The sequence below is a fragment of the Phyllobates terribilis genome, unplaced genomic scaffold, assembly GCF_046119375.1.
Source record: "Phyllobates terribilis strain yellow unplaced genomic scaffold, ASM4611937v1 Scaffold_364__1_contigs__length_1914224, whole genome shotgun sequence".
NCBI classification, from domain to species: domain Eukaryota; kingdom Metazoa; phylum Chordata; class Amphibia; order Anura; family Dendrobatidae; genus Phyllobates; species Phyllobates terribilis.
Genome location: NW_027363124.1, coordinates 758975 through 831063, shown reverse-complemented (window position 1 = coordinate 831063; position 72089 = coordinate 758975).

Sequence of the window (72089 nt, the reverse complement as noted above, 5' to 3'; positions counted from 1 at the left end):
CACCATGGTCAGGGCATAGGCATATCCTGACCGGCTGGGTGACAACTTGACATGGTCCAGGGCCACGATCTCCAGGGGTCGAGTCGTCTTGATGGGCTGCAGGGGTGCCTTCTGGCTGCTGTAGTCTTTTCTTCTGAGGCTACAGGTTCCACAGTCTCTGCACCACCTTTCAATGGAGCTGCGCATTCCCACCCAGTAGAATCGACACTTCAACAGGGTCTCTAGCTTTTTCCAGCCAAAGTGCCCCGACTGATCGTGGTAGGCCTCCAAAACCATCTGGATGTCCGTCTTGGGGACCACTATCTGCCATACCATCTCATGGGTTTTTGGATTGACGTACCTCCGGCACAGCTTCTCACGGTAGATAAACAGCCGGCTTCTCTCATTCCACAGCTGTTTTGCTTGGAGAGACGCATCCTTCTCCAGGGAGGAACCTTCTTGGGTTATCAGCTCTTTGATACGGCTGACAACCGGGTCACTGTCCTGGGTCTCTTTCCAGCTGTGGTGAGGCAAAGGGTTTAACGTCTTACCACGCTGCCTCCTGGAGGCTCGTTGCTTGTGGATCATCCCATTCCGATGAAAGGCAGGTAGCTCAATCTCTTCCAGGTCATCCACTTCTTCTGTGTCTGACTGGTGAGGCATCCTGGACAAGGCATCGGCGTTGGCGTTAATGCGGCCCGCCCAGTACTTTATTGTGAATTGGTAGATTGACAGGCGAGCCATTCATTGTTGTTCCATGGCTCCCAGCTTGGCTGTTTCAAGATGAGTTAAGGGGTTATTGTCAGTGTAGGCAGTGAACTTGCTGGAGGCTAAGTAGTGCTTGAACCTTTCTGTGATGGCCCAGACCAAGGCCAGGAACTCTAACTTAAAGCTGCTATAGTTCTCTGGGTTCCTTTCAGTCGAGCGGTGCTTCCTGCTTGCATATGCGATGACTTTCTCCTGGCCATTCTGCTTCTGACTTAGGACAGCTCCCAATCCTTCATTGCTGGCATCAGTATACAGCAGGAACGGTTGGCTGTAGTCAGGGTAGGCTAGGATCTCATCACCTGTCAGGATCTCCTTCATTTCTTGAAATGATTCAGCCTGTTCTTTACTCCAGTGGAATGGGGGATTTCTGCCCTTGGGGGACTGTCCTACCAGGAGGTCTTGCAGAGGCCCTGCTTTCTTAGTGTAGTCTTGTACAAACCTCCGGTAGTATCCTATCAGTCCCAAGAACTGACGCACCTCTTTGAGGTTCTTCGGCTCCGGCCATTTCTGTATGGCAGTGACCTTCTCCGGGTCTGGTGCTACCTCTTCTGGGCTGACAATGTGCCCCAGTTATTGTACCTTTCTCTTGAGCAGGTGGCACTTTGAGGGTTTCAACTTCATCCCATACTGGGACAGTGACTCAAATACCTCTGCCAGGTGCTTCAAGTGGTCCTCATACGTCTTGGAGTACACTATCACGTCATCCAGGTATAGCAACACAGTCTCGAAGTTGCGGTGTCCCAGGCAGCTCTCCATCAATCTCTGGAATGTTCCAGGGGCATACTGTTGAACTCGCAGAGTCCCATTGGGGTGGTGAAGGCCGTCTTCTCCCGATCCTCCTCAGCCACAGCTACTTGCCAGTACCCACTAGTAAGGTCAAGGGTGGAAAAGTAATTTGCAGACCTTAAGGCAGCCAGGGATTCCTCAATACGGGGTAAGCATCTTTATGTGTAATGCGATTTACTTGTCTGTAATCTACACACATTCTCATGCTTCCATCCTTCTTCCTGACTAGAACTAGGGGAGCTGCCCAGGGACTACAACTATCCCTTACTACCCCTGCCTTCTTCATGTCATGCAACATCTCCTTGGCTTTCTGGTAGTGTGCTGGAGGTATAGGCCTGTACCGTTCCTTGATGGGGGGATGGTTGCCTGTGGGGATGTGATGTTGTACCCCCTTAATCCTCCCAAAGTCAAGTGGGTGTTTGCTGAATACCTGCGCGTATTCCTGAACCACCCGGTGTACTCCCTGTTTCTGGTGGGCAGGAGTGGTGTCTGTCCCAACGTGGAGCTGTTGACACCAATCCTCAACCTGTGTTGTAGGATCATTATCCTCCACTTGGTCTGGGGAGGTTAAGGACTCCGCCGTGTGAATAGAGTTATTATTTACAGTGTAAAGTTTGGCAACAGTGGCATAACGTGGTAATCTGACCTCGTCTTCCCCATAGTTGAGAAGACGGACGGGCACCCTCCCATTGCGTACATCTACTACCCCCCTGGCAGTTAAGAGTGTAGGTCTGTGTTCTGAGCTAAGGGGTTCTACTAGCGCCTGGTAGCTATGTCCTTTAAGACCTATTGCTGCTCTACACCAGATAAGCATTTCACTCATTGGGGGAATCACAATGGGTACGGGGTCTGTTACCCTCGCCACCGGTTAGCTTTACTTGGTGCTGGTACATCAGGGCTCGAATCTCCCTCTGGAGTGCTCTCCGCTGCCCCGGTCTAGCGGTGTCAGCAAGCTGTTGGAGTAAAAACACAACCTCCTCCAAACAGTTACCCACAATGTTAGTGCCTAGTACTACATTCAGTCCATTTTCCTCATTGACAGTCTTCACTACAATGAGCCCCTGGTCCTTTAACTCCACTCTCCCCACTTTTACTGCTGCATTCTTAACCCCAAGTAGGTCAAGAGGGAGGCCGTTAGAGGCATATACTGAAAAGTCTGGGTTTGGGGGTTGGAGACTGTCCATGGACCAGTATTTGCTATAGAGGATATCAGGTATGATTGTTACCTGGGATCCGGTGTCCAGCAGGGCAGGTATCGCAATGCCGTCCAGTATGATGGATAGGAAAGGTCTTCCTCCCACGAACCTGTGGTGCCAGTCTGAGGGGCCTGCTGAGTCTATTCTTGGGTGTTGGCCCTTGGACCCAGGGTTTGCTTGTTTAAAGGACACTGGTGCACTGTGTGACCTGCCTTCTGGCAGCGGTGGCAGCCGAACTCTTGGTGAGGATGGCGCTGGTTGTTGGTCCTTCCTCGGGGCGGCGTTGTCCTCCTCCGGGTTGGCGATGTCCTCCTTCTCCTCCGGTTCATCCAGGGGACATCCTCAGGGCAGTCGGCTAGCAGGATATTTCCCTCCGTCTCTGGCTCCGTCCGTAGATGCAGGGCACTAATTACAGTGGCCAGGTTTTTGGTCAGCTGGCACACTTCTGAGCGCAGACAGTCCAGCTCAGTACGGGGCGCTGCCTGCACTTTGGCTTCAGCAGCCAGCGGGGAAAAGGTGGGTGCTGCTGGCGTTGGAGTGGCCCCACCCTGGTAACGTTGGATTGCAGTATCTGCCGTCTCCAGGGGTTGCAGTCCCTTTATAGCCATATCCTTAAGGGTGTCAAAGGTAGCATCTGGATGATCCAAGGACCACCAACGCACAGTCCTGCTCTCCGCTTGGGACCTCAGCCCCCGGACAAATTGTTCTTTTAGCATTTTACTCTCATTAGTTATGCTAATTGGACTAACCTGTGTTAGAGCTCGCAGGGCCCCTTGTAAACGGCAGGCATAGTCCCGAACGCTGTCCTCCGGTTTCTGAGAGCATTGGTAGAACCTCATCTGGAGGTCTGCTTCAGTGCGGTCCTCAAAGACAGTCTGTAATTTTTTGAAAATTGCGGACACTGACTCCTGGTCTGTGGCCGACCAGGTCTCTACTTCTCTCTCCGCAGCACCAGTCAATTGTCCCACAACAACTGCAGCTCTTTGTTTGCCCGTCATAGAATACATGTCCAGGATGCTGCATATTTTGCGCTTGAATCCACACAGGGTGTCTGGCTTGCCGCTGTACTGGGGGAGCCACTTTGCTCCAGGCATGTATGGTAAAGTCAATGGTACGATAGGGGCTACAGGCCCTGGTGATGGAGCGTCTGCTCCGTCTTGCGCGGCAGCGGTCGTGGGTGCATCGTCGGGGCTGTCAGCCTGGGCCGCGACGTCGGGTTGTTGCTGCTACATCTTGGCACCCCCCTAGTGAACCGTGGCCTCCCTTCCTTCTGTAGGCCGCAGCTCCGCAGGTGACGGTCTCCTGGTAGGACCTTGCGTCGCTTGCGTCCGACGTCAGGGCGTCCTCTGGCTCCTTCCAGGACCTGACGCTTCCTGATTCGACGTCAGGGGCGGGGCGTGTCCTCGACTTCGCGCGCTTCTAGCGGTTACGCCCTTCTTCCCGCGCGGCGACCGGAAAGATGGCGGCCAGTGGCGGGAAACTCCAGAAAATGGCGGGAAAAGCTTCACCACTGTGAGTTTTACAGTTTCTTAAGGCGCACAGTACCCGGTGGCAACGGGCACGCAATCCTGTTCGTGACGCCAGTTAGAGAGATGTGGCGCCCAGGGGATGGGGACTACTCGGCGCCCAGGCTTTAATGCCTGTTCTTGGGGGATGTCGCGGTGGTCGGCTCCCGGGCCCGTACCCTGGGGTCTCTCTTAAAAAGGGGAAAATGAAATGTCAAAGTTCGTGACGCCACCTGTGGTGTCTGGTGAGGATCACCAGCGCTGCGGCCGTCCACTGAGGCCGGTGTTGTGGCAGCTTAGATGGAATCGCTCCCCACAGGCGGAGCGGGGCCTCAGGGCAGCGCAGGAGTTGGGGATGCAGGACAGAGGGGACCCAGCCAGGTCAGAGCAAGAAGGGGAAGCACACACAAAAGTCACTTCTGTACCTTTAGTGGAAATTGTTCAGGAACACCGCGGAGCGCTGTAGGGTGAGGGGTGCACGTCCGGATTCTCCCCAGTGAGCGGGTGTATGGCCTCCTGTCTCTTGCCTCTCTGTAGTAAGTTTCTGACTTGCATGGAGCTAGGCCTAACTTGGTTTCTGTTCTGCACCGGCTGATCCTGTGGTAGGGCCTTCTGTTGGAGTAAACACCCCCTGGTGTATGGGGCCTCGGTAACTCCTGACCCTGGTATAACAGTCAGCATTTGGTATTCCTGGGACATGTAGTTCGTCAGGGGTTTCGGTTGTCCTCTGCTGGGTGTAAAGAATTCCTGCAGACTTGGACCCGTTGTCCGGTATATGGTTTCTGGGGTGAGCTGGTAAAGTCCCTCTGCCCCCAATGCTACTCGCTCCTCTAGCCTTCGGCCTACTCGGGCCCTCACTAGGCTATGCACACTGGCAGTTAGCTTCTGCCTCTTCTGCTGCTCTCTGAGTGTCAGCAACGCTCCTAGCTCACTTAATTCAAGATGCTTGAGTCTGACTGAGCTCCACTGCAGACTGACCTGTTTTTCTGTGTCTCACTCTGCAGGAACTGGCTGTGGACTCCAGACTGTTCTCTCTCCACTCACTTACTGAGGAGAACAAACTCACAGTCCGCCTCTGCCTAGCTCTACCCTCCGTATTTATATCCCTATCCGGGCTCCCTCTGGTGGACTGAGGTAGGGTGGAGGTGTGTGTATGCTCCGAGGCCATCGTGTGGAGAAATCCTTTAATACACCCCTCCAGGATCTGTGGCTCCATGCACAGCAGGGCCCCGCAAACCCCATCCTGGTGTCCGCAACACGCCGTGTGACAGCAGAGAGAAGCTCTGAGCTGAACCACTACACCTGTGAGTAAAGACTTGGATGACTTTAACCTTTGTCTCTGTCTGTTCCTTACTCCGCGGCTCTGCACCCGCCAACGCTCTATTCCACTCTCTCTCTCTCTCTATGCTGCCCTGAGGCCTTGCTCCACCTGTGGGTAGCCGTACCATCTGAGCTGTCTGAACACCGGCCTCAGAGGACTGCCACAGCGCTGGTGACCCTCACCAGAAACCGCAGGTGGCGTAGTCAAACAACCACTCATCCAGAAGCCCATAATTTTTTATGTGACAGCCCTGGGCACTGACCAGGCCAAGGCCATGACGACATCCCCCACAACTACAGGCCCGCCGTCCGAATTCACCTTCTCAGGGAGGGCTAGAGCGTCACAACTTGGCGTAGTCGGCAGGATTTCGTGCCCGTGGCAATGGCAGAAGTCTATACCCATTGCCAACGGGTACTGTGCGCCTTTCTAAAGACTGTATTTCCACATTCCATGTGGCGCCCGCCCAAGAAGAACAGACGCCATTATGTGCAGGGAAAACAACAACCTCTTAAGACCTCCCATCGTGGGCAAGGTTCTCAAATGGCGCCAAAAATACAGACTGCCCCTTGCTACAGAGACTGTCCGCATGGATGTGTCCGTCAAAACAGATGGGACGTCCCAGGGAATGCCCGTCTGCAAGCAGCCATTGAACAACCGCCCCTGAAAGAGGAGGAGAGAGAGAGGGAGACAAGGCGTGGTTCGAGCAAGTCTAGACAGACCACACCTGGAGGCCACAATGGAAGGAGACCAGGAATCACCCTCCGCCGCTGGCCCACCGCCAACCACCTCCCTCACCCTGGAGGGATACAGCGTTCGATTAGCACCGGAGGAGGCCGAATTCCTCCGCGGCGAGACGCAGAACTTGACCCGGAGAGAGGAAGAGGCCCAGCGGAGAGCAGTCTAGGAATGGAGGAAGGAGATGTGGGAGAAGCTTGCAGCCCGACACCCGGAGGTTCCGCGCCCTGTCAGCGATACTCCAGCCCCGGCGGAAATGGAACAAGACCAGAAGGCCGCATCCAGCCCAGGAGCGGGTAAGGAAACAACCCCTGCCCCGGGCACCAAGTGCGTCAACCTCCTCCTAGACTTCCTGCCGCCACCTCCATCCCCGGGCGCTACCGTTTGGGAGCAGCTACTAATGCCGGACCCTGAGGCCCAAGCTGTCGCAGCCTCCGGAAGCCTGCTGCCCCTCACACTCCAGGAGCCGTCACCACCTGCCCTCGCCTGGGTGTACTCACACACCAACCCGGACTGGTCCGCCAAGATGGAGGACCAACAGCGGCCCCCGCTAACACCGTTACCAGCACCCCCGGTTACAAGCCCAAAGGGAGAGGAGTTTAGATGGGACAACCGGGGGGTGGGATCTAATGAGGTTTCCCCGGGAGACCCAAGCTGAGGCTCAACAGCGGGATGAGTATTGCCGGCATGAACTCCTCCAGCTAGAGCGAGAACGGCATGCACGGAGGGTCCGCTGCGAGCAGCTGGAGGTGCGGTCAAAAGCCGCTAAGGCCCAAGCCCGCCAGGCGCAGGCCTCCCGCTTCAGCCCCCGGGAGGAAGGACTCATAGTCAGATTCCACCAGGAGGCGGGATGGGACTTTATCCGCAGCCCCCAGTTCGCTCAAGACGTGTTTGTAAATAGGCGGGACGTGGAGCCCCATCTGGAGGAAGGAGACCCTGACCGCAACCTATACCCGGGAGACTTGGTCTCCTACACCCGCCACCACGGGGTGCGCGGGTGGTACGCCCTGGAGGTACGCCGGTGTTTAAGGAAGATGCCTCTCCGCGCATTCCCACAAGTGACCGGTCAGGATCAGTGGGAAAGCATGAGCCGTACCCCCGGTGGGGATACCACCTGTAATGCGGCCCCGGCGGCTGAACTTCCTTGTTATTGTTTTCTTTTTTGTTCTCCTTGTTGCCGTTCATTTTGAAAAGACGTTATGCCAACAGACGGTGAGCAGTCAACAGACTGGATTGTAAATATTTTGCACCTATTCAGGTGCTCCCTATTGGTTTTATATGTGCAACAACAGACCTCAGAACAAAAACCTGTCTGGGTGGCACCATTGGAGGTCCAACTCAGGGTCGCCATGCCCTGCGGGCACTCCAGGCCCTACGTGGAGGGTTTTCTTTGGACAGGTCCTTCATGCTGCTGAGCCTGCACTTGCACAAGAATTTCTACTGTTTTGCTATATTTATATAATGTCTTAATATATATTTAATCTGCAACGTTTAAGAAAAATGCCTCCCATAATGGGAAGATTGTTTCTGTTGTTTACAAAAGCATTTAAAAATTTTTGAAGTCTGAAATATACCATGTATTTACTCTATTGCAGCCCGCGGACATGCTGTGTTTCACCGGGGGGGGAATTTGGCGCCCCTCAGGGTTCAGTCGCCACAGGGGTACTGCACCTCAGACCGAGGTGTGGTATCTCCTCTCCAAGGTAAGGATGGAGTACTACACAAGACCTCTGCTACGCACTCAACACTACACCACTCCAGTTCAGGACTGGGATCTAAAGCACCATAGTGCAACCCTGGGTCTGAATGGAGGAGTTGGGGGGAACCAAAGTAAGGGGGAACCAAGTAGTGAGTGAGGGTGGAGGAAGCACTTTATAACACACCTTAATAGAATCATATATAAAAAGATGCCATCTTTAATACCGGATCTTTGGTCGCAGTTCCCTGGAGTGGTTAGTCAGTCCTCGAGACGGGGGGTCGGGGCAGAGTTATAACTGGCTCTGTCCCCGGTCAGGGTCCAACTAAGAAGGCCTAGTAGTGGAGCAGAGGAGACAAGCTCCACAGGCGAAAGGATCTCAGGGGGTGCGGACGGAGCGGAGTCGCCACCTGCATACCTCATTCTGGCCCAGCCAGAGAGACCCTGCCGCAAGAGGGGGTACCGGTCCCCGATTATCTGACTTTGCACTTCACGTCTCTGTCGGAAAAGACTGGAGGCTTATGTGGATCCCAGGGGTTTATGGACGGAGTCGCCACCTGTATCCTCTAATCTGAGTTTATCCAGAGGGACCCAGCCTTACACCACGTTCTCACCACAAGTCACCAAAAAGGGCACCCAGTCGGTCCGGGAGCTTCAAGTTACCCAAAAAGGACATTGCAGTACCCGTCCGGGACTCAGTGGGGAGAAGGAGAGAGAAGGAGAAGTAGGAGAAGAGAGGGACACAATAGAGCGGGGGTCCCGTCAAATGCTCCTGAACTACCTGAAGTGTGCTGAGCCCCACCCTGGCGGCCGCAGCTCGCCGTGTGACAGCAGAGAGAAGCTCTGAGCTGAATGATCAAATCTGTGAGTAAAGACTTGGATGACTGCAACTACTGTCTCTGTCTGCTCTTTCCTCCGCGACCCTGCACCCGCCAACGCTTTACTTCACTCTCTCTTCTCTACGCTGCCCTGAGGCCCTGCTCCACCTGTGGGGAGCCGCACCAGCTAAGCTGCCTGAACACCGGCCTCAGAGGACTGCCGGAGCGCTGGTGATCCTCACCAGAAACTACAGGTGGCGTCACGAACATTCCCCTTTTTCCCACACAACCCCCCCCCTTCTTTTTCCCTTTTAAAGAGTGACCACCGGGTACGGACCCGGGAGTCGACCACCGCGACATCCCCCCCCCCCCCAAGGTCAGGCAAACAACAACTAAGGCCCGGACGCCGAGTCGTCCCTCCCCCAATCCCCTGGGCGCGTCATCTCCCATACAGTATAATGGCCCCACATAGTCCTCCATACAGTATAATGGCCCCACATAGTCCTCCATACAGTTTAATGGGCCCCGCATGGTCCTTCATACAGTATAATGGCCTTCCATAGTCCTCCGTACAGTATAATGGCCTTGCATAGTCCTCCATACAGTATAATGGCCTCGCATAGTCCTACATACAGTATAATGGACCACACATAGTCCTCCATACGGTATAATGGTCTCACATAGTGCTCCATACTGTATAATGGGCCTCAAATAGTCCTCCATACAGTATAATGGGCTCCACATAGTCCTCCATACAGTATAATGGCACCACATAGTCCTCCATACAGTATAATGGCCCCATATAGTCCTCCATATAGTATAATGGTCTCACATAGTGCTTCATACTGTATAATGGGCCTCACATAGTCCTCCATACTGAATAATGGGCCCACAATAGCCCTCCATATCAGAATAATGGGTCCCGCATAGTCCTCCATACAGTATAATGGCCCCACATAATCCTCCATACAGTATAATGGCCCCACATAGTTCTCCTACAGTATAATGGCCCCACATAGTCCTCCATACAGTATAATGGGCCCCGCATAGTCCTCCATACAGTATAATGGCCTCGCATAGTCTTCCATACAGTATAATGGCCTCGCATAGTGCTCCATACTGTATAATGGACCACACATAGTGCTCCATACAGAATAATGGTCTCACATAGTCCTCCATACAGTATAATGGGCCCCACATAGTCCTCCATACAGTATAATGGCCCCACATAGTCCTCTATACAGTATAATGGGCCTCAGATAGTCCTCCATACAGTATAATGGCCCCTCATAGTCCTCCATACAGAATAATGGTCTCGCATAGTGCTCCATACTGTATAATGGCCCCACATAGTGCTCCATACTGTGTAATGGCACAACACAGTGCTCCATTACGGACCTCCCTTGAAATCCTGACTATAGCCGTGCTTCAAAGGAGACCGTGATTTTCACTAACTGCAGCAATACTGTGGCATCGCTGTATATAGCACAAGCTATAAGTTAAAAGCTATTTTAAAAAGTTTTAAAAGATATTTAAAAAAAAACAACATAAAAGTTCCAATCGCCCCCATTTTCCTGCATTAAAAATAAAGATATTAAAAAATTTCAAAAATACACATATGCGATATCGCTGCATTCAGAAAAGTTTGATCTATCAAAATAAAACCACAAGCAACACGATTCGTAAACACCATAAAACAGAAAAATATTCAAAAACGCCAAAATGACATTATTTTCTGCAATACCCCTAAAAATGCTGTAACAAGTGATCAAAATGTCATATCCATTCCAAAATGGTATCAATAAAAATATAGAAACGTTACGGGTCTCGGAAAATGGCGACAACCCAAAAATGGTTTTATTTCAAACTTCTGATTTATTTTCACCGGTAAAATAATGAAAGAACTGGACTTGTTTGGTGTCGCTGTAATCGTACCGATGAGCAGAATCACACTGCAAGGTCATTTTTACCACAAAATATACACTGTAAAAATAATTTCCAAGAAACTATGTCAGATTGCGTGTATTTCTCAATTTCACCGAACTTGGAATTTTTGTTTCCTGTTTTCCAGTACAAAGTGGTAAAATCAATGGTGTCAATCAAAATTACAATTCGTCCCCCAAAAAACAGCCCTCATATGTCTATGTGGACAGAAAAGTAAAAAAGTTATGGCTGTGGGAAGAAGGGGAGGAAAAAACTAAAGTTCAAAAACAGAAATTGGCCCTGTCAGGAAGGGGTTAACTGCTTCTGCACTCTGGAGCCCAAGAGATTAGAGCTTTGGGTTTGGGCATATTTAAGTATTTGTTGCAGCATTTCCTCGTACCAACAAAGTGAATGAGATTCCTGAGGCCTCGTGCACACGCTGCTTCTTTTTTCCTTGCAGATTAGAAGCAGTTTTATATTTGCAGCCTGTCAATCCATTCAGCGATTTTCATCAGATGCATGGGGGGGGAAATGCAAGTAAAAAATACGGTAAAAGTGTGCGAATTTATGTTATGTTGTGTTTTTCCTGCCACAAGACGTTTTTGGTGCAGAAATGTCTGCAGAAAGTACTTAACGTGTGCACATACAGTACAGACCAAAAGTTTGGACACACCTCATTTAAAGATTTTTCTGTATTTTCATGACTATGAAAATTGTACATTCACACTGAAGGCATCAAAACTATGAATTACCACATGTGGAATTATATACTTAACAAAAAAGTGTGAAACAACTGAAAATATGTGAAATCGAAGAAGGAAAATTATATTATCCAAAAGATAATAGTCCTCTTAATATAGATCAGCCTGAACAATGTACGGCCATAGTCAAATTAGACGTCCTTACAAAGGGTTTTACTCTAAACATGGGAGATGTCTCAGGTAAGGGTCATGAATGTGAATGTTTATGGTGTTATCAAAAGAATGGACCCCTGGAAGGCGATGTGAAGTATATCCATAAAATACCCCCAGAATGTGCAAAGTATGGGGACAGATGGGAGAAAAGGTTTGGAATTGATGATAAACTTAGTTTGATGAAATGTGAAAATTTTGTGGAAGAAATAGGAAAGTGCAGTGAGAAATTAAAAAAGTCTGGACTTACAAGTGCAAATATATGGTTGTGTGAAGCCTGAAAGAGAGAAAATGGCCGACATGCAGAAAAATATTATAAAGACAAAAAGAAGGATAAAAAGGGACTGGTGTTAGTAATACAGGATGGGTGTGATATTGTCCTCACACAGAAAGACTTGAATGAAGAACAGGGTTACAGAGGTAGGGGAGAGGTAGAGGAAGAGGTAGGGGAGTGGGCCACAAAACATCTTGTTGGCATTGCAGGAAGATTGGGCATTTTCTTCGAGAATGCCCTGACAGACAAAAAATAACCCAGATGGCACAAATGCCACAGAATATGCAGTAGTAACTCAGGATAAAGTCCTGATGGCCAAAGCACTCCGAAACACCTATCAGCACAAGCAGCCACCGCAACATACTGACATTACATGAGACTAGTCTTATTGACCTACAAATCCTCAAAGAGATGCAACAAGCATCCCCAAAATCTGAACAAACTACATGGCTAATATAAGGTGCTATCTTCAAAGATGGCATATATGTATCTGCAGAAAACAAATATATATTGCCCAGTAACCTCTTTAGATATGCTGCAGTATTGAGCCATAGCACAGGAGAGATGGTAAAGATCATAAAGTATTTACAGCATGCGACTTTACTAACTACTCAAAGTTTTGTCTCACCTGCTTTCTTGTCCATTATTGGAAACATTGTCTGTCGTAAGTGTTGAAGTAGAATACACCTGAGTGTTATTGTCACCTGGCATGTTATATCTTATACCAAATCTCTTAAGATGCCTGATTGACTCATTTCACAAGTTATTATATAATATTGGCTAAGTGTCTGTATGTCAGTGTTCATGATAGATATTGATTTTTATAGTTGTTGGCTATATGTGTGATAGGCACCGGAGCGCAGGGCCTAGACCCTCCAGTATGCCGGGCATGGGTCGGATACTCTCTGCGGTCCCCTGGTCGCAAGGGTGGTGGTGGCTGTGCCCGACGCCTGGAGCTGCGGAGTCACATTTGTAGGGAGACATGGTTGCGGGGGTTAAACGTCGTTCTCCTGTGCCTTCACAGTGGTGTACGATGTGGTTTACATTCCCTATGGTGTTTTGGTGATGGAGGGAGACAGGGTTGAGGGAGAGAAGTAGGCGAGAGGTATTGAAGCCAGGAGACTTTGGCAACGGTAAAACAGATGGTAACTTTACTCGTTCACAGCCTGAGGGGTTAAACAGCCAAAGAAGAGTATAGTACAGGCAAGCACGTGCTGGTGGTAAAACAGTTCTTTATTACAGATAAACATCCGGCAATGGAGACAGAGCAATGGGAAAACAAATGAGTAGCTTACAAGTAAGTCCCTCTATGTGTCTAATGTCTGGTGTCCAGTACTGACGCTATAGAGGTTCCCTGCCGATTCTCTATCCATATTAGGCCTCACTGTCCCATCCCCACTATCCATCATATTACATGAAGTGCAAATACAGAATGACGTTATCCCCACAGTCCTCTGTGTGTAACCACCAAAGGCCAAATGTAGCTCCTGCGTCCTGGGCACACCTGCAATAGCAGTAGACAAATGTGTGCTCTAGAGGACCAGGCAATCACTCACCCCGATTGGCAGACGTTTTGCTCCCTCATGTTTGGTCCTCAAGTTAGCTGCTCCGTTTGAAGGTTGATAGGAACAAGGGAAAGAATCCCCTACATGCTTGGCTGTGTAGTGATGCTCGCTGAGCTTCTCTTAACTCCCATTATAGACTCTGTCTTCCCCCTCTCCTCCTCTGTAGTCTACATCTTCTTCTCTCAGACCACCACTGTTCACTTGGCAACCTGCCTTGGTGAAGAGGATATTAACTGTTTCTGTACAAACTAGTATTAAAAGTGCTAAATCCCTATGACATTAATATACATTTAACGTATACAGAGTTTTCTAGGAATAATAATAATAATAATTTTTATTTATATAGCGCCAACATATTCTGCAGCACTTTACAATTAAGCGGGGACATGTACAGACAATAAATTCAATACAAGGTGAGACAGTTTAAACAGTTAAATTAGGAGTGAGGTCCCTGCTCACAAGCTTACATTCTACAAGGAAATGGGGGGACACAATAGGTGGAAAGTGCTTGTTATTTCAGGTCTGGCAATTATAATAAGTCAGGATTGTCATATAAAGCTGTATGATCCGGTCATCAGCACGTATGTTCAAGTGCAATACTCAATTACCGAGTGCAGTTATCGTGTGCATGGAGGGTGTGGAGACAGATGAAGAGAAGGGAACAGATTCTGAATAGTATTTAGGAGGGAACAGGGGAAAGTTAGTTTACTGAGTATTTGAGGTGGTAGGCTTGTTTAAAGAGATGGGTTTTTAAGGCGCGCTTGAAGACATCAGGTCTAGGCAACAATTGGATCGTCTGGGGTAGAGCATTCCAGAGAACTGGCGCAGCACGAGAGAAGTCTTGGAGACAGAGGTGCGAGGTTCGGATTATGGGGGATGTTAGTCTTAGGTCATTTGTGGAACGGAGAGCACGTGTAGGACGATAGACTGAGATGAGAGAGTTGATATAAGTTGGTGCACAACTGTGGAGAGCTTTGTGGGTGAGAGCAATGAGTTTATAGTGGACCCTGTAGCGAATGGGTAACCAGTGTAATGACTGGCACAAGGTGGAGGCATCAGTGAAGCGGCTGGACAGAAATACGACCCTGGCTGCCGCATTCAGGACAGATTGGAGAGGGGAAATTTTGGTAAGAGGGAGACCGATCAGAAGAGAGTTGCAGTAGTCCAGACGAGAGTGAATAAGAGCGGCAGTAAGAGTTTTAACAGTTTCAAAAGTGAGAAAAGATCGGATTCTGGAGATGTTTTTAAGATGCAGGTGACAAGAACGAGTGAGTGATCGGATATAGGGAGTAAAGGAGAGGTTAGTGTCGAATATGACCCCAAGGCAGCGGGCGTGCTGCTTGAGAGTTATGGTTGAACCCTCCAAGGTAATTTCGATGTTAGGTAGAGTTAGGTTAGCAGAGGGGGGAAACACCAGAAGTTCAGTTTTGGAGAGATTCAGTTTAAGATAGAGGGAGGACATTATGTTAGACACAGCAGACAAACAATCCTTGGTATTTTGTATTAGGGTAGGGGTGATGTCAGGGGAAGAAGTGTATAATTGGGTGTCGTCAGCATAGAGATGATACTGGAACCCAAATCACCTAACTCTGGGTTAAGTTGTCTCTCTGTTTCCGGATAAATAGACCCCATGTCATGATACACTCAGGTGGGACAATGTTGACTGTACTGAAGGTTTTGATCCGATCCTACACCTATTCCAACACATCTGGTTACCTTACTTTCTATTACCTCAGCGAAAACCCTTCAAGAGAATAGATGTGGAATTAGACTGTACATTAGCGGAATAATTGGCTAAGATAGCAACACTCAAATAAGTCTCTACCCCTAATTTTTTCTCAGGAGAACTGCTACCGAAACCTGAGGTTGTGAAACGTGCTGACTGGGTCCTTGTGAAGGTGATAAAGAAGAAACACTGGCACCAGCCTAAGTGGGAAGGTCCTTACCAAGTCATTTTGACCACTCCCACTGCTGTCAAAATTGCTGAACGTACATCACGGATACATCTGTCCCACTATTAAAAGGGTTGACGGAAGTCTAGGGAAAGTTAGGCAGGGAACAAACCCAGTCTCCTGCAGCATAAACCCGGCTACAAAGGGGGGTTCTCCAAAAGGGAGAATTCATCTCAAACTGGTGAAGACACCCACTTCCCTTTTCCCGGTGGACGGAGACAGGGGTAGGCAGTAGAAGAAAAAAAGGATGTACTAGGGACAGTTATTTTGGGAATCCTACACATGGTTATTGGAAATTGGAAGGTAATAGATCCAGCAGGGTGGGAAAGTCCGGAGGGTTGGAGAGGTTTTGGATTTAATAATTTAAATCTCACTTTTGAAGTAGGTCAGAATGTTTACTAGTTGGCCCCTTGCTGAATGGACAACCAAGACTATGGGTATAAAATTTATGGCCACACAGATTTGAAATCCAGGTTCCTCATTAGGAAAAAATAAACTTCCCGTTGCACAAAAAAGTATGATTGTAGCAAAATTAGTATTAATCTTAAAAAAAAACCTAAGATGAGAGACCAAAGGTTATATGGTATTGGATCTGATGCATCAGGAACAGACCCAATAGGACATTTCTACATAGAAGTTCAGAATAATACCAAAACACGCCCCAAGGAAAGTATGTCAGAAAGAACCATAATGGAGTCCATGGGTCCCACAGTTGGGTTCACTAACTTAATCTATGAAGATAAACTAGCTCTAGAGACAATCTATGAGGAGAAAATGAATGGTTAGAATTGCTTAGATATACTGCAAAAAGCCTTAACAAACTAAACTGTGTAGCTTGAGCAGCAGCCAGACCACAGCTAGGTACTGTCTCTTTTCCCCTACATGATCAGGAGGACCCAGAAGGGTTACAGTACATAATTAAACTATATGGAAAACTTCCTGTCCCCTCAGATAAGGAAAGAAAATGCAAAATATTATCACTTTTATTTCCCCCACTTAAAAAAAACAGATATCCAACAACAGGTGATTGCTTATCCTGGTAACTATACTTGTTTCAGTCTTCCTGGGAACGGACATGACGAACTCCAGGACGACTTTTGTAGAGAACTAATCAATGTTTCCCACAACACCAACTACTCAGTCATATGGTCAAAACGGACCACCCTGAGAGAAGACATATGGTGGTCATGTGGTGACAAAAGAATACCAGCCAGATTGCCGTATGGTTCTAAAAGGGATTGTGCGGTTATCCAGCTAGTCATGCCCTTCCACCTATTGTCAACAGGAACATGGTCAAAGGTATGTGGTGGGAGTAGACAGAAGCGTGACACCCCCCCGAGAATCCTTAGATTTTAGTGTATACATAGATGACATTGGAGTTCCCAGAGGAGTGCCCAACGAATACAAGGCTAGGAACCAGGTAGCAGCTGGGTGGGAGTCCATCATATGGTGGGTGACAATAAATAAAAATGTAGACTGGATAAACTACATATACTACAACCAACAGAGATTTGTTAATTACACTCGAGATGCAGCTAAAGGGATAGCTGAGCAGCTAGGACCAACTTCCCTCATGGCTTGGCAGAACAGAATGGCATTAGGCATCCTCTTAGCAGAAAGAGAAGATGTATGTAGTATGTTGGAGGAATTTGTTGCAATTTCATCCCTAATAATACTACAGCTCCTGATGGTAGCATCACCAATGCCCTTGATGGACTGACTGCCCTATCTAATAAACTGGCTGAGAACTCTGGATATGTTGACAATTTTTCTTCCTGGATTGAAGGATGGTTTGGGAAATGGTCTGGCCAGGTCACTTCCGCGCTGATATCTCTGGCCATTGTGGCCAGTGTACTCCCTGTTTGTGGCTGTTGTGCTATACTGTGCATTAGAGGACTCGCACAAAGACTTATTGACTCTGCCATAACAAAGACTATGTATGGAGGAATGGAGACTATGGAACCTGATGATAATGATTCTGAACATTATACCTTCCCCGAAAATAACCAAGACTCTGAAATCCGATGGGTCCTGTGAAAACCGTAATAAGAAAACAAAAGCCCTGATGGGTACAGAGATGTGATATTGACATTTACAAAAGGGGGAATGTTATAATCATTTTTGTAATAACTATATAATGTGTATATATATGTGTGTGTATATATATATATATATATATATATATACAGTATATATACAGTATATATAGTTTTACTGAAAGGTCCTAGAATGAGTGGAAAGTAGACAGATGTTCTCTTTGCGGTCAGAAACAACTGACTCTGAGATGTGTAGAGACACTAATCATTTCTTTGGAGAAACAGGATGCTTAGAATATAATCTATAGTCGGCTGCAAGAATTCATTTTCGTTGACTCTTATCTGATTTTGCATTATATATATACTAGAAATAGGCCGGATGCTATTGCATGGGGAGTGCGGTGAAATTAACCTCTGTACCCTTAGTGGTGCTAACAGGAGCAAAGCAGTCATCAAAGCAAAAGGTGGCTACTTTGAAGAACCTAGAATATAAGACATATTTTCAGTTGTTTCACACTTTTTTGTTAAGTATATAATTCCACATGTGTTAATTCATAGTTTTGATGCCTTCAGTGTGAATGTACAATTTTCATAGTCATGAAAATACAGAAAAATCTTTAAATGAGAAGGTGTGTCCAAACTTTTGGTCTGTACGTGTATATTCCATGCATTATAATCAGAGGTGTATATACCATGGGTTTTTTTTTCTATATAATATTATACATTATAACCTTTTCTTTTTCTTTTGCTATTTTAATCTCAATTTTTCAATATTATTTGTTTTTATTCTGTTATTTCGACAACCTATAATTTCTTTACTTTGAAAAATTGGGCGTGAGGAACTATCAGCACGCCCATATGATGGGGCAGTCGAATTTATAAATTGTAACTCCCTACATGTATTTGTATACTAGGATTAAGAACTTTTGGTGATCGATACGCGTAGGTTTCACAGTGTCTCTTTTTTGTTGAGGAGAAGGTGACTCCTACAGGATGAGATAGAAAACTGCAATGTGCCTAAGAACTAACAGGCAGGTAATTGCTTACTACCTGCCTGTTCTACCCTGTGGCGGCTCTGATCACACCTGAACTGCTCCTAACAGCGATTCTGCTGCTTCACGTCAACAGAACAGCTCTTCCTCTTCCCGGCTGCTCTGTCAATGAGGCCAGACTGCCAACTTCATTCTCATTGACAGATGGCTCCCTGCAGTTAGGCAGCAGGGAGCTAGCTGTCAAGTCAGCAGGACATCGGCAGTCATACCCCATCAACAGAGCAGAGAGGGAGCTGCAAAATCACTGTCAGGAGCGATACGTGACCTCTCTGAAATGGCAGAGATCGGCACCGGGCCCAACAGGCATATAGTTAGCAAATACTTACCTTTTAGTTCTTAGGCCCATGGTAGAAAAAAAATAAAATAGTCGCGGACAACCCCTTTTAATAATTAGGAGCAGGAATTCTCTGAATGATGCTATAATCAAGAAAACATGAAATTCTCTCCTGCCCAGTCAGTCTGCCCGGTCTGTTACACCATGATTACCGAAACCTCGACTCAGTCCACCACCCATTTGTATTACCACATACCCGGCTCTGCTTGGCCTCTGTTACCAGGCCATTGGCTTGTCTGACTGCACTTAAGTTTCGCCCTGGTACCACTTATCTGCATCTCCAGAAGTTTCCCATTTCTCTATTATACTCTTCAAATTACATTTTGAGACTTTCTCCTCCTGTTGTTGCACATATTTTTTTTCCCTTCATCTGCACAGGTATCATTAATCTATCAACTATAATGGCCGTACCAGGTCCTGCAGGTCCTGTATCCCGTACACATGACGTGGGCAGTGCACGGCATGCCGCTAGTTTTTATTCTGAGTGCTCTTATATACGGTGGTAGTTTTACACAATGTTGAGCCTGTGATTTGCAGAGTGAAATGTCTGACTGCTAGAACAGAAGTATACGGCAGATTCTACAGCATGGATACATAAAGGACGTCCTGGGGGAATATACCTCCCTCCAACACTCGTCCAGTCCCTGCCTCACACTAGAGACATTTATAATAACTCCAGGACTATGGAGCTGGTCATTTTCTCATAATCTGTGGCCATTATTAGTGATCTCGCATTGTACGGTAATATCACCCTGGAGGTTGTGATGTATTTAGTGTAATAGCGCCATCTAGAATATACAGTATATATCAGGTGATACCATGCTTTCTATAGTTAGTCGTCTTATGTGCCCTCTATAGCTATCTATTATACTTTATATTTCTTTATAATAATTTGTAATAAATTACTTGATAGTTTTACAGCTTTATGATGTTTATTAATCTGCTGTAATTATAAAAGAAAGTCCAACCTTACAGTGGACACAGGTGGAAGTGTCCTCCATGATGGTATAGGCTGAGGTGGAGCAAGTATATAGTCAGTGGGGGATCAAGATGACCAGTATTCCCCAGGGTTCCTTGTTATCAGGGAGGGACCCGGTGTATGCAATCAAAAGATCTTATCCTCTGACCGGCTGTGTGCCATCAACAGGTAATGATCCTCTGTCCGGCTGTGTGCCATCAACAGGTAATGACCATCCGGCAGTGCGACATCAACTGGTCATCACCCTCCAGCTGTGTGCCATCAACAGGTAATGACCATCGGGCAGTGCGCCATCAACAGGTAATGACCCTCTGGCTATGGCCATCAATAGGTCATCACCCTCCGGCTGTGTGCCATCAACAGGTAATGACCATCCGGCAGTGCGCCATGAACAGGTAATGACCATCCGTCTGTGTGCCATCAACAGGTAATGACCATCCGGCAGTGCGTCATGAACAGGTAATGACCATCCGGCTGTGTGCCATCAACAGGTAATGATCCTCTGTCCGGCTGTGTGCCATCAACAGGTAATGACCATCCGGCAGTGCGCCATGAACAGGTAATGACCATCCGGCTGTGTGCCATCAACAGGTAATGATCCTCTGTCCGGCTGTGTGCCATCAACAGGTAATGACCCTCTGGCTATGGCCATCAATAGGTCATCACCCTCCGGCTGTGTGCGATCAAATGTTTTTATCTTCTGTCCAGTTTTGTGCCATCAAGAGGTAATGACCCTCCAGCTGTGGGCCATCAACAGGTCATCACCCTTCGGCATTTAGGCTTCTTGTCTTCTGTAAGATGCGATTCTTGAGTCTCCTGATGTTAAAAAATATTTAAAAAATCACCGATTAAACTAATAATCTATCTAGTACATAAGCATCACAATTTATAATCTATCTAGTGCATAAGTATGACAATTTAGCTCACAGAACATACACTATGCTAAAACAGACCCTACAAGCAGAAATTTGCTAAACTAACAGAAATATAACTGACAAATCAGTAGAAAAATCGCTACCAATGGCACAGCTCTCTTCACATCAACCTGTAACCATAGTAGATAAGAAATAGAGGACAATGCTCATAGTCAGTTATCAACAATTCGGCATGGGGCATCCCACCAGAGACATTATAATATCTAGTAGATTATAGATGGCAATAGAATTTACCAACAAGCACATAGTACGCCAAACTCAAGTACATAGTATGCCAAATCTCGACACGTTTTCCTAAAATAGGTTCATCAGAAGCACATACTAGACAGTGATACTTAGCAAAGCGTTCATAGATATATGCGCCATATGATAAGGTGCTAAAGTGCAAGTGTGTGACAAAATATCCATTCGATTTCAGGTGCAATGCTGCATTGTATGTAGTAAGATGGTGCCCATCAGACAGCATGTATAGGACTAACCTGTGATGAAAACACGAGCAATGGGAAAGTTCAAGCAGTTGCCTTCTCAATCTTCCTCGCCTCTAAGACATCTAAGGAAACATCTTCTCCTCTTGATTTTGGGTGGAGGTGTTGTAGGCATTTCAGGCTCTGGCATTCTAGGTTCTGACATACTAGGTTCTGACATGCTAGGTTCTGGTGTTCTAGGTTCTGGTGCTCTTGGCTCTGGAATTCTGGGTTGTTGGCTTCTCTGAAAAATCAGTAACCTCTCTTTATGCTCCGTGGAACTTCGAGCTCTTCTTCCTATATTGTTGTGAGGGATCGTTCTGACCCAGACAATATCACTGAACGCCACTTTATAGTTGCAACTAGGAACCTTTTTCGCATCCTGCGATGCAGGAGCCATGGATGGAGTAGAACATTTGCCATTGGGCAGGACAGGTGTTCTCCTGGAGTCTTGCTCCTGAATCTGAGGGATGCAAATCGGCTCCTTACAAGCACTTTGTTCCTTCAGAATGGTTTTGTTCTCAGGAGTTTTCTGATTGTTTCACCAGGTTCAGACATTGCCCACTTGCTCCGGACAAGACTTAAGGCCAAATACTCTAGTATTGTCAGTAGTGTCATCACCGCAACAAAAACTGTGTCACGGAAGAGCCAAAGAGGAAGATTGATGGAAGCTTGATAGGTGCTTCTCCTGAGATCCACGGGTAGTGGGTCATCCTATAATAAAGAAAAAAAACATAATAAAGTCCTGTATATTTATACCCAATCCAGTCAAACAGAGAGCTCTTGTTATTATACAGTGATGGATACATTATCAAGCAACTTTCAGAAATATCCCATTGAGAAGATCAGGAAGAAGTTTGGGATTCACCTCCAGGGTCCATGGAATATTATTTACAGTTGGACTTTCATATGACGGACGGTCACGTGTCCAGTATGAGAAGTCCTGCAAGAGGCGATATTCTCATTAGCTGATCCTTGTGACCTCCATATTGATGAGAACATACTCGCCCTCAGTGTACTGTAATGTGGGGGGTAGAGCAACGTAAAGCATAGAAATGATAGGATGATACTCATCATCTCCAGAGGTCTCTCAGCACCAAGGTATGGTCAATGAGATACAAGCTGCAGATGGGCCGAGGCTTCTAATATACCCAGGGGTGACATCACAAAGCCCTCTGTGACATCATTGCACAGTTCTATCCATCATGTCACTGATACTTTGGACCTAACTAAATGTCTAAAAGAGAACCCTTCCACATGATTTCCAATCACGGAGCAGCTTCAGTTTTTCAAGAAAAGTTTAAAAAATATAATCTGTGCTGTGATTGGTCACAATGGCACATGAAGCAGAACGTCTTTAGATCTTTTAAAGGGAAAGTGTCAGCAATTTTTTTATAATTGTAAAATTGTAAAGTATTTATATTTATATATAAATACACATATATATTTAAAAAGGTTTTAATGGTATAAAATCTGAAAAAAATATTTTAACTGTTTTGATGTTTTCATCTTGTAAACACTAGAGGGAGCAGCTGCTGACATTTCCATGAAAACAGAATACAGCTAGCTCGCATTACGACTGCAGTAAAAGTGGGCGGGATCTGCTCACATGGGTGTGATGTCACTCCTCCCCTTCTGGGCGTTTGCAAAAAGGTAAATGAGACTGTAGTTTAGGATCACAGTGCGGAGCGATCACTGGTGACTGCAAAGTGATATATAAGGGACAACACCAAAGTCATTAATCACTACAAGGACAAGGCAGGAATGTGGGAGTCAGAGGGGTCACCCCACACTTATATCCCCTCTGACTGTCACTTCCTAAGCTCCTTTCCCTGCCATAACCTCTTATTCCCGCAGGTAAATTCTTACAGGACCCCCCTCCCCATCCCCTTCCCCTGCCGCAGCTGATTCTAAACGTCCTCCATATGTAATAATAGACAGGTACTCACCGGCAGCCTATGGTAATTCACAGGGTAGAACAGGGTACAGCACAGAAACAATATGGCGATCCTCATTGTCTCCAGGGGGTATCTCAGCACCAAGATATGGCCAATGAGATATGAGCTCCAGGTGGATGGAGCCCCCTTATATACCCCAAGGGTGACATCACAACGCCATCTGTGACATCATCACCCACAACATTCCGTCACATGACATCACCCAGCACCAGCATCATGTGACCCAGCATAAATAGAAAGTCCTTGTTGCCTATAGCAACTATTCAAAACTAAGTTTAAACTTTTCCAACAGCTAAAGGCGGCTCTGTGATGGCAGTTTCTTCTTGTGGACGGTTGTGATAAATCTGCAGAACATCTACATAACGCGACATGTAGAAAATCCTGTCTTTTCCCCTCTGTTCTTCCTCTGGTGCTACAGAGACGGATAGAAGGAGCTTTTCCAGACCTTACAGTGCACAATATGGGACCTAATCACTGATATCCCAGATCTCCTCAGTACAAGCATACCGCCAACCTATGAGGACTAGAAAGAGGGCGAAACCATGCGGCACGCGTAGTCTGACCACGCCCCTATCCACACCCCAAGCCACGCCCTTTTTATACCTTGTCAGGAGGAGATGTCTGTACAAAGCGCAAGTTATCAAAAGGCTGAAGGAACACTTTATCAACATGAATGAAGGTTTTGAAGGGCATCCACTGTCCCGGCACTACCGGAAGTTCCACAACCAATCTTATAAGGACACTAAGTTTTGTGGGATCCGATTAGTCCCCAGAAAATGGAGGGGAGGTGATTACCTGAGATTAATGTCGCGGATGGAATCCAAATGGATCTTCACATTAAATAGCTTGGCTCTGAAGGGCCTTAATCACGAGAGTCAGCTGTATGCCTTCAACTCGCAGCGGTATATACTGTATGTATTTTTCATCCCAGTACCAATTGAACATTTACATTGCACTTTTATGAACCTCCTTATAGTTTATCAATATAATATGTCTTTTGGATATATTCCTTTGAATCCACCTATTTTATATAAGTATTTGTTTCTATACATTGATACCCCTATTGGAGATACAATATAATGTTTTTATTTTTCTCCTTCATTTTTTCCTTTTTATCTCTTGATGGTACTAAGTGCCGAATTTATACTATCCTGGTAATATACACTGATTAACAGACTGTTTTTTATAGCCATCAGAAATATAAGTATATAATTTTTATTCATTTTTAACTAATTGTGAAAGTTTGAACAAAGTCTTTTTTATTATTATTTTTTTCACACACAGTCTATTCTTATTGGAATTCTATCTTAGTTCTATTGCACCTCCATATGTCCTTTTGCACCGTCTTGATAGTATTGGATCTTCCTCCATTTCTTTGGTTGTATTATCTTTGTGGGGGCGTTTGGACTTTATTAGGTTACCAGTTTGACTACCAGCGAGAAGCTGACGAAGAGGAACTGTGAGTCCTCGAAACGCGTAGTTTTTTTTGGCCTATACAGGACATCGAAGGAGAAGGAGAGAGTCAATGCACAGGGATAAGCCCTCCTGATATCCAGAAGATATATATAACCATATCATATTATTGATACAAAATATAAATGCACAGAGTCAATAAAATCACTTAAAAACACCAAACCCCATCCTTACTTTGCAAGATACCTATTCCAAAGGTGTATCTAGGTTTTCTGGCACCCGGTGCAGCAGGGGCTGGCTGGCACATTTTAACCTGGGGGGCAAGCACACAGCAGTGGACCATGAGTAGCGGCCCATCCTTAACATGTTTATTACCAGATGCATCATAAGCCTATATTCACACGACCGTATTGTCTAAGTGTTGCCCGTGAAAAAAGCTGACAGCACTTGGACCAGTTCAGATGAGTGTTTGTAGTGGTCAGACATAGTACATATTATTCTTATGTATTACTATTTTTAAAGCAGATATACCTTTTTAGAGATGTAGTACCAGGAGCGGACCTACCGCCCGTGCAGCCGGTTCATTGAATGGAGGCCCCCGAGGGAGAGGGGGTCCCTCCAGCCTCCAGCAGTGCCGCCATCATGGCATGACTGCACTGACTCCAGCATGGGGCCCGGCCGGTCGGAGCCCCCATCTTGTGCGTCTCCTCATGGGGCCCCCCCCGCAGGACCCCCCGCCGTCACATGACCGGAGATGTGCCTGCGCTCAGCATGGGCCCCATGCTGAGCGCAGGGACATCTCCGGTCATGTGACGGCGTCGGCACAATACTTACCCCTCCCCTGCCTCCGCAGCGTCTGCCGCGTCCTCTGACTATGACGTCTCAGGTCAGAGGGCACGGTGACGTCTTTACACCGCACGCTCTCTCCTGAGCTGTCACATCACAGAGCGGGAAGACGCGCGCAACGCTGGAGTCCGGATCAGCAGCAGGTAAGAAGTGAGGTGAGTATTTGATTTTTTTTTTTTTATGTATGGGGGCATGAAGCATTTAATGGTGGGGGGAGAGTGGGTGTGACATCCTGCATGGGGCATTATATGGGGGGGTGGTGTGACATCCTGCATGGGGCATTATATAGGGGGGGGATTGGCATCCTGAATGGGGCATTATATGGGGGAGGGGGGAATTGACATCCTGCATGGGGGCATTATATGGGGGTGGGGGGAGGGATGTGACATCCTGCATGGGGCATTATAAGAGGGGAAGGGGGAAGTGACATCCTGCATGGGGCATTATAAGAGGGGAAGGGGGGAAGTGACATCCTGCATGGGGCATTATAAGAGGGGAAGGGGGGAAGTGACATCCTGCATGGGTCATTATAAGAGGGGAAGGGGGGAAGTGACATCCTGCATGGGGCATTGTAAGAGGGGAAGGGGGGAAGTGACATCCTGCATGGGGCATTATAAGGGAGGGGGGCGTGACATTCTGCATGGGGCATTATAAGGGAGGCGGTGTGACATCCTGCATGGGGCATTATAAGAGGGGGAGGGGGGAATTGATATCCTGCATGGGGCATTATATAGAGGGTGGGTGTGTGACATACTGCATGGGGCATTATCAGGAGGGGGGGTGACATCCTGCATGGGGCATTATAAGGGAGGGGGTGGTCTGACATGCTGCATGGGGCATTGAAAAGGGGGGAAGTGACATCCTGCAAGGGGCATTATATGGGGGGAAGAGTTGACATCCTGCATGGGGCATATTATGGGGGGTAGATGTGACATCCTACATAGCGCATTAAAAGGGGGGTGTCATCCTGCATGGGGCATTATAAGGGGGGAACAGCCTGCATGGAGCGTTATATGGGGGCCAATATTCTGTATGGAGCGTTATAAGGGGGTCAGTATTCTGTATGGAGCGATATATGGGGGACAGTATTCGGTAGGGAGCGTTATATGTGGGCCAGTATTCTGTATGCAGTGTTATATGGGGACCAGTATCCTCTATGGAGCGTTATATGGGGACCAGTATCCTGTATGGAGCATTATATGGGGACCAGTATCCTGTATGGAGCATTATAAGGGGGTCAGTATCCTGTATGGAGCATGATATGGTGCCCATAATACTGTATAGAGGACTATACTGTCCGGTCTGCACTGTGCGTTGTGAGGATTCGCCGGTTTCTGAGCTATTGTAGAATTTACAATAGATATCGCTCATGTAATGTAGTAAGTGAAATCCTTGGCCTTGTACTATATATATATATTTCTCTGCGGTATCTGTGCATCATGAATCATGGTATGTGTTAAAGGGGCCCACTGAAACTCTGTCGCCCAGGGCCCACAAAAACCTGGAGCCGGCCCTGAGGCCAGGTCATTTGGCGTAGCACCCCATCACTCTCCTTCTTGGTCAAATAGCCCTTACACAGCCTGGAGGTGTGTTTGGGGTCATTGTCCTGTTGAAAAATAAATGATGGTCCAACTAAATGCACACCGGATGGAATAGCATGCCGCTGCAAGATGCTGTGGTAGCCATGCTGGTTCAGTATGCCTTCAATTTTGAATAAATCCCCAACAGTGTCACCAGCAAAGCACCCCCACTCCATCACACCTGCTCCTCCATGCTTCACGGTGGAAACCAGGCATGTAGAGTCCATCCGTTCATCTTTTCTGCGTCGCACAAAGACATGGTGGTTGAAACCAAAGATCTCAAATTTGGACTCATCAGACCAAAGCACAGATTTCCACTGGTCTAATGTCCATTCCTTGTGTTCTTTAGCCCAAACAAGTCTCTTCTGCTTGTTGCCTGTCCTTAGCAGTGGTTTCCTAGCAGCTATTTTACCATGAAGGCCTGCTGCACAAAGTCTCCTCTTAACAGTTGTTGAAGAGATGATTTATGGTTTTTGCAACTGCACTTGGGGACACTTTCAAAGTTTTCCCAATTTTTCGCATTGACTGACCTTCATTTCTTAAAGTAATGATAGCCACTAGTTTTTCTTTACTTAGCTGCTTTTTTCTTGCCATAATACAAATTCTAACAGTCTATTCAGGAGGACTATCAGCTGTGTATCCACCAGACTTCTGCACAACACAACTGATGGTCCCAACCCCATTTATAAGGCAAGAAATACCACTTATTAAGCCTGAAAGGGCACACTGTGAAGTGAAAACCATTTCCGGTGACTACCTCTTGAAGCTCATCAAGAGAATGCAAAGAGTGTGCAAAGCAGTCATCAAAGCAAAAGGTGGCTACTTTGAAGAACCTAGAATATAAGACATATTTTCAGTTGTTTCACACTTTTTTGTTAAGTATATAATTCCACATGTGTTAATTCATAGTTTTGATGCCTTCAGTGTGAATGTACAATTTTCAAAGTCATGAAAATACAGAAAAATCTTTAAATGAGAAGGTGTGTCCAAACTTTTGGTCTGTACTGTATATAGATAACATATATTTTGCACCATTAATTTTGTTGTAAATACATATATATAGAAGTATTTAAGGTCATCACTAGTGTTGAGCGATACCTTCCGATATCAGGAAATATCGTATCGGATTGGATCGGGCCGATACCCAAAAAGTATCGGATATCGCCGATTCCGATACCGGAAACCAATGCAAGTCAATGGGACACAAATATCGGAATGAAAATAAACCCTTTCTTTCCTTGTAGGTTAATTCTACATGAAGTAAAACAACTAAGAATAATGTAGAATGACATGAAAAGCCGGCAATTCATCAGCGGCATACACCGGTACCCGACAATTTACAACAGAAAGAATAGAGCATCACACATAGATTAGATAGAAACATGTCAGTCACATATATATGAAGTACAGTGACAGTGTTGCTTACTGTACTTGTCATTTAGTGTAAAGGATTTATTAAAAAAAATATTAGTGTTTTCGTGCACCGTCTCTTTAAAAAAGCCGGCCGGCAATTCAGCAGCGGTACCCGACAATTTATAACAGACAGAATAGAGCTTCACACATAGATTAGATAGATAGAAACATGTCAGCCACATATATAAGAAGTACAGTGACAGTGTTGCTTACTGTACTTGTCATTTAGTGTAAAGGATTTATTTAAAAAAATAATAGTGTTTTCATGCACCGTCTCTTTAAGAAAGCCGGCCGGCAATTCAGCATCTGTACCCGACAATTTAGAATAGAAAGAATAGAGAATCACACATAGATTAGATAGATAGAAACATGACAGTCACATATATATGAAGTACAGTGACAGTGTTGATTACTGTACTTGTCATTTAGTGTTAAAATAAAGGATTTATTTAAAAAAAAATTGGCGTGGGGTTCCCCTTAATTTTAGGCTCTAGCGGAGGTTAAGCAGACAGCTGGGGCAAATGTTTGAAGCCTGGGAAGGGGGTAATACCCACGGAGCTTCCCAGGCTACTAATATCAGCCCCCAGCTGAATACCTAGCCTTTACTAGCTATTAAAATGGGGGAACCCCCCCAAAAAAATAACGTGGGGTCCCCCCTAATTTAATAGCTAGCACAGGCTAGGCAGACAGCTGGGGGCTGATATTAATAGCCCAGGAAGGGTGCCATGAATATTGGCCCCCTCCCAGGCTAGAAACACCAGCCGTCAGCCGCCCCAGAAATGGCGCATCCATAGGATGCGCCAATTCTGGCACTTAGCCTCGCTCTTCCACGCTGCCCTGGTGCGGTGGCAGGGGGTAATAGGGTTGGGGTTGATGTCAGCTTATAATGCCAGCTGACATCAAGCCCAGGTTAGTAATGGAGAGGCGTCTATAAGACACCCCCATTACTAACCCCATAGTCAAAGTTAAAAGAAAACACAAGCACCCAGAATAAAGTCCTTTAATTGAAATAAAGACACAATTCTTTATTGTTCTAAATTAAACCATACTTACCATCACGCCCATTCCAGCTGAAGCCAAAGATCTCCTGTAATAAAAATAAAATAATAAAGCAACCTCATCCTTACCTTTCCATGGTTCCCAGGACAGCTCCAGCTCTGCTACATCGAGATGACAGGCTGGACCGCAGCAGAACGCTGCCATCCAGCCTGTCATCCCGCAGACACTGAGAAGCGCAGGCATGCTTGCGCTCCTCAGTGTCTCTCTGTGACGTCATCCAGATGAGCCGAGTTCATGTCCAATGAACTCAGCTCACCTCATGCACGTCACTGACAGCGTGGGAAAATTCTCACGCTGAAGTGCTGAGTGCAGGAGAATTTTCCCACGCTGTCAGTGACGTACATGAGGTGAGCTGAGTTCATTGGACATGACCTCGGCTCATCTGGATGCCGTCACAGCCAGACACTGAGGAGTGGAAGTATGCCTGCGCTTCTCAGTGTCTGCGGGATGACAGGATGGATGGCAGCGTTCTGCTGCGGTCCAGCCTGTCATCTCGATGTAGCAGAGCTGGAGCTGTCGTGGGAGCCATGGAAAGGTAAGGATGATGTTGCTTTATTATTTTACTTTTATTGCAGGAGATCGTTGGCTTCAGCTGGAATGGGCGTGATGGTAAGTATGGTTTAATTTAGAACAATAAAGAATTGTGTGTTTATTTCAATTAAAGGACTTTATTCTGGGTGTTGTGTTTTTTTAAATACTTTACTAGAAATTCATGGTGGTCATGTCTAATATTGGTGTGACCCCATGAATTTCGGGCTTAGGGCCAGCTGATAATGCCAAGCTGGCCTTAACCCCTTTATTACCCAGTGAGCCACCGCACCAGGGCCCTGGATGAGTTGGGTACAGCGCCAGAAGATGGCGCTTCTATGAACGCGCCATTTTCTGGGGCGGCTGCGGACTGCAATTTGCAGCGGGGGTGGCCCAGAAAGCTTGGGTCTCCCTGCGCTGCGGATTCCAGCCCCCAGCTGCCTAGTTGTATCTGGCTGGGCACAAAAATAGGGCGAAGCCCCACGCATTTTTTTTTTAAATTATTTCATGAAATTCATGGAATAATTAAGAAAAAAAGGGCTTCCCTATATTGTTGTGTCCAACCAGGTACAAATAGGCAGCTGGTGGTTGGGGGCAGCCCATTCCTGCCTGCTGTACCTGGCTGGACACAAATATAGTGCGAAGCCCCACGTCAATTTTTTTTTAATTATTTCATGAAATAATTTTTTTAAAAAAGGGCTTCCCTATATTGTTGTGTCTGGCCAGGTACAAATAGGCAGCTGGTGGTTGGGGGCAGCCTGTTCCTGCCTGCTGTACCTGGCTGGACACAAATATAGGGCGAAGCCCCACATCAATTTTTTTTTAAATAAATCCTTTATTTTAACACTAAATGACATTTGAGGAGTTAATAAAGATGCAGTCCCTAAATTATTATTTATTTTTTAATTAATTTTTCCCAAAACTTTTGACGTGGGCTTCGCCATATTTTTGTATGCCAGCCAGGTACAGCATCCAGCTTCTATGAACGCGCCATTTTCCGGGGTGGCTGCGGACTGCAATTTTCAGCGGGGGGGGGGGGGGGGGCAGAAAGCTTGGGTCTCCCTGCGCTGCAGATTCCATCCCCCAGCTGCCTATTTGTACCTGGCTGGACACAAAAATAGGGAGAAGCTTCACGTATTTTTTTTTTTAAATTATTTCATGAAATTCATGGAATAATTAAGAAAAAAAGGGCTTCCCTATATTGTTGTGTCCAACCAGGTACAAATAGGCAGCTGGTGGTTGGGGGCAGCCCGTTCCTGCCTGCTGTACCTGGCTGGACACAAATATAGGGCGAAGCCCCACATAATTTTTTTTTAATTATTTCATGAATTTCCTGAAATAATTAAAAAAAAATTGACGTGGGGCTTCGCACTATATTTGGGTCCAGCCAGGTACAGCAGGCAGGAACGGGCTGCCCCCAACCACCAGCTGCCTATTTGTACCTAGCCGGACACAACAATATAGTACACCCAAATAGATTTGTCAGCAAACCTGTAGTTTCCTTTCAGAATCATCATTTTATATGGGATACCATACTACGAAATACTCTCGCAAATTTGAGCCATTGAATGCAAACAAGATTTGGTATTTTGCAGACCCCAAAAAAGTAATTTTCTTAACAAACTCATTCAAGATCATGTTTCAAAAATGAGAACATCCCAGTAACAGTCTTAAGAGAAAAGCTAAGTTTAGACAACAAAATTCTAATTAAGAAGAACTGAACCACAGGTAAGTGTAATTATTCATTAAACAGATGTCCAGCAGACAGGTGTCTGTAAAAGGAAGTTACTTAATAAAGAAGGGGGCTGGAGGCATGGGAACCTAGAAGGAAGCCCCACATGACCGGGATTGGCCAGGAGGGTGCAATTTTTAAATCCCAATGGTCGGGATTGGGTATAGGCTTGGAGGGGCTGGCATTTGGATGGGGGTGGGGTAAAGGGGGGAAGAGGTATAATAGGGAAAAGTGCGGGAAAACGGGCAGTCCAGGGAAGAAGTCATTGAGAGAAGTTCTGGAGCACTGACTAAAAAAAAAAAAAAAAAAAAAATATTTTACCTTTCTAATTGCTGGGACACTCTTCTCGCTATTATGGAGTCTGTGGAGTCCCTTATCGCCAGGCTGAGGGAGACTGCCAGATCCAGGCAAGGAGGGTGGCTTGAGGCCCAGCTTGCCGGACTTCTGGGGAATGCCGGAGAGGAAGAATCCCCGTCGGGTTTGGGAAGAAGTGCCAGGAGGACGCGGCCCCCCGAGAGGCTTTCCCTGGAGATGGTTGGTACGGGCAGCAGGCGCAGGCTGCGGAGCCCCTCAGGGGACCCTGTGTCCGGGGAGCATGCCGGCGGAATCCCCTGCCGGCGTGCCCGCCGCGGCAGGAATCCGCCCAGCCGGTCTGCGGGCTCCCCCTGCATCGGGTCGCGGTCCGCGACTGAAGTTCCCCGATCCGTCGTGGTGCGGCCTTCCCCGTCGGCGCGCCGCAGTACTAGAGCCCAGGCCGCGCCGGAAGCAAGGCCCGGGCCGCAGACGCGTCATCCGGGGGGCGGGGCCTCACCGGAAATGGGGACTACGTCACTTCCGGCCCCGGAGACAGACGAAAGGGACGCACAGCCAATGAGCGGCAGGTGCAGGGACACGCCCCCCGCTCCAAGATCCAGCGGCGATTCAAGACGCCGGTTATTCAAAAGAAAAAAGGGCGGCAATCCTGCAGCGGGGAACGAAGGGAACACCAGCGCGGCAGGCACACCTGGCGACGTTCCTGTCGGGGTGCCTGCCAGACAGACCAGAGGGCGCAGACAGCAGCGGAGCTACACGGGCAGGCAGCAACAATTCCAGGACCTGCTGCCTGGCTCAAGTTTCTCCAGGCAGAGGGATGGAGCGGCGGGCAGCAGCACGGAGTTGCCTGGCAGTTATCCACGGACCAACACGGATCGGGCTGGTGAGTCCGGGGCTAAAAATCGCGGAGGTGCACGGTCGGCGGTGAGGACTGGAGGACGAACGGCGGGGAGGTCGGCACGGGCTCGGGTCCCCCCTGGTGACGAGGAGGCCAGGGGCGCGGGCCTTGAGCAGCAGGGGTCGGTCGGACTGGATTATGGAGAAGAACAAGACGAACCAAGGACTCATCAGGACTCGGGGAGTACGGCTGGCGGGGACACAGCACCTGCGCAGCTTCGTGAGTATGCGTCTATGTATGGTTTGTCGCCCGCGGGGTCTGTAGCGGATGGGTTAGGTGATAGGCAGGTGTCTGGGCCCAGCAGGGAAAATGGTAGGGGAGGTAGTGGGTCAGATGTAAGCGGGTTTAGGGATTTGTTGGTTAGCATGTCGCGCATTTTGGCGAGAATAGACGGAGGGGGGGCCATTCAAAGGGGGTTGTCACCGGCGGGGGCTTGGCTACCTAGTCAACCGGCGTTGTTGCAGGTGGGGAGCGAGTCGGCCAGGTCGGCGGGGTGTACAGCTGGGACACCTTCTGGGGTGTCGGTGTGTGTGCAGACAGAAAAGGAAAATGCGGATAGTATAAAACTGGATGATAGGGCGAAAGGGGAGGTATACGTGTGCTTTGAGGGGCCATTGGGGGCGCATTTAAAAAAAGAGGTTAAAGAAAAAATTTGGCGGGACGAGTATGTCGAAATTTTTTCCCTTCTTCCGTTGGAAAAGTTTAACCTGGATAAGGGAAAAAAGGAAGACAGTAAAAAAGAGGAAGAAGAGAAGCGTAGGTGGAGGTTGATTCCACAGACGTTTGTCAATTGGTTGCAAGCTTTTGCAATAATGGCTAGCGTTATTGGAGAAAAAGCTCCTGATAATTGTTCGGGTTTGTTTTGCTACCTTGATGCTATTGGGGAGGCTCATAGGACTTACGGGGGTCAGGCATGGTTACGATATGACGAGCAATTTCGGCAGAGGAAGGCAGTCCGCCCTGAGATCAGATGGGATCAAAAGGACATTGGTTTGTGGCTGAAGGTTATGGCCCCAGTGAGGTATGGGCAGTCCTTTCACGGGAGCAGCAGTAGTGGTAACCAATCAGCAGGACAAGGGGGAGGTAACCAAGGGGCACAAAGCACTAAGAAGGAAGTGGGAACTTGCTGGCAATTTAATGACGGCCAATGCAAGTACGGGACCTCCTGTAAATTCAAACACGTGTGCTCCCATTGTAATGGAAGCTCACATGGAGCATCAAAATGCTTTAAGAAGGGTAAGGGAAAGCCGACAGTGGGTACCGGTCAAAGGGTTGACTCCGGTGAGGGTGCACGCGATGGCCCCCTTTCTAAGTAGGTATCCGGATCAGTCGAAGGCTAAGGTCATTTCGGATGGGTTTTTGGAAGGTTTTAGAATCCCTCCTCCTGAGCACGAGGTCCCCTTTTCACTAAAAAATTTGACGTCGGCTTCCCTTTATCCGGATGTGGTTAGCGTGAAGTTGGCTAAGGAGGTGGAATTGGGCAGGATGGCGGGACCGTTTCGGGTATTACCTAGCAGCAGGGTGATTATCTCGCCACTGGGGGTTGTGCCCAAAAAAGAGCTGAATAAGTTTCGTTTGATTCAGCATTTGTCGTACCCGAAGGGGCTCTCGGTGAATGATGGCATTGCACAGGAATTATGTTCAGTTGAATATACATCATTTGATGCGGCGGTGCGATGGGTACGGCGATATGGGTCAGGATCGTTGCTAGCCAAGACGGATATCGAGTCGGCTTTTCGGTTGCTGCCAGTTCACCCGGATAGCATCCCGTTGTTAGGTTGTTTTTGGAATGGGGCATATTACATGGATAGGTGTTTGCCAATGGGTTGTGCAATTTTGTGTTCTTTGTTTGAAACGTTTAGTACCTTTTTGGAATGGGTGGTGAAGGACCTGGCATCAGTTAATTCAGTCATTCATTATTTGGATGATTTTTTGTTTATAGGCCCTCCGCAATCGTTATTGTGTAGGAATTTGTTAGGTACTATGGTGTGGGTAGCGGAGCATTTTGGCGTACCATTGGCAAAAGAAAAGACGGAAGGCCCTTGCACAATCCTAAGTTTTTTTGGGCATTGTTATTGATACAGAAAGGATGGAGTGCCGGTTACCTGAAGATAAATTGTGTCTGCTCAAGCAGGAGGTCGATAGAGTCGGGAGGTTGCGCAAGGTGACCCTGAGGGAGCTACAATCGCTGTTGGGGCGCTTAAATTTTGCATGCAGGATTATGCCAATGGGCAGAATTTTTTGTCGCAGGTTGTCAGGCGCCACAGCAGGAGTGCGTGGGGCTCATCATTTTATCCGCCTAAATAAGGAACACAAGGAGGACCTGAGGGTTTGGAAGTTGTTTTTGGAAAGCTATAATGGCAGGTCATTAATCCAGCAGGAGTTTGTAAGCAGTTTTGATTGTGAGATTTTTACAGATGCTGCGGTAGGTGCTGGATATGGGGCCTACTGGAAAGGGCGGTGGAGTGTTGGGGCATGGCCGATTGGGTGGACGGAGAGGGGACTTACGAGGAACCTGGCGTTTTTGGAATTGTTCCCTATTGTTGTTGCGGTTACTATTTGGGGGGAGTGTTTTGCCAACAGGAGAATTCGGTTTCATTGCGATAACATGGGAGTGGTGTCTGTCATCAACAGCTTGTCGGCCTCGTCCCCACCGGTTATTAGGCTGCTCAGGGAACTAGTTCTTTGTTGTCTCAATTTGAACGCTTGGATTACAGCGGTACATGTTCCAGGTGTACAAAATTCTATAGCAGATGCCTTATCTCGTTTTCAGTGGGACCGTTTTCGGGCGCTAGCACCAGAGGCAGGGGACGTGGGTCAAGAATGCCCTTCGCATTTGTGGCAACTGGTCATGGAGGAGCCGGACGGTTAATAAGGGAGTCCATTACGAGGCAGACCTGGGCATCATACGAGGCATCGTGGCGAGTATGGCAAAGTTGGATTCTGGAGTGGGGTGTGGTGGAAGGTGAAGGAGATAGAGAGATGGCGGTGTTGTTTCTTGTGGGAAGGGCAGCAGAGATTGGATGGTCTGTGTCAAAAGTTGGTAAATTTGTTGCAGGATTGGCATTCGGTTTTAGATTACAGGGGTTAAAAGATGTTACAAAATCGTTTTTAGTGAAGCAAGCACTTAGGGGCTTTAGGAGAGGAAGTAAAGTGTTAGATAAACGAAGACCGGTGACTTTTAGTATTTTAGAGCGGTTGGGTTTAGTGTTGGATAAGATTTGTTGTTCAGTTTTTGAAGCCACACTGTTTAGATTGGCTTTTTCATTGGCGTTCTTTGGCGCACTAAGATTAGGTGAGTTGGTGGCACCAAGTAGGAATAAGGTTGGGGGTTTGTTTGCTGAGGATGTGAGCGGTCGGAAAGGGGGCATCGAATTTTGGATTAGGAGGGCGAAGATGGATCAATTGGGCAGAGGCAAGCTAGTGGTATTGGGTGAGGTTAATGGATCTTTTATTTGTCCTAGGAGATGTTTAATGGCTTACTGGCAGGTTTGATCGGGACGTAAGGGCCCATTATTGTGTCATAAAAACGGAGAGTTTTTGTCACGTTTTCAATTTATTGCGGTATTTAAAAAAAGGGATCCGGGAGTTGGGCCTTAGTCCTGAGGTGTACGGGTCGAATTCTTTCAGAATCGGTGCGGCGTCAGAAGCGGACGGTTTGGGTTTAGGAAAGGATGTGATAAAACGCATCGGGAGGTGGAGTTCAGATCGTTATCTGTCCTATGTACGGCATTAGGTATGCGGAATGGTGGTTTTTATTTTGTCCAGAAGTGAATACCCCCTTTTTGGTTGTCTTATTGCAGGTGACGTCCCGTTATTAGTCTGGATTCTTGGACACTCTTTCGTTCATTGGGGGGTGCTGCGGGCGGATGTGAGGCCAAACGGTAGGCAACTGGGTTTTAGCAGAGAGCAAGTGGTGGTCCGGTGGCTGGGTTTTAGAGGGATGGTATGGAGAAGGGTGCTGCCTGAATTCCATAAGGCGGCTCGTTTGGACCGGGCGCCGGACATTTTGGTGGTGCACATGGGGGGGAATGATTTGGGGGTTCGGCCAGTTAGGGAATTGATGAGGGATATTCGAATTGATTTTTTAAGGTTATGGACATCTTTTCCTGGGGTGTTGACGGTTTGGTCTGACATTGTGCCGAGAAAAAATTGGAGGGAGGCCAGATCAGTGAAGGGCATTAATAGGGCACGAGTAAAGTTGAATAGAGCCATAGCAGCTTTTGTTGGTAGAAATGGGGGGTGTAAGTGTTCGGCATCTTGATCTTGAGGCAGGGGTTGGTGATTTTTGGGCAAAGGATGGGGTGCACCTGAACGATATTGGGATTGATTTATGGGCATTATCTATACAGGAGGGGATTGAGAGGTCTTTGGCAGTGTTGGGGCGCTCACGAGCCTGAGGTGGTCAGGGCTGTTCGTTTGTGGCGGGGGGTGGGGTTCTTGGAGTTGGCACAGAAGTGTCGGTGGGAAAGTTATTGGAAATTTACAGGCAGTGGCTTGATTAACCGGGGTGATCTGGCATTTGGTTTTTGGGGCTCTGGACGGGGTTTTACCCTGGGAGCTTTTTGGTGCCCTTGAGCTGATGATGGACGGCTGAGGGTAATACGGTGGTTCGATTTCGGTTTAGTTATGCCAGATTTAATTTTTAACTCCAAGAACCCTCCCTTCTTATTTATTTGAATAATAATGTTTATATGTTAATGTTGTTTGTTAATAAAATGGCCGCTGTGGCCAAATTTATCCAAAGAAATTACAGGTGCAGTGTTTTTATTTGTTAAGGTACTTGAGGTCGGTAAGATGGGGAGGGGTCTTACGGAACTATGGAACCCGGGTTGGCCGTACACGGTCAAGAAAACTCCTTCCCATTTCATGCTATCAGCAATGGCACCACATAGAAGGGAAATGTCACAAAACCTGAGAAAGAAAATAATTTCTTTGCAATAAATGTGAAGTCTACAAGAAGATCAGCAAAACTTTACTTATCAGTCAGAATACTGTAGCAAAAGTGATGCAAAACTATAACAAAGATGGAACTGCAACCATCTTACAGAGACGTCCAGGCCGACTATGGAAGTTAACACCTAAACAAAAGCGTCCTCTGATGAGAAGGGTAAGTGGCACCACATAGAAGAGAAATGTCACAAGACATTTCTGAGAAAGAAAATAATTTCTTTACAAAAAATGTGAAGTCTACAAGAAGATCAGCAAAGCTTTTCTTATCAGTCAGATGGAAGTTAACATCTAAACAAAAGCATCTTGTGATGAGAAGAAAATCGACAGGCAAATTCATTGCTATTAGCTGAAGAAGTAGAAAGCCAAACTAGGGTGAGTGTTTTCCATGACACGACACGGTGTACACTGCAAATGAATGGCATTCATGAGTGTCCTCCACAAAGGAAGCCTCTCTCCCTTAAAGCCCATGAACAATAAAAGTCTGTCTACAATTTGCCAGGGTCCATGCTTAAAACTATGAGGACTACCGGGACTCTATACTGTGTATGTGCATCTTATGTGTATGTCCGTATTTTATGTTTGTGTGCACTATGTATATGCATACGTTAAAATGTGTATAGAGTATTAGCATGTGCAAATTTTATATGTGTGCCTAATATAAATATACATGGAAATGTATATGTAGGTGGTGCCTGATGGAGGGTGGGGGGCCCAGATCAGAAGTCCTGATTAAGGGCCCTTCACTGTCATTGTCTGCCCCTTATATAAACAGTAAAATCCTCTTTAATAACTGGACTTCCATTGGGGTGGACTTCTCATAGATGGCCAGTATGCATACTATATTGTGAATCTGGGCATCTCTCACAGAAAATCTGATCTGGATATGAGGGTGGTCTTCTATAAGCGGTGATGTTTTGGAGAGATTTAGGGAAAAGTCCCAATGCTTATCCATCGATCTGGTAATTTGAGTAAAATATTTGTGTTAATAACTGATCACAAAGTCACAAAATATGTAAGATTTGGCATAACCTGGTTCATTTTTCAAAAAAGTTATGCTCAATTTTTTTAGCACCAAGTTTTGTTGCTTTTTTGTAGACTTACACTAACTTAGTATATTGTGTGAGAATTAAATGAATTATGAATTAGTTGGCGCATTTTACCACACTCTGGGGGTCCCTGACAGTCCTTCTTTACCGGCCCTGTAGTGATGCCAATGTAAACTTCCAAGTGACCGCGCAGTCAATCACTGTCACGAATGCAGGACAACCTATGATTAGCTAATTTTTGGGAAATCCTTATAACAAAAGGGGATTGAAAATATTTACAATTATTTTAAAAGCATTAAAAAAAAAACAGACCCAATACTTATAATTAGTTTGTTGAAAGTAGTCTAATTAAAGGGAGCTGAAAGGATTAGAGATTATGAACCCGATTCACCAGTGTTTTTGCCAGAAAACTGGCATAAAGCTCTTGAAAAGTTGCAAAGTTTTGTGACTTTTCCCATTTTCACATAATTTTAACTTCTTTAAAGCCCAAGACGTACTGATACGTATCTGCGCCCTGGGACTTAAGAGCCTGATACGTATTAGTACATCTTTGCGATCGCGCACACAGGCTGTGCGGGCGTGATCGCCGCCGGGTGTCAACTGATTGTCACAGCTGACACCCGGTGCTATGTGCTGGGAGAGGTCCCGCACATTAACTCCCGCAATGCTGCGATCGAAGTCGTTCGCAGCATTGCGGGGGCAAGGGGAGGTGATCGGGATAGTCACCTCTCCTGCCGGCGTCCAGCAATGTGTGCCGCGGCTTCCCGGATGTTGCCATGATGACCCGATTCACTGAGGGGTGCAGTTTTAAGAATGGTGTCACTTTTGGGTATTTTCAGTCATAAAGACCCCTCAAAGTGACTTCAAATGTGATGTGGTCCCTAATAAAATGGTTTTGTAAATTTTGTTGGAAAAATGAGAAATCGCTGGTCAATTTTAACCCTTATAGCTCCCTAATAAAAATAAATTTGGGTTCCAAAATTGTGCTGATGTAAAGTAGACATATGGGAAATGTTATTTATTAACTTTTTTTGTGTGACATATCTCTCCGATTTAAGGGCATAAAAATTCAAATTTTGAAAATTGCAAAATTTTCAAAATTTTCGCCAAATATCTGTTTTTTTCACAAATAAACACAAGTGATATCGAAGAAATTTTACCACAATCATAAAGTAAAATATGTCATGAAAAAATATTCTCAGAACCAGGGGGATCCGTTGAAGCGTTCCAGAGTAATTACCTCATAAAATGACAGTGGTCAGAATTGTAAAAATTGGCCTTCTCATTAACGTGCAAACCACTTTGGGTTGTAAAGGGGTTAAGGACTCTACCTGCATATACAGTCATGGCGGAAAGTGCTGGCACCCTTGAAATTGTTTCAGAAAATTACACATGTTTTATTACACGCATGTTTATTTCCTTTGTGTTTATTGGAACAACACAAAAAAACTGAGAAAAAAAAGGCAAATTGGACATAATTTCACACAAAACTCCAAAAATGGGCCGGAATACATATATATATTTTTGATGGGACAACACTGAAGATGCGACACTTTGATACAATGTACAGTAGTCAGTGTACAGCTTGTTTAACTGTAATGGCAGCCCATCCAACATCAACTCGCACTTGTCAATGGTGCTTTGACACACACACATCTCTCTTTGCGCATTTAATTTCTTGAATACAGAGTTGGAAAATGGCCTGATCCGTAATGCGTTTTGAGAAATAACATGCATAAGCATGGGCGATCCGCATTAAAAAAGCAGCCATAGAGTGTCCGGGAACCTTCCCCCACACTTTTCTTAGACAGGGCTGTTTTTCGGCAGGGTTGGACAGGCCCACCAGAGAACCGGAGGCTCCTCCGGCGGGCCCTGGCTTCTCCTTCAGGAGAGTTCATAGTGCCGAGGTGAGGCCATGATGATGATAGAGGCCATCATCTGCTTAGTTTTCTGTTACTTTGAATGCAATTGCAAGTATGCAGCCAGCCACCCACCCACCCACAGGCCGCAACACTAAACTGACAGATTTCTGGGCAGCTCTTTGCACTTGAAATATGGCCTTTTAAGCTTGAGGAGGTGGAAGCTCTCCCAGGAAGTCCTCTAAAGCTGCTTGCACTTGAAATGTGGCCTGAACATTACTGCTGGTACTTTTCTGTGGGAGTTTTCTTGCCTCCTACCAGCCTGGAATATTTCCAGCAAGCTATGGTACAACACCATGGTATTAGCACTGCCCCCAGTACCAGTAGCGAAGCCATCCTCAATTTCCTTCTCTGGAATTTTATTTGGTAGACTGAGTGGCTGTCCAAATACATTTTCTCACAAAGGAGCTGATGATAGAGTGGCAGTAGGTTCAAGTTTCTCCAGCCTGTTAGAGGGTGAACGGCAGCACATTGGATCAGTGGTTAGCACTGATGTCTTGCAGCACTGGGATCCTGGGTTCAAATCCCAGCAAGGACAACATCTGCAAGAAATTTGTATGTTCTCTCCATGTTTGCGTGTGTTTCCTCCTCAGTAAAAATAGAGAGTCCTGGAATCTTCCCACACACTTTTCTTAGCCAGGACTGCTTCTCGGCAGGGTTGGACAGTCCCACCAGAGAATTCTCTGGTGTGCCTTGGCTTCTACCTCAGGAGAGTTCATGATAGCGCTAACTTTGCAGCTGCTATGGGTCTCTTGAGTGGGTGAGAAAGGTTAGCCCTCAGAAACAAATCCTCTGGTGGGCACAATGTTTTTCAATCTGAAACAGCTTCTCAGTGGGAGTTGTATTTCACCACAGCCATATTCTTTAGCTCTGTGAAAGGACTGGCATAGAGGGAAACCTTATCTACCCCGGTTGTCATTTCTCCGTCATCAGGTTCCGCCCATTGTAACACACGACCATGCCTGGCTGTATGTTCAGCGGTGAGAGCCACAGATCAAGCTGCTGTGTTACAGCTTTCAACAACTATGCAGCGCTGGGCGGTTTGTCAATTAAGCATTAAGCATGTTATCTTCAGCACAGCCTGTTGCTGTTTGGCCAAGGCAGTGCTGCAGTGCTGTCAGCTTGTGACTGATGTGGTCATTTCGGAGATGGAGGAGGAGGTGCATGAGCTGAACAATGTGATTACATTGAGGTTAAATTGGTGATGCTGTTTTTTGTACTAAAGAAAGATCCTATTGTTAACCTAATACCCCTTTGAAGAGACATAGAGGAGGGTCTCAGCAAAAAAAATGTTCCCATTATAAAGGAGCGGGTCTTCTATAGTGGTAATGCCCATGCTGTGACTGCAAGGGTGGCCAAAATTTTTGAAAAAAAACACTAACAATTTAAAGACACAAAGAGCATGGCCACAGTAACAAGGTACGACATGTTCCCATTAGAAAGGAGAGGGTCTGCTATACAGTTATAGGGTATGCAGTGAATCCAACGGCTGACAAATTTTAGGAAAAACCCCACTAAGAATTTAAGGACACACAGAGCCGGGCCACAGTAACAAGGTACGACATGTTCCCATTAGAAAGTAGAGGGTCTGCTATACAGTTATAGGGTATGCAGTGAATCCAACGGCTGACAAATTTTAATGAAAAACCCCAATAAGAATTTAAAGACACACAGAGCAGGGCCACAGTAACAAGGTACGACATGCTCCCATTAGAAAGGAGAGGGTCTGCTATACAGTTATAGGGTATGCAGTGAGTCCAACGGCTGACCAATTTTAGGAAAAAACCCACTAAGAATTTAAAGACACATAGAGCAGGGCCACAGTAACGACAAATTCCCATTAGAAATGATAGGGTCTGCTATACAGTTATAGGGTATGCAGTGAGTCCAACGGCTGACCAATTTTAGGAAAAAACCCACTAAGAATTTAAAGACACATAGAGCAGGACCACAGTAACGACAAATTCCCATTAGAAATGATAGGGTCGGCTATACTGTTATAGGGTATGCAGTGAGTCCAATGGCTGACAGATTTTAGGAAAATCCCCACTAAGAATTTAAAGACACACAGAGCAGGGCCACAGTAACAAGATATGACATGTTCCCATTAGAAAGGAGAGGGTCTTCTATACAGTTATAGGGTATGCAGTGAGTCCAACGGCTGACCAAGTTTAGGAAAAAACCCACTAAGAATTTAAAGACACATAGACCAGGCCACAGTAATGACAAATTCCCATTAGAAAGGAGAGAGTCTCCCATAGTATTGGACTATGCAGTGACTGCAAGGGCTGCCAAAAATTTGGAGGCACTTCAATGGCCCTTGGAAGAGACGTGGAGGAGCGCATCATAAAAAATTTTTACCATTAGAAAGGAGCGGGCCTCCTATACTTGTAATGCCATGCACTAAGTGTATGGGCTGACAAACATTTACTCCTGGGGGGTATACATGAACATACTGTATAAAAAAATTTTTTTACGGGCATCATAAAAATGTAGCGCCCCGAGGGCTCGGCCGCTACAGGGGTATTGCACCTCTGCCAGAGGTGTGATATTCCACTCCCGGGTAAGGATGGAGTATGGACCAGGGTTCAGTTAGCTGCATACAGCACTCTCACCCCATTTCCGAGGGACAGCTCAACGGTGCTCCCATTAGACAGAAATGCAGGCACGACAGACCATGTCCCTGGCTGGAGTGGGGAGGGGGTAGGAATACCCAGTGATGTAGGAGCAGATAGGGGTTGGTTCCTGAGCGTAGATAGGAGCCCATTGGTTGCTGGTCACCTGGGCTCATGTTCTAGAGGGAGGTATAAAAGGTGGGCACCATCTTAGAACAGTGTTCAGTCAGAGAGAAGAAGTGACGGAGTGAAAGCCTCTGCAAGGGGCTCTGCTCCATAGGCGGGCTTAGCCTCTGAGGCCCAGCCACCACAGAAAGAAGAGAAGAAGAGAAGTTCAGTGAGTGGAGTAAGAGAAGGAGTTCAGCCAGAGAGGGCTGACAGGGAGCTGTGGCTCAGTCTGGGCCCAGCTCCACGAGGCAGGCCTAGGGTGAAGGTCAGGAACAGAAAGGAACAAGAACAGAAAGGAACAAGAACAGAAAGGAACAGAAAAGAAAGAGAGAGAGAGAAATAGAAGGGCTCAGGAACAAGACGGCAGAAGGGACCCTAAGAACCCACGAGAATACAGGGTGAAGGGTCAGGCAGATTAAGGGTACCAGATCCCAAGTTGGTGGAGGAGAAACAGCCCTCAGCCAAAGACCGGAGGTCGTGATCATTTATTGGTGCGACACGTCATCAAACCTGCTAGGAAGGCACCATATAGGACAGCGGGGAACAGGAACCACGTTTACCCGGACAAGTCCGCGGCAGCTGGACAAAAGTGGGTCACTGGTGAGGCAGGCCAGAGAAAGGATTGAAGGGGGTCCTGTGCCATGCTCCTGAACTGCCTGGGGTTGACCGAGCCCCTCACCTGGTGGACGCAGCATGGCTCGGGCGGTCATTGCTGACAGAAGTGACCCGGAGTACATGAACTGTGAGTAAAAGACATTGGACTGCAGTACGTTGTCTGTGTACTCTTTCGCTCCTCCAGCACTAACGGCACTGGGACTCTCTGCACCATCACCCCCACCATCCACTACACTGCCCTGGGGCTGCACTCTTCCCGTGGGGAGTCACACTACCTCAGCTGCATACATCATCAGCCCCAGCGGTCTGCCTTGCAGCGGCGGTTCATAATAACCGCAATCCACGGGTGGCGTAGTCGGACATCACTTAGGACTGCTAAAGGACTACCACTGGTCTGACCACCCTGAGCCACGGAACCGGGTCGCCACTACTACCCCCACCGTCTCCCTATTGCCTGGCTCCGAGTGCCCCACGGCCCAGGGGCGAGTCAAACACCCTTTAAAAAATTATGTGGGTGTTGCATCATGGACCACGGTCACCCTGGTGATATGGTGGTGGAGGATGAGGAGGAGGAGGACAAGAGCAAATAGCCAAAATCAGGAAGCGTATACCCATGTGTGGGTGTGAAAAGGTGCATGGGAATACACCTCCCAAGAAAAGACACTGGATTTGAGTTTATGTTACGCTGCTATCATTCGGTGGTGTTGAGAAGTCTGGCCCAATCCAGCCCTTGTTCATTTTTATAAGAGTCAGCCTGTCAGCATTTTCAGTTGACAGGAGGATGCGCTTATCAGTTATAATTCCACCAGCGGCACTAAAAACCCGATCTGATAAAACGCTGGCGGCAGGGCAGGCCAGGACCTCCAAGGCATAGAGAGCCAGTTCATTCCACATATCTAGCTTGGATACCCAATATTTATAAGGCACAGAGGAATCACGGAGGACGTTGGTACGGTACGGCAAGGTACTCCCTCAGCATCTTCCCAAACTTTGCACTCCTTGTGAGAGTACCCTGCGCCTCAGGGCCTGTGCGATGGGAGGGTCTGAGAAAACTCTCCCAGAACTTTGACAGTGTTCCCCTGCCTCTGCTGGATTGAAGTTGTGTCTCTCTCGCCTGTACTCCTTGGTTGTCGAACGAAGTGTGCCCTCTGCCTCCAGCGTTTTCAGATGGGAATTTTTTTAATAGTTCCGCAACAAGGGCCTTCTGGTACTGCCTCATTTTTGTACACCTGTCCGCCTCAGGAATAAGAGATATAAAGTTCTCCTTGTAGAGTGGGTCTAGAAGTGTCACCAACCAGTAATGACCTAAAATTTTGAGAATGCGAGGGTCATGGGAAAGGCAGCATAACATAAACTCAGCCATGCGTGCCAGACTACTAACAGGCAAGACTTCCGTGTCCTCACCAAGAGGATGACTGACCATGCTCTCCTCCTCCTCCTCTCTGTCCTGTGGCCATCCACGCTGAACAGACGGTATGACAGCTGTGCAGATAGCACCGTCTATAGTGCATGAAACTAGTTACTGTCCTTCCTCCTCCTCATCTTCCTCATTGTCACCCAATCCACGTTGGTATGAGATGAGGCTGGGCTGTGTGTAATCACCCTGTATGGTTAATTGCTCCATCTTATCGTGCTTCGCCTGCAATGCATCCTTTTTGATTGTGAGCAGAGAGCGTTTCAGAAGACAGAGAAGCGGGATGGTGAGGCTAATTATGGCGTCATAGCCGCTCACCATCTTGGTGGAGTCCTCAAAGTTTTGGAGGATGGTACATATGTCTGACATCCACGTCCACTACTGAGGTCTTATGTGTGGAGTCTGAACTGAATACCGATAGCCTTTTTGATGCTGGTACTCAACAACTGCCCTCTTCTGCTCACAAATCCTTCCCAACATCTGCAATGTAGAGTTCCAACGTGTGGGGACATCACACACCGGTCTGTGAGCCAGAAGCTGCAAACGCTGCTGAAACACTGCAAGGGCGGCGGAAGCTGTAGCTGACTTTCTAAAATGGGCACACAGGCGGCATACTTTAACAAGCAGATCCGGCAGCTCCGGGTAGGATTTGAGTAACCGCTGAACCACGAGGTTAAGCACATGGGCCAGGCATGGTACGTGTGTGAGCTCGCCTCGCCTCAGAGCCGCCACCAGGTTCCGGCCATTGTCACACACGACCATGCCTGGCTGTAGGTTCAGCGGTTTGAGCCACAGATCTGCCTGCTCTTTCAGAGCTGTCCATAACTCTTCAGCATTGTGTGGTTTTTCACCTAAGCATATTAGCTTCAGCACAGCCTGTTGCCGCTTGGCCGAGGCAGTGCTGCAGTGCTTCCAGCTTGAGACTGATGTGGTCATTTCGGAGATGGAGGCTGAGGAGGAGGAGGAGGCTGAGGAGCATGAGGTGCAGGAGCTGTAGACCGTGGGGGCAACCCTGATTGACCTAAGGCCTGCAACCTTGGCGTCGGGAGGACGTGTTCCGTCCCAAGGTCCGACTGGGTCCCGGCTTCCACTATGTTAACCCAGTGTGCCATCAGCGAGATGTACCGTCCCTGGCCACAAGCACTTGTCCACGTGTCCGTGGTTAGGTGGACTTTACCGGTAACTGCATTGTTGAGGGCACGGCTAATGTTTTGGGACACGTGCTTGTGTAATGTGGGGACGGCACACTGGGAGAAATAGTGGCGGCTGGGGACAGAGTACCGAGGGACGGCCGCCACCATCAGGTTGCGGAATGCTTCTGTCTCCACAAGCCTAAAAGGCAACATTTCGAGCCAAGCAGTCATGAATTGTGAGAATTTAGTAGTGTGGCCTGTGGGACGTTGGCTGCATATTTGCGCTTGCATTCCAAGGACTGGAGTATGAACAACTGAATGCTGCGCTGGGACAAGGACATGTACGTGCTTCCTGATGCTGCTACTTGAGAGTGTGCAATGACAGGTGCAGGGCAGGAGGCATCTTTGCATGCACTATGGACAGGGGATTGGCTTGCATGCACAACAGCAGAAGAAGCAATGGTGCCACCTGTAGACACTGTTCCTGGACCCTGGTGTTCGGCCCACAAAGTCGAGTGCTTTGCTGCCATGTGCCTGATCATGCTGGTGGTGGTCAGGCTGGTCGTTTTGACACCCCTGCTGATGCTGGTCTGGCTCTTGATGCAAATGGCCTTTTTGGAGCTATCGGCAGAGTCTTTAAAAAACAACCAGACTCGGGAAGACCTAACAGTTGTAGTGGCAACTTCCTTCGTGTTGGTGTTACGGGAAAGGGTAGCCTGCCTTCGGTCTGCGGCCACCACACTGCTTCTTCCTGCCTGTTGGGGTGCTCTGCCTCCCTCCCCCTGTGTGCTGCTGTCCTTGCTCTGCATGTCCTCCTGCCAGGTTGGGTCAGTTACTATATCATCCACCACCTCGTCTCCCACTTCTGCACCCTGGTACTATTCCTGACTTTCTGCCAATTGTGTCTCATCATCGTCCACCTCTTGTGACAGTTTCCCACCGTCACCTTCGTGTGACCGTGGATGCTCAAATATTTGGGCATCGCTACACGTGATCTCCTCTTGCCCCGCTTCAAGTGGACCGGGCGAGAGGCCCGAATCTATAAATGGAAAAGTGAACAGCTCTTCAGATTGTCCAAGTGTGGGATCAGTTGTCTCTGGGTACTCGGCATGGTGGGAGGAAGGAGGATCAGGGTGAGGAATATGCGGTCCAGACTCACGGCTACTGAGACTCGACCGTGTGGAAGACAGGGTGGTGGCGGTGGTGGCTAAGTGACTGGAAGCATTGTCCGCTATCCAACCAACAACCTTTTGACACTGATCTGGGTTCAATAGTGGTGTGCTGCGGTCCCCTAGAAATTGGGACAGGAAGGTCAGGCGAGAAGATGTGGGTGTTTGTTGTGGTACAATTTCGGCTTGCCCACGGCCTTGTCCTCGGCCTCTGCATGTACCATTACCATCACGTCCAGTTCCCCGTCCCTTGTCACGTGCCTTGCCCATTTTAAATGGAGGATAGTATCTTCCACGCTCACTACAAATGACTGAGTTTGAAGCGAAGTTATATGTGATCGGTGTGATGGAGAAAACAGAGTTTTAAATACCTGGCCTGTAGGTAAGTAGTGTGAACAGCAAACTACTGTGAATTGCTTCACTGACACACTGAAAAAATGGAGGCCAGAAATGGCAGTATTTTCTGACAACGTATATGTGATCCGTGTGACGGAGAAAACACAGTTTTAAATAGCTGAATTTCTAGCGCTCTAATATGGAAAGGACCTGGCTGTATTCTGCAGTGCCAACAAGCAAATGGTGCAGAAAAACGGTGTTCTCTGGATTGCTTTATAAGCAAATAATGAGGATTAAGATCCAAAGAAAAGTATTCCTGGCCCCTGAGACCTGGGCCTTTGTATAGAAATATCTAACAGCAGCAGAAGGCAGAATTGGAATGGAGCCTCTTGTTCTATATGCACTGCAGTCTGCTATATACCCTGCCTGCCTGCCTATATACACTGCCTGCCTGATATCTCTGCAGATGGATTAGTCCTCAGAAGAACTGTTTGTTAGGATGAATATGTGTAATGTGCGGTTTTTCTCCCTACACTACCTAATGCACGATCAAATCTCTCCCTAACGCAGCAGCAGCTCTCCCTACACTGTCTGATCCGGAGTGACTGTGATGAGCATGGCGGCGCCAGGTCAGATATAGACCTGATGACGCTGTGCGGCCAGCCAATCACTGTAATGCCCACAACCAACATGGCTATGGCATTACAGTGCATGGCAGGCAATCCCTGCATGTTCATTGGCTCTGTAAAGAGCGCCAAACATTCCGGGAGGGGACCCGACTTCCCGCCAGACCAACCCGGAAATACTCGGTGAGCGCAGAGCATCTCGAGTAGTGAGATACTCGGGCAAGCACCGAGCAGTAGCGAGCATGCTCGCTCATCACTAGTTGTCATTATGATTTAAAAATAGAAAACACAGAAATGTGACAGTAAATGGCTTCACCCAACCAATAACCATGAGTGGAGAAAAAGTGTTTTTGTTATCATTCATTTTCTCTGAAACAAGGCCAAGAAAGCAAAAATTCTGCCGGGGTATGTAAACTTTTGAGCAGAACTGTATATGCGCCAGCCCCAGTGTCTCCTATTCTATATACTCCAGCTTCTTCTGTGATGTATATGCTCTAGCCCCAATGTATCCTGTGATGAATATACGCCAGCTCCAGTGTCTCCTATTCTATATACTCCAGCCCCAGTGTCTCCTATTCTATATACTCCAGCTTCTTATGTGATGTATATGCTCTAGCCCCAATGTATCCTGTGATGAATATACGCCAGTCCCCAGTGTCTCCTATTCTATATACTCCAGCTTCTTCTGTGATGTATATGCTCTAGCCCCAATGTATCCTGTGATGAATATACTCCAGCCCCAGTGTCTCCTATTCTATATACTCCAGCTCCAGTGTCTTCTGTGACGTAGCTAATGTAGCCCTAATGTCTCTTATGCAGACGCGTCGCATGATAAAGCAGTGAGACACAAGCTCCCTGCCCTATCACTATCTCTTTCATATGCCACAGATCGCCATAGGCCTGCGGTTAACGAGATGTCAGCATACTCACGCAGGTGGCTCGGTGACATCATTGCATGGCTCTGCTCTGCAGTCCCGCCATGGAAGAGGAGACAGAGGCCGTGATGTAGGGAATCAGGATTAAGTGAGAATAAACTTTATTTTTTTAAATAATCGGGCAGTGGAGCCATCCTACTATATATCTGGAGTAGTGGGTCCATCATACTACATATGGAGTAGTGGGGCCATTATACTATATGTATGTGGGGCAGTGGGACCATCATAATATATACAGGTGCATCTCACTAAATTAGAATATCTTCAAAAAGTTAATTTATTCCAGTTCTTCAATACTGTTTCAGTATGCTCCACAATCATGAGGAAGACTGCTGACTTGACAGATGTCCAGAAGGCAGTCATTGACACACTCCACAAGGTCCTAGAGTTCCAATTTTCATTTGGAAATCAAGGTCCCAGAGTCTGGAGGAAGAGTGGAGAGTCCACAATCCAAGCTGCTTGAGGTCTAGTGTGAAGGCTCCACAATCAGTGATGGTTTGGGGGGCCATGTCATCTGCTGGTGTAGGTCCACTGTGTTTTATCAAGACCAAAGTCAGCACAGCCGTCTACCAGGACATTTTACAGCACTTTATGCTTCCCTCTGCCGGCAAGCTTTTTGGAGATGGAAATGTCATTCTCCAGCAGGACTTGGCCCCTGTCCACACTGCCAAAAGTACCAATACCTGGTTTACACACAACAGTATCACTGTGCTTGATTGGCAGCAAACTCGCCTGACCTTAACCCCATAGAGAATTTATTATAGAGAATCTATGGGGTATTGTCAAGAGGAAGATGAGAGACACCAGACCCAACAATGCAAATGAGCTGAAAGACAGCTTTTTGTATTGAAGAACTGAAATAAATTAACTTTTTGATGATATTCTAATTTAGTGAGATGCACCTGTATATGGAGCAGTGGGACCATCATGCTATATATATGGAGGAGTGGGGGCAACATACTAAATATAGAGCAGTGTGTGTGTGTCACCCCAGGCCTGGATGCCACAAACAATAATCTGTTTCTGAAAGCAGGAGGGAGGTTCCCTGGTTAGGGACAATTAGCATACAGCACCTCCTGTCCCAAGCCAGCAGGGGGAGCTGGCTGCCCCTATAAAAGCTGGAACTGGGGGCAGGGTTAGAGAGAACTGGACGACCCAGCTCAGGAGTGAGACTAGTCCCAGAGAAGGAGGGACAGTTCAGCTGTAGCTGAGGAGTCCGTGAGGCAGAGGAGAAACTGCAAGCCAGGGACAGAGGCGATGAGAGCCGGTCCTGGAAGAGAACCAATCTACCGGGCATTGGGGTCCGAGGCTGTCAGGGTTACAAGCCCAGCAGCAGAGAACCAACCTGCGAGGGATTTCAGGTCCCTTGGCCTAAGAAGCCTGGAGGCTCCGCCACACAGAGGGACCAGTACATCGAGGAGCAAGCAACAGATACCCAAGGCCTGAGTCGCAAGCCATACAGGAGAGAAGTACACGGCAAGCTCAGGGACGTGGGCTATTACACCATGAAAAGGGGGATAGTCAGAAAGAGCATAGAGAGAACGGTAGGCCTACACACTCACCCTGACCAGTGGGGCTCGCCCGAATGCTCTCAGACACCCAGGCCCATTCCTAACCGGTACTGTTGGGTCATTAATAATATTTACAATAAAGACCCTGAACTGTTTGAAGCGGACTCTGAACTCTTACTATTGTGGCCTGCACTATCAACCCCAACATCCACCTACACTGCCCTGAGGCTACACTCTTCCCGTGGGGAGTTATCCTACCCCTGTGCTGCACACCAACATCAGCCTCCACGGTCTGCCTTGTAGCGGCGGTTATCTCCAACCGCAATCCACGGGTGGCGTAGTCGGACATTCAAAACACTGATAAATAGACTGCCACCATTTGGTCTGACCACCCTGAGCCACGGGATCGGGTTGCCACTACTATCCCCATCAGCACCGTACACTAGAAGGCCCGGATCCGTGTACCCCACGGCCCAGGGGGCGAGTCAGCTTTGGCGCAGTCGGCAGAATTGTGACCAACCCTCCACAAACTGGTATTGCTTGCCTGGAAAAGACTCTATACATATCTGAGTGAAGTTTCACGCCATTTGGGGCCATTTCCCGCCAATCGGAGCCGTTTCCCGCCATCGGGCGCCATCTTCGGGATGCCGCGCGGGAAGAAGAGGGGCGTGGACATCCAAAAGCGCGAGACCTGAAGCCCCGCCCTACGCTGAGACGCTGCGCAAGGTCCTGGAAGGAGATCCAGCGGATGCCGACGTCATCACTGAGCAACGCAAGGTCCTCGCCCAGAGCATCGCGAGCGGAGCCGCGGCCTACAGAAGAGGATCGCCAGAAGGTAGGCCCGGACCGCTCCCCCAGCAGCGGCCGCCGCTGCTTCTTCATCGGCCGGGCCAGCACTGCAGCAGTTAACTTCCCTGTGCTGGCCCGGCCGCGTCACTGCTAGGAGACATGGCCCTGTGCGCGGCTGTGTCTCCTAGCTGTGACGTCACGCAGTGCGCCCCGGCCTGCAATGCTGCACCGGAAAAGAGAGAGAGCAGGCAGGAGGAATTGAGCCGGGGGATGGTGAGTGTGTGTGTGTGTGGGCAGATGTGTGTGGGGGCAGGTGTGTGTGTGTTTGTGGGCAGGTGTCTGTGGGGGCAGGTGTCTGTGTGGGCAGGTGTGTGTGTGTGTGTATATGTGTGTGTGTGGGCAGGTGTCTGTGTGGGCAGGTGTCTGTGTGGGCAGGTGTGTGTGTGTGTGGGCAGGTGTGTGTGTGTGGGCCGGTGTGTGTGTGGGCAGGTGTGTGTATATGGGTGTGTGTTTGTGGGCAGGTGTCTGTGTGGGCAGGTGTGTGTGTGTGTGTGTGGGCAGGTGTGTGTGTGTGGGCAGGTGTGTGTGTGGGTGGGCAGGTGTTTGTGTGTGTGTGTGGGCAGGTGTGTGTGTGTGTGGGCAGGTGTGTGTGTGTGTGGGCAGGTGTGTATGTGTGTGGGCAGGTGTGTGTGTGCGTGGGGGGCGGGCAGGTGTGTGTGTGTGTCTGTGTGGGCAGGTGTGTGTTTGTGTGTGTCTGTGTGGGCAGGTGTGTGTATGTGTACATGTGTGTGCGTGTGTGTATGTGTGTGGGCAGGTTAGAAAGTCTTGCCCTGTTGAACACTACACCTGACTTGAGGCCACCACCTCTTGGTTGTCCAATGTTCTTGCTTCTCTAGGGCTCTTCTCAGATATTCATTATACCAGCTCCCCAGAATACCAAAGTTAGGGTGGGTGACCGCGAGCCCTGGTGGTGGTCATAACTGCGGCCACCCAGGGGCAATACTCCATAACAACAATCCTCTGAGGTGGTGTAGGATGTAAGGACCTATTCACACTACATTCAGAGCTGCATTCAGGTCTTTACACAAGGCTTACAACTGAATCCCTGAAATTCAGGATTGTGCTGTCTGAAATGAGACATCTGAAAGCAGAGAAAATGGAGCCTAAAGATTCAGACTTTAGCCTCGGTTTGCCTTTGTTCAAATCAATGGCTATGTCAAGGCACATCTGAATGCCATTTTTCAGGGATTTAGATAGAAGCCTGGAAAGAGGAGATGAATGCATTGCAAAATTCAGTGTGAATAGGCCCTTATATCTGGAGTCTTGATATTGATGCCACAAGCATTTTACTTGTTTTTAACTTAAAAAAAAAATACACACACAAATTATACACACACACACTATACATACACACTATACATACACACACATTATACACACACACACTATACATACACACACACACACTATACATACACACACACTATACATACACACACATTATACACACACACACTATACATACACACACACAAATGTGTGTGTGGGCAGGTGTGTGTGTGTGGGCAGGTGTGTGTGTGTGTGGGCAGGTGTGTGTGTGATGTCTGTCTGTTTGTGTGTGTGTGTGTGTTGGCAGATGTCATTCTGTGATGTCTGTTTGTATGTATTTTTGTGTTTCAAATGTGTTTATGCGTGTCTGTATATGTTTGTGTGTGTGTATGACTGCATGCGGCCTCCTGCTGAGTATAGTTGGTGCCGTGCGGCCTCCTGATGTCTCTGGGGGGGCTCCGTGCGGCCTCCTGCTGTGTATAGATGGCTACGTGCGGCTCCCCGCTGTGTATAGATGGCTACGTGCGGCCCCCCGCTGTTTATAGATGGCGCCGTGCGCCCCCCCGCTGTGTATAGATGGCTATGTGCGCCCCCCGCTGTGTATAGATGGCTACGTGCGGCCCCCCGCTGAGTATAGATGTCGCCGTGCGGCCTCCTGCTGTGTATAGATGGCTACGTGCGGTCTCCCGCTGAGTATAGATGGCGCTGTGCAGTCTCCTGCTGTCTCTGGGGGTAGCTCCGTGCGACATCTATACTCATCAGCAGGCCGCATGTAGCCATCTATACACGTATACTCAGCAGGAGGCCGCACGTAGCCATCTATACGGTGCCATCTATACACAGCGGGAGGCCGCACGGCGCCATCTATACACAGCGGGAGTCTCAGTGCTTTGCAAGAGCAGTCAATAAATTCTGCTTGACTAATTCTGATCACCATAAAGTCTGGTTCGCTTCTAACCTGCTGTCTTCATTTTCAGCTTGCTGAATTCTAACTCATTTACTGTCATTCGAGACGATGCCTTTGCTGGTCTCTTTCACCTTGAATACCTGTAAGTGCTCCACTTAATGTCATATTTTTGATTCTGTTCTTCTTCATCTTTTGGCATGTGCAATTGTATGAGCAAGTATTCATATGAATTTATGACTAGAGATGAGCGTTGTTCTACTCGAACTGTTCGCCAATCTCAAATTCGAGCTGTTTTGGGCGGTGTTCGAGCCGTTCGGCGAACACGAACGATTTGAGAAAAATTCGGCTGTTCGAGGTTATGTTCGATAACTGTTCGTGCACCAAAATCATAACTGGATTTTTTCTCAGTAATGATGAAAATTAATGTTAATACGCAGTTTGAGTGTACAGCGGGGTGGGGGGAGGGGCAGGGGATGGATCTCTGCAGGAATAATGAAGATCTCCATTTTTTTTTCTCTTTCCCGCATTTGCAGTGGGGAGGTGCAGTCTGTCAGCCTATCAGCAGCGCACACACGGAGCGAAGTGCTGTTTTTCACACAAGCAAGGGCATGTGTCATTGGCAGTGTATGTCACATGTCCTTGCCCTATAAGACCAAGCCATTTTCCCCGTCGCCACCATTTTCTCACTGCTGCAGCTGCGTGTTAGACGGCACCGCTGTTGCTGTGTGCGCTATACCTTGTTAATTTCAAGCCAATTTTCGCACAAATCTACAGATAGCTTGGGAGTAGGGAATAGTTGTGATTGCAGTCCTTTTAAGGACTAGGTTACAGCATTTCCTACGACTTTTATCAGGCAGGTCTGTGCTCTTAAATAGATAGATTGTGGGAGTAAAGACTAATTGTAATTGCAGTCCTTTTCAGGACTAGGTTACATCAGTTCCTATCAGTTTTTGCCAGGCAGGTCTGTGCCAGTGCTGTGCAAGTTTTTTTCACAGCATTTGGTTGAATCTAGCAAAGCTAATCCTTTTTGGCCTATTGCAGAGTGTGTTAGTCAGTGGAGTAGCCTATCTGTGTTGCAAGATATACCACCTGTGTATAGAATACCAATATTTTTACTGCACCTAGTGAAGTAAAATCTTTTGGGCATAGCATCATTCTATTAGTCCATCTATACTGACCTCCATCAGGTTGCAAATTGAATATAATTTTTTTCTGCATCTAGCTCTGAAAAAATATTTGGGCTTCTAGCAGTGTGTGGGACTTGTTCTATTAGTCCATCTATACTGACCTCCATCAGGTTGCAAATTAAAAATAATTTTTATCTGCATCTAGATCTGAAAAAATATTTGGCCTTCTAGCAGTGTGTGGGACTTTCTCTATTAGTCCATCTATACTGACCTCCATCAGGTTGCAAATTAAAAATAATTTTTATCTGCATCTACCTCTGAAAAAATATTGGGCTTCTAGCTGTGTGTGGGACTTGTTCTATTAGTCCATCTATACTGACCTCCATCAGGTTGCAAACTGAATATAATTTTTTTCTGCATCTAGCTCTGAAAAAATATTTGGCCTTCTAGCAGTGTGTGGGACTTTCTCTATTAGTCCATCTATACTGACCTCCATCAGGTTGCAAACTAAATATATTTTTTTTCTGCATCTACCTCTGAAAAAATATTGGGCTTCTAGCTGTGTGTGGGACTTGTTCTATTAATCCATCTATACAGACCTCCATCAGGTTGCAAACTGAATATATTTTTTTTCTGCATCTACCTCTGAAAAAATATTGGGCTTCTAGCTGTGTGTGGGACTTGTTCTATTAATCCATCTATACAGACCTCCATCAGGTTGCAAACTGAATATAATTTTTTTCTGCATCTAGCTCTGAAAAAATAGTTGGCCTTCTAGCAGTGTGTGGGACTTTCTCTATTAGTCCATCTATACTGACCTCCATCAGGTTGCAAATTAAAAATAATTTTTATCTGCATCTAGATCTGAAAAAATATTTGGCCTTCTAGCAGTGTGTGGGACTTTCTCTATTAGTCCATCTATACTGACCTCCATCAGGTTGCAAATTAAAAATAATTTTTATCTGCATCTACCTCTGAAAAAATATTTGGGCTTCTAGCTGTGTGTGGGACTTGTTCTATTAGTCCATCTATACTGACCTCCATCAGGTTGCAAACTGAATATAATTTTTTTCTGCATCTAGCTCTGAAAAAATATTTGGCCTTCTAGTAGTGTGTGGGACTTTCTCTATTAGTCCATCTATACTGACCTCCATCAGGTTGCAAATTAAAAATAATTTTTATCTGCATCTAGCTCTGAAAAAATATTTGGCCTTCTAGCAGTGTGTGGGACTTTCTCTATTAGTCCATCTATACTGACCTCCATCAGGTTGCAAATTAAAAATAATTTTTATCTGCATCTACCTCTGAAAAAATATTTGGGCTTCTAGCTGTGTGTGGGACTTGTTCTATTAGTCCATCTATACTGACCTCCATCAGGTTGCAAATTGAATATAATTTTTTTCTGCATCTAACCCAGCCAATAGTTTTGGCCTAATACCTCAGTTTGGCCACTCAGCTCTGCTCGGTTCCCATCCATTGTTTTTTTGTGCAAACAACTCCAGAGTTGTGAATTAGTTAACCACCAAAATGAGTGGAAAAAGGCCTGCTGCTGGTGGAAAGGGGAATAGGCGTGTTGGGAAGGGGAAAAAAGGTTGTGTCCGTGGGGTAGGTGTTAAAGCAACAGTAACATCTGCAGAAGAAAGACCATCTTCCAGCCAAACTAAAATGTCTACTTCTTTTAGCGGACAATGTGATAAGATCCCTTTCTTACGGCCACGCCAATCGCTACAAATTCCAGATGAGGCACAAAAACAGGAGGTGCTTCAACGGATATCAAGTGCTCCTTTAAGTGGGCTCTCCTCCACATCAACTTCAACATCACAAATACTCCAGTCCTCAAAGGTGTCACCCCAATCGCACTTGCTTCCTCACAGCTCCCAAATCTCAAGCTGCCCATCTGAGTATGAGGTAGAACAGATGGTTGAGTCTGCAGAGCTGTTTACTCATACTATAGCCTGGGAATCAGAGGTCGACTCCAGCGCTTCTGTGAATCCAGACGAGGAAATGATCTGCACTGATGCCCAGAATCTTTATGAGTCGGATCCAGGACCAGACGCAGAAGGTTCTGACCATAATGTAGACCCTCATTCCCAAACTGTAACTCCTGTTGGTGGAGACAATGAGGAAGACGATGATGAGACTCAAATACCTGATTGGAGCGACAACTTTAGTTTTTTGTCAGGGCAGGAACAGGTTGGCTCTGAGGACGACGGGTGTGATAACGCACAGGGTGATGATGATGAGGTTGGAGATCCCACTTACTGTCAACCCACAGTCAGCCAAGAGATGAGGTCAGCAGAGGAGGTGGAGGAAGATGCTAGTGACGACGAGGTCAGGTTGCGCCTTCCTGGACAGAGACGTAGTACTGGAAGCACGTCAACAACTGCATCCTCAAACACAACTCTGCCTCTCACCACAAGTCGTGGTGGCTCTTCAGGTCGCATGGGTGCTAAGCCTTGCATAGCCTGGGCATTTTTTCAGATCGATAAAGATGACCCAACTCGTGTTATCTGTAACATTTGTCAGCAAAAGCTAAGTAGAGGCCAAAAAATACATAGTTTGAGTACTTCATGCATGAACCGGCACATGGACATGAAGCATAAGTTGCAGTGGGAAGCTCAGTGTGCTACAATGCGGCCTAGCCGGCCGGGCCAACCACCGTCTGCCATATCTTGTGCATCCGCGGCCTCTTCATCCTCTGTGACTGGGGGGACAGCAGTCACACCTGTTTTGGGGCGCAGACCTGCCACCTCTTTACCCGCAACAGCCAGCGTGATTGGCAGGTCATCATTTTCTTTGGAGGTGGTAACACCAGCTGGTGTTGAGCGCTGTCCGACATCGATAGCACCACCTTTGGATCAAGGCAACCTAACATGTCCGCCTGCATCTTCCTCACAGACCGGCAGTTTGCCGGGGACACCCTTATCAACCCCGTCTAAGCACGATAGCCAGCCCTCGGTCCCTCAGATGTGGACAAGTAAAAGACCATTTCCTCCTAGCCATGAGAAAGCTAAGAGGTTGAATTTCACCATCTGCAAGCTCTTGGCTACAGAAATGCTGCCTTTCCGCCTGGTGGACACAGAGGATTTTCGAGACCTTATGTCCGTCGCAGTGCCCCAGTACCAGATGCCCAGTCGGCACTACTTCTCAAAGAAAGGTGTGCCTGCGCTCCACCAGCATGTCGCACACAACATCACCCCTTCTTTGAGAAACTGTGTGTGACAGGGTGCATTTCACCACAGACACTTGGACGAGTAGGCATGGACAGAGGCGTTACATGTCGCTGACTGGGCACTGGGTAACTATGGTGACAGCAGGACAAGGGGCTGCTGTCCAAGTCTTGCCGTCCCCACGAGTTGTGCGTCAATCCTCTTTATGTCAAAGTTCCTCCACTGCTTCTGCCTCCTCAACCTCCTCTCGGTCTTCCACCTGCACCCAAAGCCTGTCTGGTCATGCCACAAGCTTTCTAACTGCGCAGAAGGGATCCTGCACACCTCCTTACTATGCTGGCAGTAGGGCTCAACGTCATCAGGCGGTTTTTACTTTGAAATGTCTGGGAAATGTGAGTCACACAGCTGAGGAGTTGTGGTCAGCTCTGGAGAACCAATTTCATGAATGGTTGTCTCCACTGGACCTGAAACCAGGGAAGGCCGTGTGCGACAATGCTGCAAACCTGGGTGCGGCCCTTCGCCGGGGCAATGTCACACACGTGCCTTGTATGGCTCACGTGTTGAACCTGGTTGTCCAGCAATTTTTAGCCCACTATCCCAGACTAGATGGCCTTCTGCAGAGGGCACGGTCGCTGTGTGCTCACTTCCGCCGTTCGCATCCCGCAGCTCAGCGACTTACATCTCTACAGAAGTCGTTGGGCCTGCCACTTCACCGGCTAAAATGCGATGTGCCTACTCGGTGGAATTCAACTCTGCACATGTTGCAGCGACTGTGGCAGCACCGACAAGCCCTGGTGCAATACGTTCTGACGTATAGCCTGGGCCAACGAGATCCAGAGGTGGGGCAAATCACGCTGGAGGAGTGGTCTCAGATCAGGGACCTATGCACCCTTCTGCACAGTTTTGAAATGGCGACGAAGATGTTTAGTGCTGACGATGCCATTATCAGCATGACTATTCCGGTGATTTACATGCTGGAGCACATGTTAAACAGAATTCGGAGTCAGGTGGTGGCACAAGAGGAGGTGGAGGAAGTAGAGGAGGAAGAGTTGTATGCGGAAGGGCTAACATCTGCAAGGTCCAGATGGTCGGCAGCACCAAGGCGGCAGGCATGTGAGGGTGGGGGAGATGGTTTTACCAGGGCGCATGGTAGCAGCCAAACTAGTGAGGAAGGTGCAGGAGCCCAGGAAGAAGTGGAGGACGAACTGATGGAAGACTCATCAGATGAGGGAGACCTTGATCACATTTCTGTTGTGCGAGGTTGGGGGGAGAGGACAGAGGAAGGAAGCATGATTGTTACCTCGCCACCAACACAACAGGGACTTGGTGCTCCTGGATGCGCAACACACATGAGTGCCTTCTTGCTGCACTACCTGCAACATGACCCTCGAATTGTGAGAATTAGAAATAATCCTGACTACTGGGTTGCCACACTGTTAGATCCCCGGTACAAAAGTAAATTTGCCGAAATTATTCCTGCCATAGAAAGGGATGCACGCATGCAGGAGTATCAGCAGAGACTGTTGCAGAATCTTACATGTGCTTTTCCACAAAACACCAGTGGTGCACGTAGTGAATCTCACAGTTCCAACTTGCCAACCGTGGGACCGTCAAGTGTTCAGCACTCAAACCGTAACAGAACCACAGTATCTGCTGGTAACATCAATTTTGCGGAATCATTTCACCACTTTTTTAGCCCATCCTTTGCAAGGCCACAGGAGACAAGAAGTCTGACACATAGTCAACGCCTAGAGACGATGGTACAGGAGTATCTCCAAGTAAACATTGAAGTCATGACTGTGTCACTGGACCCTTGCTCTTTTTGGGCTTCCAATCTGGATAAATGGCCGGAGCTAGCCACTTACGCCTTGGAGATCTTGTCATGCCCCGCAGCCAGCGTTCTGTCTGAACGTGTGTTCAGCGCTGCTGGTGGTGTGCTGACAGATAAGTGCACGCGGCTCTCCACTGATAATGTAGACAGACTCACGTTCATAAAGATGAACAAATCATGGATCCGAAACGACTTTTCTACCCCTGTGTCATCCTGGGGAGAGTAAAAGCTTGATGATTGGTTAAAATCACCCTACCAACAGTTTTAAGCTTTCAAATTACTAATCATGTTTATCTGTATCTTGGCTGGAAAATAATTTGGGCTTTGTAGCAGTGTGCAGCACTGATTCTATTAGGCCATCTATTATAAGCTCCACCAGATTTAAAATTACTAATCATGTTTATCTGTATCTTGGCTGGAAAATAATTTGGGCTTTGTAGCAGTGTGCAGCACTGATCCTATTAGGCCATCTATACTAAGCTCCACCAGATTTAAAATTAATAATAATTTTTAGCTGCATCTAGCCCGGAAAATAATTTTGGGGCTCCGAGATGCGCAAGACACATAAGTGCCTTCTTGCTGCACTACCTGCAACATGACCCTCATATTGTCAGAATTCGAAGTAATCATGACTACTGGGTTGCCACACTCTTAGATCCCCCAAACTTTTCGATCAACCTTTTCATTTTAATAAAGACCAAAAAAATGGTCATTTTTGAAATTATAAGCATTAGCAGGTTATTAGAAACTGAAATCAAACAGTTTTCAACTCAAAACTTTATTCTAGGTGATGTTACATTTTCACATAGGACCCCTTGTTCGAAAGGAGCTTCTGAACTCTCTCGTCCACTGAATTTGTCAGGTTTTGGATGGTTTCTGCTTCAATTGTTTTGCATGAGGACAGAATACCCTCCCAGAGGTGTTGCTTAGATGTGAACTGCCTCCCGCCATCATAGACACTCCTTTTGATGATGCTCCAGAGGTTCTGAATGGGGTAGAGGTCAGGGGAGCATGGGGGTCACACCATAAGTTTGTCCCCTTTTATGCCCATATCAGCCAGAGATGCAGATGTTTTATGTGCAGCATGAGATGGTGCATTATCATGCAAAAAAATGATCTTGCTGTGAAATACACGGTTCTTCTTCTTGAACCATGGTAGGAAGTGCTGTTTGAGAAAATCCACATACATTATGGAGTTCATCTTTAGCGCCTTCAGGGATCCTAAAGGGGCCGACAATCTCTCTCCCCATGATTCCAGCCCAAAACATTACTCCACCTCCTCCTTGTTGGCGCTGTAGCCGTGTTTGCATGGGGTGTCCATCAACCAGCCATCCTCCACTCCATCCATCTGGACCATCGAGCGCTGCACGGCACTCATCCGTGAACAAAACAGTTTTGAAATCAGTCTTCATGTAATGTTTAGCCCACTGGAGCCGTTTCTGCTTGTGTGAAGTGGATAGAGGAGGTCGACAGGATGGCGTATGCACAGCTGCAAACCTCTGAAGGACCCTGCATCTTGTTGTTCGGGGGACGTTGGAGGCACCAGCAGCTTCAAAAACTTGTCTGCTGCTATGACAAGGCTTTTTTGCCGCTGCTCTTTTAACCTGACGTAATTGCCTGTAGGAAAGAGTCCTCAATTTGCCCTTATCAGCACGCACACGTGTGTACTGTGAATCAGCTACATACTTCTTGATTGCCAAGACACTTCATCCTGATCATCGCACAATGTTGATTGTAGTCATGCCTTGACCTAAACACTCCACAATTTGTTGCTTCTCAGCAGCCGACACATCCTTTTTCTTTCCCATTTTGGCAGAAAATGTAGGCTGCTTAATAATGTGAGACAGCCTTCTTAAGTAGTCTTGCCTTTCATTGGACACACCTGCCAAACTAATTAGCACAGGTGTCTGCAATTGCTTACAGTGATATAAAGAGCCCTGACACACATCACCATCAATGAGTTTAACTGACAAACAAACAAATTCTTCCCTTATCACTCCTAAACACTTTTTGCATAATAATTTGGAACACAGTGTACATGTGCTTTTCCACAAAACACCAGTGGTTCACGTAGTGAATCTTACAGTTCTAACTTGCCAACCGTGGTCTGTATGGAGTTGTTCAATAAAGGGTCCAAAATTAAGATAACATAGATGGGAGAGGTCTCTATGAATAGGAATTCCTAAGTATTTGATACCCTGTGAGGGCCAGGCAAAGGGAAAGTTGGACTGGATGGAATCCTATATGGATTTGGGGAGGGAGACATCGAGGGCCTCAGACTTCGCTGCATTGATTTTAAAATTTGACCATGTAACAAAGTGATCTATTTCAGCCATAACAGCATGGATGGATATATGTGATTGAGTGATATATACTAGGACATCATCAGCAAATAGAGAGCACTTGTACTCGGCGCCTCCCACCTCAATCCACCTAATATTGGGGTTATGGCGAATTGATGAGAGCAGGTGCTCCGTCACTAGGATGTATAAGAGAGGGGACAGAGGACATCCCTGCCTTGTCCTATTGGTGATTGTGAAAGGTGATGAAAATGTTCTGATGCACCCCCTGGGCCTTGGGACACCCGGAGACAGACCCTTTTTGGTGGATGCTGGTGGTTGTAGTCTTCGTGGCGGCGACCCGGTTCCGTGGCTCAGGGTGGTCAAACCAGTGGCGGAACTATTTATGTGGTTTTGATGTTTAAATGTCCGACTACGCCACCCGTGGATTGCGGTCAGAGTGAACCGCCGCTGCAGGGCAGACCGCTGAGGCTGGTGTTGTGGGTGCAGCAGAGCGTAGCATAACTCCCCACGGGAGGAGTATAGCCTCAGGGCAGTGTATGCGGAGGATGGGGGTGATGGTGCAGGGCAGCAGCAGTAACGACACGGAGTCAGTGATGCAGTCCAGGGCCTTTACTCACAGTTCTTATTATCCAGACCACGTCTGCAGGTAACGGCTGCCCACGTCGTACTGTGCTCACCAGGTGAGGGGCTCAGACAACTCCCAGATAACTTTGGAGCGCTTCACAGGACCCCCTTTGTGTGTCCTTTGTCTGGCCTTTCTTACCAACCCTTCTGTCCGGCTGCCTCGGGCCTCCTCTTGGTAAACTTGGCGCCAGTTTCCCTGACCCTATGTGGTGCCTTCCTAGCGGGTGTAGCGAGGGGCTGCGCCATATAAAATGTCAGAGCCTCCGGTTTCTAGCTGAGGGTCGTTTCCTGCCTCCACTAGTTTCAGGGACCGGTCTCCCCCTTTGGCCTGACCCCTCCACGCAGGTGGATTCGGGCGTGCGGTGGCGACTCGCCCGTCCGCACCCCTGGGATCCCTTCATTCCTTGTTCCTGGAGCCTTCTCCGCTCCTCTTCCTTCCTTCTCCCTCTTCTAGGCCTGGGCCTCTGTTACTAGGCCCGCCTCCGGAGCAGAGCTCATGCTCCCTGCCACTTCTGCACAGACTTCTCTGCACTGAACTAAGATGGTGTCCACCTTTTATACTCCCTTCTCAATGCATCCAGGAACTGCTTCCTCCCTGCTCCTGCACTACAGGGTTCCCCTTCCTCAGTGTTCCCTCCCCCCACTCCAGCCAGGGACAGGGACTGTCGTGCCCATCTCAGAGGCATATTGGTCGCCCTGCCCCACGTCAATGTGGTGTAATGCATGCAGGTGTCGGGTCCTGATCCACACTCCATCCTTACCTGAGAGTGAGATATCACACCTCTGGGTGAGGTGCAATACCTCTGTAGCAACCGAGCCCTCAGGGTGCTACAGTTCCATTTATCTTCAGCCTAGGTGACGTATTGTGATACAGGGCCGTAATTTTGGCTATAAAAGGGTCCCCTAGACCCCTACCCCAAGCTTTTTAAGAGAATCATATATGGCGTGCCAGGAGACTCTATAGAATGCTTTCTCAGCATCCAACGAGAGTATCTAATTACAAATTTTTAACTGCATCTAGCCCAGGAAATACTTTGTGCCTAGTAGCAGTGTCTGCTAGTCAGCGGATTATCCCGGCTGTTTGGACACTTAATTTTTTCAAAGAAAATGCTTCGGGACCACGGGATACTCAGTGAAGAGCATCAGGAGGCACCCCAAGGCATAGGGGCTGGGACTGGCAGTAGGATGCCTTGTGGTGGACAGCCGAGCTCGATCCTTATAAAAGCTTTTTAACTGCAGCAGCTTTAGTGGACGCTACTGGAGCTGGAATTACGCGGCTGCTGGCATGAGACTTGCCCTCCAATAGATCCTTGTAAATGGATTTAAAGTGTATTCATTCAAATTAGAGAGACAATTTAAATTAAAAAGCTTAGAGCTGCCTCCACCACAGGGGGGCTCGCTCGACCCACCAGCGGACAGGCACCAGTATTGGGAGAGGGGGGCTGGCCGTCAGGGTTCACCGCGGCTCTGGCACAAACCCGGCGACACGGAGGTGGCACGGGCAGGAGCGGACTGAACGTGTCGGCTTCTCACTTTTTGGATTTTAGAAGGGCATGACAAGTCTATATCTGTGTCTCCCCCTCCTTTTACTCCTCCACCTCTTTTCTTTTCGCATGACTATATGTACTTGTCACTTTTCCATGTGTTAGTTGTGTCTTCTGAGCAGTTTGTCAGCTTTTGGACACCTTTGAAGGTGTTTTCTATGTGTTTCTATGTGTTTTTGTTTGCCTGCCATTGGTTTTAACGGTGTTCGAAGGTGTTCGACGAACAGTTCGACGAACAGTTCGGCGAACACACGGGTGTTCGACGAACCGAACCGAACTCGAACACTACGGGGGTGGCTCAACACTATTTATGACCTACTTAAACCTTTGAGGACCTTAAATTTTATTCAATCAAATTTTTTTCGAGTTTAAAACTATGGGACATATATGTGCCTTGGTCCTCAAAGGGTTTTTAAAGGGGCTGCAAACATAAATACGAAAAAAATAATTCAATTAGTGCTTTTTGTGTTCATTTAATTTTTATTTGAAGCCTATTTTTTTTATATACCTTGAAATTAAGCCCTACCCCATGGAATGAAGCCCTACCTACATGACATCTGAGAGCAACATGGATCCCGCTTGTGAGGTGCCTGTCCGTCACTACTATTCAGTTTTAGGGTCCACTCACTAAGCCATATATTCTCTCATGCAAGAGAATAGGGCCAATTATGCTAATGACACTGGGCTCAAACTCTGTCAGAGCTTCAACTGAGTGTGATCCGATTCTCTCGCAGCACAGATATGGAGAAGATGGAGAACTTAATTTCTCCATCTTCTCCATAGTCTCTGTGAGTGTTCATCGGACTGCACTTTGATGACATCCGAGTGCAGTCCAATGTTTTACGTGCACCCATAGACTTGTATGGGTGCACATGGTCCGAATATCGAATGAGATTATTTTCTCATGCCAATAATCGCACTGTCCAATAGTATAACATAGAGCCGAGTCCTATCCGATAAAACCTAACATAGCATTCGGCCGTGTTATACGACAGTGTGAGCGAGCCCTTAGAGTCAAGGAATATTTACATGCAGATGATGATATTACTCTCCAAGTGTATATTTTTTTAGGCGAGTTCATAGTAAATGCTTTGCATTTTTGACATGTGATCAACTAAAGAACAAGAAAGATTTAGGACCTCCCCTATAGAGAAACGGAAAATAGTTTGGAGGACTTGCATGTCCTTTTTTATTTATGAGAAAATCATAAAAGATCCCGTTTTTTAACCATGCTGTGACTTTCTGCTGAGGGAGAGGGAGAGAGCTGCCCTATTCAGAGTCTGTAATAAGACCTGCTGACAAAAGTGTTGAAGATACAGTCTAATGTGAATTAACAATGAAAAAAAGTTAATTTAACAAATGGCTTGTATTTTTTTTAATACAAACTTTTTTGTCTTTACAGCTCCTTTAAAGGGAATCTGTCATCAGGTTTTTGCCACCTAATCTGAGAGCAGCATAATGTAGGGTTAGAGGCACTGATTCCAGTAATGTGTCACTTACTGGGCTGCTTAGTGTTGTTTTGATAAAATCATTGATTTGTCAGAAGGTAATTATCACTAGATGACTAGTAAGTTCTGTAGGACCCCACCCCCATCACTGATCAGTAGATTTCTGTGTACACTGAGCATGGGCAGAAAGCTGCCAATCAGTGGTGTGGGTGGGGCTATACAGAGCGCAGCATTCAGAGAGCTGCTAGATCTGCAGCAGATAAAACGGTGATTTTCTCAAAATGACAACAAGCAGCTGAAAAAGTGACACATCGCTGGAATCAGGGTATCTGCCCCAATATTGTGCTGCTCTCAGGTGGAGCAGCACAATTAATATTGTGCCAAATTAATTTCCCGTGAACTATCACATGATCTATCACAGGGGATCATGTGACATGTCACGTGATAAATCAGGTGTGTGGGGGGGGCCCGCGCCTTCTAAACTGCCCGGGGCCCTTGCTACTCTTAATCCACCCCTGCCTATTATATATCAGAACAAGAAACTAAAAAACCTACTTTCTACTGACATCCGCTTTGTAGCCAGGAAAGCGCCCGCTCTGGGAACCATCCTTTCTCCTAGCTTATACACCAGTGAGACTAATACTGTACAACCAAATTGGCTCAGCACAAAATGTTTCTTCAGATGTGGAGCCAATCGGTGCAAAGCGTGTCTACATGCGGTTAAAACAGATAGTTTTATGTCCTTAAGTAATGATAGAGAATATAAAATTCATGATTTCCTCAATTGTAATTCATCAGGGGTTATATACCTTATAGAATGCACCTTGTGTAAGGTCCACTATGTGGGTTGTACCACAGGTGCGCTGAAAGTCCGTATCAGAAGACATCTTTCTGACGCGATTAATTTGGAAGCCATAAATACATCAGCAGTATCGAGGCAGTTTGCGAGAGTTCATAAAGGTGACAACTCATTCTTTAAATATATGGAGATAGAGAAGGTATATAGATCCACACGAGGGGGGGATCATAAGTGCAAACTTCTGAACCGGGAGTCCCTGTGGATTTTCACATTGGATACCACAGGGGTTAAATTCAAGACAGGATCTGATACTGCAGTATTAAGAAATATAATTCTGCATTTATTTCCATGCATGTACACTGGGTACGGAAAGTATTCAGACCCCTTTACATTTTTCACTCTTTGTTTCATTGCAGCCATTTGGTAAATTCTAAAAAGTTCATTTTTTCTCATTAAAGTCCACTCTGCATCCCATCTTGACTGAAAAAAAAACAGAAATGTAGAAATTTTTGCAAATTTAATAAAAAAGAAAAACTGAAATATCACACGGGCATAAGTATTCAGACCCTTTGCTCAGTATTGAGTAGAAGCACCCTTTTGGGCTAGTACAGCCATGAGTCTTCTTGGAAATGATGCAACAAGTTTTTCACACCTGAATTTGGGGATCCACTGCCATTCTTCCTTGCAGATCCTCTCCAGTTCCGTCAGGATGAATGGTAAACGTTGGTGGACAGCCATTTTCAGGTCTCTCCAAAGATGCTCAATTGGGTTTAGGTCAGGGCTCTGGCTGGGCCAGTCAAGAATGGTCACATAGTTGTTCTGAAGCTACTCCTTTGTTATTTTAGCTGTGTGCTTAGGGTCATTGTCTTGTTGGAAGGAGAACCTTTGGCCAAGTCTGAGGTGCAGAGCACTCTGGAAGAGGTTTTCATCCAGGATATCTCTGTACTTGGCCGCATTCATGTTTCCTTCAATTGCAACCAGTCGTCCTGTCCCTGCAGCTGAAAAACACAACCATAGCATGATACTGCTGTTATGATCTGCTACAAGAACTAAGGAAAGAGAGGAAATCTGTCTATACAATAGGACTAAGCTGATTCCCTACGATGCAGCGGGCAACCTGTTCCTTGTGAACAGACCCACCTTCGTCCGCGGCTAGTCTGAACGCAGACCTATAGATTAAAGGGAGGGGTCCCTAAAAGAACTAAGGACTGGGACAAAATTGGACACCTCCTGGCAGAAGTAGTAGCAGAAGAAGACAAACAGACAAAGTACTTAGTGGTCCAAGGACCAAACAAACTAGAGAGATACAGTAGGTACAATGCACCTGGCTAGATTAAGAGTAAAAGTAACACTGAAGTCCAGCAAACCCTGAAGGACGGAGCTGGAATAAATAGGCAGAAGGTCACGTGACCACAAAATAGAAAAAACTAACAGGAGGGTTCTAACAACTGCCACCACCATGTTTCACTGTTAGGATTCTATTAGGCAGGTGATGAGCAGTGCCTGGTTTTCTCCACACATACCACTTAGAATTATCACCAAAAAGTTCTATCTTCGTCTCATCAGACCAGAGAATCTTATTTCTCATAGTCTGGGAGTCCTTCATGTGTTTTTGAGCAAACTCTATGCGGGCTTTCATATGTCTTGCACTGAGGAGAGGCTTCCGTCTGGCCACTCTGCCATAAAGGCCCAACTGGTGGAGGGCTGCAGTGATAGTTGACTTTGTGGAACTTTCTCCCATCTCCCTACTGCATCTCTGGAGCTCAGCCACAGTGATCTTGGGGTTCTTCTTTACCTCTCTCACCAAGGCTCTTCTCCCACGATTGCTCAGTTTGGCTGGACGGCCAGGTCTAGGAAGACTTCTGGTGGTCCCAAACTTCTTCCATTTAAGGATTATGGAGGCCACAATTCGGTCTCTGAGCTCCTTGGGCAGTTCCTTTGAGCTCATGATTCTCATTTGGTCTGACATGCACTGTGAGCTGTGGGGTCTTATATAGACAGGTGTGTGCCTTTCCAAATCAAGTCCTATCAGTTTAATTAAACACATTTGGACTCCATTGAAGGAGTAGAACCATCTCAAGGAGGATCACAAGGAAATGGACAGCATGTGACTTAAATGTGAGTGTCTGAGCAAAGGATCTAAATACTTATGACCATGTGATATTTCAGTTTTTCTTTTTTAATAAATTTGCAAAAAAATTCTACATTGCTGTTTTTTTCAGTCAAGATGGGGTGCAGAGTGTACTTTAATGAGAAAAAAATGAACTTTTTAGAATTTATCAAATGGCTGCAATGAAACAAAGAGTGAAAAATTTAAAGGAGTCTGAATACTTTCCGTACTCACTGTATGTATCTATATACACTGCTCCAAAAATAAAGGGAACACTTAAAACAACAGAATATAACTCCAAGTAAATCAAACTTCTGTGAAATCAAACTGTCCACTTAGGAAGCATCACTGATTGACAATCAATTTCACATGCTGATGTGCAAATGGAATAGACGATAGATGGAAATTATTGGCAATTATCAAGACACCCTCAATAAAGGAATGGTTCTGCAGGTGGGGACCACAGACCACATCTCAGTACCAATGCTTTCTGGCTGATGTTTTGGTCACTTTTGAATGTTGGTTGTGCTTTCACACTCGGGGTAGCATGAGACAGACTCTACAACCCACAGAAGTTGCTCAGATAGTGCAGCTCATCCAGGATGGCACATCAATGCGAGCTGTGGCAAGAAGGTTGGCTGTGTCCAGAGGCTGGAGGCGCTACCAGGAGACAGGCCAGTACACCAGGAGATGTGGAGGGGGCCGTAGGAGGGCAACAACCCAGCAGCAGGACCGCTACCTCCACCTTTGTGCAAGGAGGAAGCACTGCCAGAGCCCTGCAAAATGACCTCCAGCAGGCCACAAATGTGCATGTGTCTGCACAAACGGTTGGATAACGACTCCATGAGGGTGGTATGAGGGCCCGACGTCCACAGATAGGGGTTGTGCTCACAGCCCAACACCATGCAGGACGCTTGGCATTTACCACAGAACACCAGGATTGGCAAAGTCGCCACTCGCGCCCTGTGCTCTTCACAGATGAAAGCAGGTTCACACTGAGCACATGTGACAGACGTGACAGAGTCTGGAGACGCCGTGGAGAGCGACATCCTTCAGCATGACCGGTTTGGCAGTGGGTGAGTAATGGTGTGGGGTGGCATTTCTTTGGAGGGCCGCACAGCCCTTCATGTGCTCGCCAGAGGTAGCCTGGCTTCCATTAGGTACCGAGATGAGATCCTCAGACCCCTTGTGAGACCATATGCTGGTGCGGTTGGCCCTGGGTTCCTCCTAATGCAGGACAATGCCAGACCTCATGTGGCTGGAGTGTGTCAGCAGTTCCTGCAAGATGAAGGCATTGAAGCTATGGACTGGCCAGCCCGTTCCCCAGACCTGAATCCGATTGAGCACATCTGGGACATCATGTCTCACTCCATCCGCCAACGTCACGTTGCACCACAGACTGTAAAGGAGTTGGCAGATGCTTTAGTCCAGGTCTGGGAGGAGATCCCACAGGAGACCATCCGCAACCTCATCAGGAGCATGCCCAGGTGTTGTAGGGAGGTCATACAGGCACGTGGATATATATATATATATATATATATATGCCTTTTTGTCATTCTAGTAGTAGGGCCATAATTAAGACATGATTTGTTGAAACGCGTAGGTCTGTAAGGTATGATAGTTGCACATTTGCTGTATTCTTTGTGGAGCAGTGTTTTATATGGCTAATAAAAGCTAAGTTTTAATATTTTTTCTACTAAACAAACCTTTACGCTGGATCATTTGCACTTTTCCTTTGTCTGACTACACTTACGTTTCGCCCTGGTACCACTTATCTGCATCTCCAGAAGTTTCCCATTTCTCTATTATACTTTTCAAATTACATTTTCAGACTTTCTCCTCCTGTTGTTGCACATATTTTTTTTCCCTTCATCTGCACAGGTATCATTAATCTATCAACTATAATGGCCGTACCAGGTCCTGCAGGTCCTGTATCCCGTACACATGACGTGGGCAGTGCACGGCATGCCGCTAGTTTTTATTCTGAGTGCTCTTATATACGGTGGTAGTTTTACACAATGTTGAGCCTGTGATTTGCAGAGTGAAATGTCTGACTGCTAGAACAGAAGTATACGGCAGATTCTACAGCATGGATACATAAAGGACGTCCTGGGGGAATATACCTCCCTCCAGCACTCGTCCAGTCCCTGCCTCACACTAGAGACATTTATAATAATGACGCACCCCCTGGGCCTAATGTGAACGTGTGTGGGATTACCCGGAGCCGGATCGCTGGGGGTGGTAGTCTCCGTGGCGATGGCCCGGTCCGTGCCCAGGTTGGTCAAACCGGTGGCAGGCAAGCTGTATGATAATTGTACGACTACGCCACCCGTGGATTGTGGTCAGTGGGGACCGCCGCTGCGGCAGACCACTGAGGCTGGTGTTGTGTGCGCAGCAAAGGATGGAATGACTCCCCACGGGAGAAGTATAGCCTCAGGGCAGTTAATGTGGATGATGGGAGTGATGGTACATGGGAGTCCCAGTACTAATAGTGCTGTATGCGGTGAGAAAGCAGGAACGACTCAGAGTCTTTGCAGTGCAGTTCAGGGTCTTTACTGATGATATTAAGGCAGACCCTCCTGGGAGTACTGGCTAGCATAAGGGGCCTGGTCAGTCTGTGAGCAGGCAGGAGTTCCCCTGGCCAGGTGGAGTTGTAGGCCTCCCCGTCTATCTGCACTATTCCTGGCTACCTTGCTGTAA